Source organism: Primulina eburnea, chromosome 18 (genome assembly GCF_022965805.1).
Source record: "Primulina eburnea isolate SZY01 chromosome 18, ASM2296580v1, whole genome shotgun sequence".
NCBI classification, from domain to species: domain Eukaryota; kingdom Viridiplantae; phylum Streptophyta; class Magnoliopsida; order Lamiales; family Gesneriaceae; genus Primulina; species Primulina eburnea.
The window spans coordinates 27,798,267-27,870,355 of record NC_133118.1 but is presented as its reverse complement, the minus strand read 5'-3'; the positions used below and the strand labels follow the sequence as shown (position 1 = coordinate 27,870,355).

The window sequence follows — 72,089 nt, the reverse complement described above, 5'->3', positions numbered from 1 at the left end:
AGCTCTGGACTATGTCGCGACATGGAACGCTGCCGCGCTTCAATCTAAAGATTTAGGAGAAGCAATTGCAGCTCATGTACACAAGAGAAAACCTGTATTTGCCAAACTTTGAAATGTATATCGGGAATGCAAAATTCTGGAGGTCTCCTTGGACATAGAACATGAATCTTATCGCCATAACTAGATCGAGCAATAATTGTATGCAATGTGATTACATGTTATAGAAGGTCAAGATTCAGGTTGTCTATGTCATAAGGCACATGTATGTCATTGGAAAAATAATTTTATATATGTATTTTATGTAAATGTGTATCGATAAAATACGAAGACATCTTCATTTATCCATCAAGCGTAGAATCATCAAATCGACATTTTGGTCGATGGTACTCAAATTACATCGTGGCATCTCATTAATTTTTGTAATTATGATAATCAAATTAATTATAAAAAAGGTAAAAATTTGTGTGAGAAGATCTCACGAGTCGTATTTTGTGAGACGAATCTCTTATCAGGGTCATCAATGAAAAAATATTTTTTTTTATACTAAAGTATTATTTTTTATTGTGAATATGAGTATGGTTGATTCGTCTTATAGATAAAGATTCGTAAGATCGTCTCACAAGAGATATAATCTTGTAAAAAATTGTATAATCACACAACACTTGTGTTGGAATTTTTTTTTTTTCAAAAGTAGCATGCACACCACCTAAGGTAGGGGCATGTGTGTGTGAAGCAATTCAATAAAAATGTCCTTTTGGTTCATTTTACCACAAGCCCAATACGTAGAAGCCCAATCCAGAGGATCGATCCCCTGGACGCGACCACACCCAATCGAGTCTCCACTCCGTCTTATCTGTACACTACTACAGATGCACGCTGACGTTTACTTTCCCCTCTCTCACTACCGTAAAAACACACGCGAACACGCACACATGGCAGCGGAGCCACCGCCGCCGCTGGATGTCCTAGTTTCTACCACTCCTCCGACCGCCACTTCTGCCGCCATGTCGCCAGATGTAAATCCATTGGACCACCATCCCACCACCGCCAATGAGCCAACGGGCCCCAAGGTCCCAAATAACCCCTCCAAGCGGCAGCGCCGCCCCAGCGTCCGCCTGGGCGAGATAGGCGGAGACCCACCTTTAGATTTCCACCGCCGCCGCCCCGCCAAAGCCTGGAGATTTCACAAAGACCCATCCTTCGCGGCCAAAACTTCAAAAACCCGCCCCCTGACAAACCTCGTCAACGGCGGCGACCTGAATTTCCAAGATTTCCCAGGGCCCTCCGAGGATTTTGTCGACTTCACGTACCGCAAGCCGAAAAGCAATAAGCCCACCAAAAGGGTTCGCACCAATTGGAATAAATTCGACTCGATCACCATTGCCAATGGTGGTGGCAGAGAGGGAGCAATAATTGAGACCTCAAATGCTTTTCAAGAAGAAACTTACCACAACGAGAATAACGAAGAGTTGGGAGATTTCGAGATGAAGGGGTCGGAGAGTCCTTTGTTAAAAGATCAGAGTCCAGTCGATTCGGCGGAGAACATGGGAATCCAATACTGGGATCACCAGAGGAGAGGCGGCGGAGTTCGAGTTTCGGAGAGCAATGGAGTAGTTCACGAAGAGGTTAACTCACCGGAGCAGCAACATAATGAAGGGAATTTAGGGGTCCAAGAGTGGTTAAATGGACTGGGATTGGGGAGATATGCGCCAGTATTCGAAATACACGAGGTGGATGACGAGGTTTTACCAATGTTAACGTTAGAGGATCTCAAAGATATGGGGATCAATGCCGTAGGTTCCCGGAGGAAAATATACTCCGCAGTACTCAAACTGCGGAAACTGCGGAAATGATTTTGGCTATGTGATCTTATGTTTGCTTTAACTTTGTTCGTTTTTGTTTCTTGATTTAGCAACCAAAACAATAATGGTATATGTTTGTTTTGTCAACGTACTTCTGCTTGTAGATTTGTTTACTCTGGGTTCATATGTATTGCTAGATGTTTGTGAAATATGTGCAACAGCATCTGCAAAGGAGTTGGGACGGAGAGGAAAATTTGTGACTTTTCAAGTACATGAATCGATGGAGGAATTTAATTGGGCTTGAGGCTTATGGAAACTAATGAGTTGATAAAGATTCCATCTAATTGTGTGTGAGTACTGAGTAGTAATTGTCCAGTTGAGATTTATGTCACCAATAATGGTGGCAGGCTCAAATACCATCATGAAAGTGACGGTATCGGTTTACATCTCTAAGAACAATTTCTCCGTGTCTGAACGATGATATGAACTTAAACGCTGCATGGAAATCGGAGCGTATTCGTAGGTTCTTGATTATCGAATCGGGCTTTCTGGTGGCATTCTGGTAAGAGCAAAGGCTAAAGCTATTCTTTCACTGTGTAGCCACAAGAGGCGGCCCTTTTCATCCTCTTTCACATCAAGCAAAGTAACACCATGATCAGGAGCATAAACTCCTCTCTTGCATCTAACGTTACCATTCAAGCATTCCGTGAATCAGTTTTGTCTTCATGTGAATCATCTCCAACTGCAGAATAGTGTACTATCCCCCGGCTCTCAATCCAGCTGAGTCCCGGTTCTTTCTTTATTAGCTTCTTCTTCACGTCTTTCCTCACCAGAGCAACAAGATTCCATCTTTTTGCAGTGGCGTATATGTTTGGCAGTAGCACATAGCTTATTCGTCTTGTGGTTCCAGCTGGGAAAATTGATAAATTGGACTTATAAATTTGTATTTTTGTTTTTGGTCCTATATCTTTGATACATTTTATTTATGTCTGATATGTTTCCATTATTTAGATATTTAGTCTTTTTTACTCAATTTTTCCACAGTTGCTGAAGTGACATTTTCATTGATAATATGATGATATCTCGAGAAGTACATGGGTCATCCTATAACTCAAAGTCGGGATAAGAGTCAGCTCATGTACTATCCTCGGAACTGCAAAAATCAGGAAAAATAATCAGACCAGCATACGTTCGAGTGAGCTTGGGCTCTTAGCCTGGCTCGGGCAATGTAACAAGATTTATGAAGATTAGTGGTCTTGTTCACAGCCTCACACCATGATCATCTACACGGACACTTCAGTATATGTGTCGTTTCTAAGTCCACATAATGGGATACCATACTTCGGAATCATGGTCCTGTCACTCAACACACGTCATGGTGATGTGACTAAACTAGAGGCAATTTGGGTTGTCAGATATCTTGCCATGAGTAGCAACTGGACACTGAAAACTAGGTAATAATTACTTATATCTCTACAAATACACATGGTTTATTAATGGTAAAGTATTCAATTCACTTATTATTTCCATAAGCACTCAATATACATTTATGGATTATATTTTCCTTTACAAACAAACACTAGATTGTCTTGAATGTTGGAGTGGTCACGCGGGAAAATCTCCCGATGCTCCACTAATGTTCTTTGCTATTTGAAGCATGCTAACTCTTCAGCCCGAGTACTCTCCAATGTGCCTAAGAAGAAATTCACCCGACCCGATATAATCGCCCACAAAGATCAAGCCGATTTACCTGGTCGATATCATTGGCGCCGTCTGTAGGAAGTCAGATATGAGACGTAGATATGGTTTCCAAGCGAAAATCAGTTCGAATGGAGGATTCTAGAAGGTAGTCCTCAGACTCAGAGGTTCCCTAATTGAATCTACCCCCTCAGCAAACTTTTACAATCAATCCTGAACAACGGACCCAGTTTATAAGTGGCTGTCCAGAAATCCGTTGCGAAAAAGTTACCTCCCGGTAGCAGTCACATAACCGGGAGATGAGGGATTGGAGGATGAGTCCCCTCCTCGTGACAAATCAAAGCAGGATAAAAAATGTTCTAAGATCCTTACTATGGTCGAGGAACGGAAGACTTGAGAAAGAAGCCCGAGTTACGGACCCACACTGGGAAGTCATGACAAGCCTACTACGTCAGATTGGGCTCGGGAGGAGAAGGGTCGGGGAAAATCACATACTCTAGGTGTAATCAAGATGATATCCGGAGGATTCACTAATGGTGATTCCAACCGGGCTCGTAAGGCATAGAGTCAGCGAGAAAGTTTGGGGGTGGACAGCTCAAGGAGGGAAGACGAACCAACCATCCATTTTGGCCCTTTGGATTTGCAAGGGTTCAGTTTGCTTTATAATGATACATTGGTCATCCAGGCCAAAATTGCAAATTATGATATCAGGTGGGTGTTCGTGGATTCATCCATCTCAGTTAATGTGATATTTCAAGAAGCAATGGACCAGATGGACTTGAAGGGTTATAGTTTGAAACCAGTAGAGACCGCCCTTCTTGGTTTCGCTGGTCATACGGGGTACCCAAGGGGAGAAATTGTGCTTCCCTTAACAATTAGGGTCGGGGATTTAAGAAAATGAGTCATGAACACCTTCACTGTGGTTAGCGCATCCTCTTCATACTAAGTTATCCTGGGAAGGCTGGCTATGAACGTCATCGGCTCTATTTATCATCATTAGATTAAGTTCTCAATAAAGAATAGGGTCGGAGAGGTCCGGGTAGATCAGCCATCCTCTCGCAAATGTTATGCTGAAACTGTCCGGGTAGAAAAGAAAAGAGCAAGAAGGGATGAGTGGAAAAAGAATGGGAGGAGAAGGAGAAGTACACTCGATTGAGGAAGTGCAAACGGTAAAGAAAAGGAGGAAATGATCTTATTTCCCAGTTAAACTGGGAAAGTCATCAGAGTGGCTCGGAACCTTGAGCCTTCTATCTGGGCCTGGTTATTGGTTTGTCTACAACAAAATGCCGACATCTTTGCATGGTCCCTTTCTGAGTTGATCGGGATCCCAACAAATGTAGTTGAGCATAAGCGGAACACCATCCCGGGTTCCCGACTTGTGATACATAAAAAAAGACACTTAGGACCCGGAAAAGACAAAGTGATAGCGGAGCAGTTACATGAGCTGTTAAAATTCGGGCAAGTCCCGGAAGTTCAATTCTCAACTTGGCTGTCAAATGTGGTCCTGGTCCAGGTCCAAAAGAGCACATGCAAATGGAGAATGTGTGTGAATTTCAAGGATTTGAGAAAAGCTTGTCCTAAGGACTGCTATACCTTGCCCTGAATTGATCAATTGGTGGACTCCATCTCAGGGTATGAATTGTCGTGTTTTATGGATGCATATCAGGGATACCATCAAATTCCCTTGGCCCGAGACGATCGAGATAAGGTCAGTTTCACAACCTCGGGTGGTACATTTTGTTATACTGTTATGACATTTGGTTTGAATAATGCAGGGGCCACCTATCAACGTTTGATGGTTAAGATTTTTGAGAAGCAGACTGGGATGAACGTTGATGATATCCTTGAATTGAACAAGACTTCCAAGATCAATAAAATCATCTGGCAAGACTGCCATTTTTGTAATGCCCGAATTAGGAGAAAAGTTGTGGATCTACTTATCTATCACCGAGCACGCTGTCAGCTCGGTCTTTATCCGAGAAGAAAGAGCAGATCAGAAGCATGTGTATTATGTAAGTCATGCCCTTGAGGACCCGAGCTAAGATAAACCGAGCTTGAAATGTAGCTTTGGCTTTGGTTGTTATTGAAAGAAAGTTGAGATCTTAGTTCACGTCTCATCCTAATATCGTCCTTACAAATAGTGTGTTGGGGAAAATCATGACCGACACGAACATCTCATGGAGATCGATAAAATGGACGATAGAGCTCGAAAAATATGATATCAGATACCAACCATGGACTGTAATTGAGGCTGAAGTTCTCTCAGACTTCTTGACTGAGATGACTCAACTCAGTTAGGAAGAAGTATGTAGAATATTTGTGGATGGTTTTGCCAACAAAGAGGGGAGCGGAGGGTTTTTCTGGTTTTTTCAAATGGAGAAAAGATAAAAGTTGCGATCAGATTGGATTTTTGGGCTTCAAATAATGAGGTCGAGTATGAATCTGTTGTGGTCGGAAAGCAGCTCGGGAAGCGGGAGCCACCCAGATCATCGTCTATTCAGATTCACAATTAGTTACTCAATAGTTGAAGGGTTCTTATGAAGTTTGAGAATACAGATTGATGAGTTATTCAAGAGTTGTCAGAAAGCTTTACTGATTGGAGTGTGGAACAGATTCAGAGGAAAGAGAATGCAGAGGCCGAACGCTTGCTAAAATTGCATCCTATTTATTCGGGGTGAGTGAGAAGGGTGTTATTCACCGCACCAAGTTGGTATCTGTGATAGAAGTTGATCCGGTGGCACGCCGGAGGACACATGGATAACACCCCTACTCAAGTGCGTTTTGACAGATCAATTACCCAATGACCCGGAACTTGCTCAGAAGATTAAGAAACAGTCTCCTCGCTACCTTGTTATTAATGGTTGTATCGACGGTCATTTCATGACCCAATGCTCAAATGTTTGACATGAGAATATGCCAAGTATGTACTATGAGGAATTCATGAGAGATGATGTAGGGACCATCTTGGGACTATAGCACTTACTCGGAAAGCATTACTGGCCAGGTTCTTGTGGCCTACTATGAACTTAGGTGCTCTCTAGTTAGTCCGATAATGTGAAGGATGCCCAACGGAATGGCAATTTCCGCCATGATAATGTCTTAGTCATGAAGCCTATTCCAGTATCTTGCTCATTTGATCAGTAGAGCTTGGATATTGTAGTACCCTTTTTAGTAGCTCGGGCACAAAAGAAGTTCTTGTTGATGGTAGTAGATTATTTTTTCAAATGGGTGGAGGCCGAGCCCCTGACCAGAATTACAGAAGAAGTAATGAAATTTTTGTGGAAAAATATAGTTTGCAGGTTCGAGCTACCAAAAAATTTGATATCTGATAATGACAGCCAGTTTCAAGGACGAAAAGTGGCAGCTTGGTGTGGAGAAATGAAGAGGTTTTTACCTCAGTGGCCTACCCACAAGCTAATAGATAGACTGAAGTCACTAATCGCACAATCGTTCAGGCTGTGAGAGCCAAGCTACAAGACATTGGGAAGGATTGGGAAAAAATACCAAATGTTTGAGGCCCCGATAACTTACTATCCAGATAACATGAGTTCCTGACACCTTATTTATCCAAGTGTTAATAAATTAAGTCTGCCCAATTATCTTTTGATACTTAGAAATTTTTTCAAGTTTTAAGGTTATCTCTCATGGTGTTCTATTTATATTTTATTCATATCTTAAGAGCCTGATTCCTTCTCAACATTTGAAAGATTTTTGAGTTTTAAGATATTTTATTACATGTTCGCTTATTGGTACAGACTGAGGAAAGTAAAAGGAGACCACATAGAACTGAAGAGAGCAATTTTATTAGAAAATGAAAGAGACAATGCTCAGAGGCCGAAGTATAAAAAAACAAAGAAAATTTTACATTCCTATTCTACATGGTTCGGGCTCTTGGGCCCAACAGTCTCTTTCTCTGTGGCCCCCTCGCCTTCCCTTGGAAGAGAATCGATGTTCTTGGTACTTGTCGGAATCGGTGCAAAAGAAAGAATAGGTTTTGTTTTCAACCGCCATTTTGAACTCGGGGGACTGCAGAAAGGAAGCCTGCCACTTTTCCTCGGACCGCCGTTGGGTGGCCAGGACATCCTCTGCCTCTGTGACCTGAGCCCTATGATTATCAAGCTCTTCAACCAAGGATTGGGTTCACACCTCCGAGTTTGAGAGTTGGGTCCTCAATAAATTTTACCCGACATCGGCAACTTCAGCCTCTATCTGAGCCCTCTGCAAATTCCCCTTGGCCACATCCAACTACTGGTAGCCTACCTCCGAGGTTTTCCTTAAGCTGATCACTACTTCTTCGTGCAAGAGCGGGGCTTGATCCAATTCACCTTGGACTTGTTGGTGAAGCTCAATGGCGACCCGAACCCGGTTTACCTCTTTCTTGGCTAGGGAAGCAATCCTCTCGTAGGCAGTTATCAACATTTAAAGACTCTGTATAAACAAGAGATGAGAAAAGCTGCAACTATTTAAGGCCAGAAAAGCATTTAAGGTAAGAAACTTATCGAGAGAGTCCGAGAAACACCTTCGAACAGTATGTGGTTGAGAGCCAGGCCTCGAAGATGAGCCTCTAATCCTGACTGAAGAAACCTCATCCAAGAAAAAGTTGCCCCGAGTTCCTGTAGGCTGGGCTGGGCTGGGGTAGATCTGCGGGGATCCGTGCAGAGGAGGAAGAGACGAACTCAATTTCTTGGGTAGACCTTAGGCCCCCCTCCTCAATCTCGCTTACAAGGACCGCCTCGGGGACGACCATTTCCTTTCATTTTCGACGGAGGAGAGGGCTGTTGTCTTCATAATTCCCTGGGAAAAATGCGTGCCTAGGCTCCCTTTCCTCAACCCAAGTCCGTCTTCAGCTTCTTGAGTATCAGTAGTTGCCCAAGCTTCATCGGCTTTCTTTTTAGCCAGGCCTTCTTCTCCGCAGTAGCTTTCCGAGTTGCTCGTTTCTTCTCCTCGGCCGCCTTCTCCGTAGCCCGTCTTCTAATAAAAGCTTCTTGCATTTCGAGATTATCTGCAAAGAAAAAGTGTTGGTTACAAAATATTAGAATGGGGCAGAAATAATCAAGGAAAGTAGGAAGAAAGTACAGGGTTGAACGTCCGAGCTATCAAAATTATCAATTGCCCTGTCTATGGAGTCCTCAGCCCAAGTACCCAACCCGTATGCTACAAGATTCTCCTCTGTAACCAAGAGGGATGAGGATAATTTATGCCATTCGACGAACTCTTGGCTCCGGATATAGGGTTTTTCAAACTTATATGCCATGGGAAGTTCGGGCTGGGCAGTAATGCCGGAAAGAATACCTATTGGACATTAGGGAGGGAAGGGGAGATTAATGAAGAAAAACCGACCTTTCCATTATTGGACATTAGGGAGAGAAGTGGAGATTAATGAAGAAAAACCAAACTTTACATCCCTTCAAAGGAGAAGGAATATCATCAATCTTTTATTAATACGGGCGGTTAGGGAAAAAGCGCTCTCATTGAAATGTCAAATAAAATAGTGTTTTAGTATTTTATTTTAAGTATGAGGGGATTGATGAAGTGGTTGTTCATTTTAAAGAGCATGAAGGCCGATGTCATTATGCGGAAGGAGTTGGGGTGAAGTTGATTTATAGAGACCCAAAAAAATTGGGCCACCTCAATATAGGAGGGGATGGACTTTATCCTGAAAAAAAGTATAATATCTCTCGGGAGGTCGATCAACCCGATCTAAGGGACCTGGAATAATGATGGTATTTGAAGAAGGGATGGACCCAAGGACTCGGAGGTCCTCGCGGGTCCTGAGACGGAGAGTACAGACCATGGTAGAGAACCACGAGGTACTAGGGGCCTCGATTTTAGCTCACAAGAAGCCCGGGCCTTGCCTTTGACTTTTTCTATTGCTCGGGAAGGCCCGGCCGCTTGGTGCGAGGCTTTAGATTTTTTGGATTTTTTGGCTGGAAGGGCAAGTACGGGTTTTTTAGAAAAGGTGGTGAAAAAGAAGCGGGGGAACATAAATGATGAAGCCGGAGCGAAGCATGGCAGACTCCAAGTCCGAGGAGCCATGAAAATTGGCGCTAGAAGTGGAAGAGAGAATTCGACATGATCGGAGAGAAAAGAAAACTTACGGAATAAAGTGGAGAACAAATTGATCGGAAGGGAGGATGAGAGTTTACTAGAATCTCAGGAGCAAGAGCAGAGCGCGATGATGTAAACATGTGAAATATGGTGAAGCAATCGATATTTATCCGTCGATCTCAAAATAAGCGAACGAACGAGATATACATTGGAAAATGCGTTGAGTAGTTGAAGAAGCAGGCCATGAATTCGAATCAACCTATGACATTAATTTTTCTTTCCGGTTACTAGGGTTTACATCATGCTGACATAAGCCCTAGCCCGCAATTTTAAATCTCACTTAATTTCCCACCCAAGTCTAGTTTGACCACTAGGACAGTAAATAAGACTCTAGCCCGACTATTTAAGGAGAAAGTAGTGATACCCCGAGAAGTATATGTGTCATCCTATAACTCATAGCCGAGATAAGAGTTAGTTTGGGTACCATCCTTGGAACTTTAAAAACTAGAGAAGATAATCAAACCAGCATACGTTCTCGAGTGAGCCTGGGCTCTCAACCTAGCCCGAGTAGTATAACAAGATTTAAGAAGATCAGGAGTCTTGTTTACATCCTCGCATCACGATCATCTGCCCAGGCACCTCAGTATATGTGTCGTTTTCAAGTCCACGGTATGGGATACCATACTTCGGAATCATGGGTCTGTAACTCAGCACACGATGGGATGATGTGACTAGACCCGATGTAGCGTCCTTACCCGAGCCACTACTAAACAGACTAATAAACATACAACATTAAACTTAATACCAACAATTAAACAGCGGAAACCAAATACTTAATCATCTTACAACCCAAACGAAAACAAAACAATAACATCAGTCTTAAACATTAATACAACCATAACAAAACATAACCCTGAGCGAGAAAATGATAAACCATAGAAACCTCCACTGGATCACCACTGAAACCCAACTGCTCTAGCCACTGCCCTGTTCGCCCGAACCGTCCAACCTAAGACCTGCCCCGTGGAATGGGGTGCCCAAGATGAAAACAAGGACGTGAGCGACAATCGCCCAATACGAGAATGTACGAGTATACAAACTGATATGATGCATGCAAAATGAAATATGCTCGGATATCAAGGATCAAGTCAAGAATCTCATGCTCAGTCTAGAGGCGCCAGAGTGTGTAGTCTCTGATCTGCCCTAGGCATGTTTTGGCTCCCACACTCATCATCAAGACGTGGACCTGCAATGTCCAGGTCATCAGAGCCCGCGGGTCCCGTCGGACACTGTAGCTCTCGATGCCCCATCGTCCACAGTACAGAATAGGGCTGAGCGGCCCCAACAAACGAGGTATATTTCAAAAGATATCAGGCTCAACATGATATGTCATGCATAATATGCCAAAGCAGTAAAACATGTATCATGCAACAGATAAATATGCAGCATATAAGTGTATATACTACGCTTGGATATCTCAGTCAGTACATCACGTACCTCACTAAAACAATCTGACAGAAAGCTCTGAACCTAGACAATACCAACATAAAGAAATCACTAACAAACCAGATCAAACATGCTACAAGTTCTCCCTAATGATCCTTAAATCACTATCTAAGGATTTAGGATTATACCTGCGTCCGTCGTCAGCCCGCTGATGATGTCTCGATCTCAGTACACCGACCCTCCTCGAGTCGACACTAGCTCCGAAACTTCCCGACACCAAAATGCCCTCGAAACTGACTAGAAACTATGGTATAACTAGAACCCTCTCTGAAGAATGCGGTGAAGGAAACAAAAGAATCGGCTTCCATTTATAGGCTGAATCTGGACTAGTTCACAAAATCCGAAACAATCTTATCTGCCACATGTCAGAATCTCATTGGTCTAGTTGGATTTCTCGAGATAATGTAATCCGAAGTAGGTCGGGTTATCCATTTAAAATTCGGTGGATACCAACAACTTGATCCCGAATTATTAATCCTTAATAATACTTAATTAACAACTCATTTATTATGTCTTAATTAATATTTCATTCAAAATAAGAATTCAGGTCATTACATCCTCCCATCCTTACAAAGATTTCGTCCTCGAAATCAAAACTGAAGTACAATACAACTGAATAAAATACAACTCAAAACAAATGAGGATACTCTGAGCGCATACGACTCTCTAACTCCCAAGTCGCTTCTGCAGTACCTCGGCGTTGCCATTGCACTAGAACAAGTGGAATGGTCTTGTTTCTGAGCTTCTTCTCTTTCCTACCTAGGATTAAAAGCGGCTGCTCGACATAAGTCAAGTCTTCTTCAAGTTGAACGTCTGTCGGACTAAGAACGTGCGACTCATCTGCTACATACCGTCGTAACAACGATACATGAAAGACATTATGAATGCTGGACAAATACGGCGGTAAAGCCAATCGATACGCCAAATTTCCAACACATTCCAAGATCTCAAAAGGTCCGATGAATCTTGGGGCTAATTTTCCCTTGAGTCCAAATCTCATCTCCCTGCGGAACGGTGAAACTTTAAGGAAAACTTTTTCCCCTGACTGAAACTGTAGAGGTCTACGTTTGGTATTCGCATAACTCGATTGACGATCTTGTGCAGTTTTAATTCTCTTCTTGATCAATTCCACTACGTCAATCGCTTGTTGCACTAATTCAGGTCCTTGCACTTGTCGTTCTCCTACTTCGTCCCAAAACAAAGGAGTACGACAACGTCTACCATACAATGCTTCGAACGGAGCCATACCAATGCTACTGTGGTAGCTATTGTTATATGCAAACTCCACAAGCGGCAGATGATCATGCCATGCTGGTCCAAAATCCAAAGCACAAGCACGCAACATGTCCTCGAGTGTCTGAATAGTCCTCTCAGATTGACCATCGGTCTCTGGATGATAGGCAGTACTCAGACTCAATGTCGTTCCCAACGCTTTTTGGAAAACTTCCTCAGAACCTTGAGGTAAAGCGTGGATCTCTATCACTGACTATACTTGTTGGCACACCATGATATTTAAGAATCTCTTGGATGTATAGTCTTGCCATGCGATCGAAACTATATTCCCGACTATACGGAATGAAATGTGCTGACTTAGTCAGTCGGTCCACAACAACACAAATTGCATCACAATTTTTAGAAGACAGCGGCAAGTGGGTGACAAAATCCATCGTTACATGCTCCCACTTCCACTCAGGAATAGGAAGATTCTGAAGTAATCCTCCTGGTCGTCGATGTTCAGCTTTCACTTGCTGACAAACCAAACACTTGGCTACAAACTGGTAAACACTTCTCTTCATACCTTTCCACCAAACTTGGTCTTCAAATCCTTATACATTTTCATGCTTCCAGGGTGGATACTCAACTTACTCCTATGAGCTTGAGATAAAATCTCGTCCCTCAATTTAGAATCTTCTGGAACTAAGATTCTACCTGACAAACACAAGGTTCCATCTGCTTGGAACGCAAAGCCAGATGTGTTGTCTCCGTTAGCTAACCTTGCTAACTTTTCCACCTTCGGATCAGAAAACTGAGCTTCTCTGATTTTGGCATACAACATCGATTCAGATAAAATGCTCGTTACTCGAATGTGTTCCATTCCTTTCTTATGACGGAAGTGAAATCCCAGAGAGCAACAATCTTGTATTACACTTGATATAAAACTTGTCTGAAGTGCAGATAATCTCACCTTGCGACTAAGAGCATCAGCTGTAAGATTCGCTGATCTTGGATGATACTTGATTTCGCAATCATAATCCTTTAACAAATCCATCCATCTTCTCATCCTCGTCATAGTGCAATACTCGAAAACACTGCTCCATGATATCAACCCAAGCTTCAGCAACATCAGCATTCTCATCTCCGGTCAACGGTGGAGGTCCAATCTTCATGAAATCCATAATGTTGACACGGTTCCTACGTCTCCTTTCATCATGATCTCGGTGACGCCTTCCGTCACGATCTCTACGACGATGTTCTCGACCAGCCTCATCGTCGCCATAACGGCCATGTCCCACACTACCGCGACTGCTTCCATCTCCTGACATCTGAAAGAAAACTAAAATCAACTTCTAAATCCTCAAAACAGAATTACTAATGTCCCAAAAATCTTTGCATGCTCTGATACCACCAAATGTAGCGCCCTTACCCGAGCAACTACTAAACAGACTAATAAACATACAACATTAAACTTAATACCAACAATTAAACAGCGGAAACCAAATACTTAATCATCTTACAACCCAAACGAAAACAAAACAATAACATCAGTCTTAAACATTAATACAACCATAACAAAACATAACCCTGAGCGAGAAAATGATAAACCATAGAAACCTCCACTGGATCACCACTGAAACCCAACTGCTCTAGCCACTGCCCTGGTCGCCCGAACCGTCCAACCTAAGACCTGCCCCGTGGAATGGGGTGCCCAAGATGAAAACAAGGACGTGAGCGACAATCGCCCAATACGAGAATGTACGAGTATACAAACTGATATGATGCATGCAAAATGCAATATGCTCGGATATCAAGGATCAAGTCAAGAATCTCATGCTCAGTCTAGAGGCGCCTGAGTGTGTAGTCTGATCTGCCCTAGGCATGTTTTGGCTCCTACACTCATCATCAAGACGTGGACCTGCAATGTCCAGGTCATCAGAGCCCGCGGGTCCCGTCGGACACTGTAGCTCTCGATGCCCCATCGTCCACAGTACAGAATAGGGCTGAGCGGCCCCAACAAACGAGGTATATTTCAAAAGATATCAGGCTCAACATGATATGTTATGCATAATATGCCAAAGCAGTAAAACATGTATCATGCAACAGATAAATATGCAGCATATAAGTGTATATACTATGCTTGGATATCTCAGTCAGTACATCACGTACCTCACTAAAACAATCTGACAGAAAGCTCTGAACCTAGACAATACCAACATAAAGAAATCACTAACAAACCAGATCAAACATGCTACAAGTTCTCCCTAATGATCCTTAAATCACTATCTAAGGATTTAGGATTATACCTGCGTCCGTCGTCAGCCCGCTGATGATGTCTCGATCTCAGTACACCGACCCTCCTCGAGTCGACACTAGCTCCGAAACTTCCCGACACCAAAATGCCCTCGAAACTGACTAGAAACTATGGTATAACTAGAACCCTCTCTGAAGAATGCGGTGAAGGAAACAAAAGAATCGGCTTCCATTTATAGGCTGAATCTGGACTAGTTCACAAAATCCGAAACAATCTTATCTGCCACATGTCAGAATCTCATTGGTCTAGTTGGATTTCTCGAGATAATGTAATCCGAAGTAGGTCGGGTTATCCATTTAAAATTCGGTGGATACCAACAACTTGATCCCGAATTATTAATCTTTAATAATACTTAATTAACAACTCATTAATTATCTCTTAATTAATATTTCATTCAAAATAAGAATTCGGGTCATTACACCCGAGGCAGTCTAAGTTGTCAGAGGTGACAGTGTCAAAAAGCAGGAGATGAAACAATCATCTTGCTATAAGTAGCAACTGGATACTGAAAACAAGGTAATCATTACTTATATCTCTACAAATACACATGTTTTATTAATGGTAAAGTATTCAATTCACTTATTATTTCCATAAGCACTCAATATACATTCTGTGTATTATATTTTCCTTTACAAACAAACAGTTGATTGACTTGAGCGTCTGAATGGCCACACCGAAAAATCTCTCAGCGCCCTACTAACGTTCTTTGCTCTTTGAAGTGTTCAGACTCTTTAGCTCGGGTACTCTTCGTGTGCTCGGGAAAAAATCCACCCAACCCAGTATAGTCACCCGCTAAGCTCAACCCGACTTACCTGGTCGATATCAGCAGGTTTTGCCATGTCACACTAAAATGTAGAATTTAACTTACACATCAAAATTTTATTGGCAGGAAAGTGAGCACCTCTTCCCTCTCATATATATCGGAAATTTATGTGTAGGGATAAATAAGTCTCAATTTCTCTCATAAAAATCCTCGTTTTTCTGAGATAAGAGAATTTACTTTGCAAGAAATGCGGATTTGAGCTGCGTTTGAGCAGAAGTTATTTTATAAAAAAATGCGGATTCGAGCTGTATATGAGCTTCATCTAAGAAATTATCCAATAACCTAAAAAAAATGAGCCATGATCCAACAAGTTAGAACTTCAAGTTTTTATTCTTTTTTTCAGTTTCTTTTTTCTAAACTTCGAGCATAATCAATTTTCATTTCAAGTCAGGAATTATAGTCATCGATCTACGACACATTGCGGATCTTCTCATGAGAAAAACACTCTCACCACTCTGCCATAGAAAGTAAAAGGTTTCACAAAACAAATTAGTACAAGAATATAAAATCAAAGCGCCGTAAAATCAAAGAATTCAAAAACAAGAACACTCACCCTCCAATTTCGGCAGCCAGGAACCTTCGACCTGGATTATCACTTGTCCAATAAATCCTCAATTGTGTTATTTTTCCATATTTACAAAACAATATTCATTCTTTAGAAACTGATAACGTAATAATCTTGTGTTAAATATTTTTTCTTCTTCTTAGAAATTTACGGATTAATTGAAGGAAAATTATAGATTTGCTCTCTAAATAAAAGCTGACGTCGATAGTTATGGGAGGGAAGATGTGATGCTTATGTTAAATTTAACATTATGTATGATATGTCAAAATCTAATATTAAAAGTTTACATATCATCAAGGAAAAATATCAGTTCAGTAACCGTGATGAAAATAAAGTAAAAAAAAAAAACCAAATGTCTAAATAATAGAAAATGACGGACCGAAAACCAAAAGTGGCAAAAATAATAAAACAAAAACCAAAAGTGGCATACTTATAAGATCAATTTATAAATTTTCCCGGTTCCAGCTCAAGCACACTAACCGGAGAAAATCTTCCAAGCTCGACATTTGGGATCATTTCACCCTGCATGTGGGGGCAGTGTCCTCATGTGTAGATCCACGGTCCAGATTTAGCCACAAGTACATGAGGTCCACTTTTTTTTTTTTCAAAATTACAAATGTGGCTAAATCTGGACCGTGGAAATCCTGTGGGGGCAATCCCACAGGTAAGGTCAAACGATCCCGACATTTGTGTGTGCGACACAAGCCCCAAGTAATGCCTGCCATACCAGTACGTTGGGTGCCGATGGGATTTCATTGATCGTCTTTGCAGCCTTCTCGAGATGGCCAATTTTCTATGGCCGGTTCAATACAATGATCCTCTTGCATGGAAGTAAAATAAGTTTGGCCACGCGTTGCACGTGGATATAAAACTTGGTTGCACTATAAATGTTCGTAATTTCACATAATCTATTTTACTTCTTACTCAATAGCAAATATTGTTGACAAAAACTTGTATGAGACGGTCTCACGGGTCGTATTTTGTTAGACATATATCTTATTTGAGTCATCCATGAAAAAGTACTACTTTTTATTATGCTAAGAGTATTACTTTTTATTGTGTATATCGCAAGAGACCTGCTCAATATTTTTTTTATAGTTTATCAATCATTCCGAACAATCATGATTTGTTAAATCATTTTTTTGATTTATAGTTTGTAATAGCTGAGCCCGGTGTACGGTACGATTTAAGTTCCGTATGTTATTTGGGTTATATGATTAGATGTTTAGAGTTGTGTTTTGGGCCATAGTATTATTGGTTATTATTGTTCTTGAGGCGTTAGTTGTTGTTGGTTGATTGTTTCAGAGTTTCGGATCGATTTTAGTTGCGTTGGTTTTGTTCATTGCCGTAGCAAGAGTGCACCCGCGCTCTTAGAGGAGTGCCCCCGCGGTGTACTGTTCATGATTTTGGATTTGGGAGGCCGTGGCATCACCGCACCCGCGGCAGTGCAAGCACCGCACCCGCGGTGAGACCGCACCCGCGGTAATTGCAGGACCGCACCCGCGGTCATCGAGTTCAGGGAATTGTTTGGATTGCCGTGAGCTTAGCGCACCCGCGGTGCTTGTGGCAGCGCACCCGCGGTGGAGGTATGGGCGAGATATTTAGTACCTTTTTGATTGAGTTGACTTCATTTCTACCTTACCTTTCCTCCATTTTCGATTTCCCTCTCTTCTTCCAAGGGTTTTCTCCATTTTCTTTTGCTTCCTATCTTCGATTCGTGGATCTAGTTCGATTTTCGACTTGAGATCGAGGTTCTCCTTGGTGCTAGGAAGCTTAGGTAAGTTTTTGGTTGAGTTCTATCATGGTTTTTGGTAATGAGATGCTATAGGTTGATGTATTGGTTGGTTTAATGGATTATTTGACTTGTATTTTTGGATATAGAGTTGATTTTGGTATTATTTATGGATTATTGTTGTAGGTGGTGTACCAAGAGTATAGTTTGGAGGTGTTCTATTGGTTGTAAGTGGAATTTCATCCCTTGTGCTCACATGATGTTATATGTATTGTATTTCAAAGGTTTCAAAGTGTTATTCCCTTCAATTGATCCATTGTTATGTATTGATTCCATTGATTATCTATTGGAGGCATTGTATGTCTAATTTATTGAAAAAGGGAATACAAGAGAAAAGATATAGTTTCCAAAGTGATTGTTTAAATGCTATTGAGAATTCAAATGTTTTTATTGGATTGATTGAATCATAGTCAGAGCATTGCATGCAATTAGTTGATCAACAACCATAGGCTTTTATCCCTCACAGTTATCGATTTATATCGATGGGATATTTGCAACCACAGTCAGAGATACTATTGATATCAATCCAACCAGAGAAAAGAGAAATACCATCGTATTGCTATCTATTGCTATGTTATTGCTACAGTTATTGCTACAGTATTCATGTTTCAGAGTTGATGGTATTTATGATTTCAAGTCATGTTTTACAGAGTATACTATGTATCATTGCTATGTAGAGTTCCACTTGCTGAGTTTTTTTTTATACTTATTTCAGTTATTTTCATGTGATGCAGATAAAAGCGACAGACCAGGACGTTGACTGTGGTCAGAGGTCATATGCATACGAAGATTGGAAGGATGATGTTTTTGTTATCATTTGGGACATGATCATAGGAATGATTGTTTTGCATTTTGTATATCATTTGAATGATCATGTATTTATTTTGTAAACATTTTATGAAATATATTTTGAAACTCCTTCCATTTGAAAGAAAATTTTAAATTCCGTTGTATTTTTATCGTTACGGGTCAGGGTGTCACATAGTTTGAGTACGAGAAAAATAAGCAAGTCCAATTTTTAGTTGCTCATCCCTTGGATTTAGACCATATAATTCATATAGACATATAGATATTTATTAACTCTATGATAATATTCAAATTCAATGTATTAACAAATGGAATTTCATAAAATAATTGCATATTTAAATTATAATTATTGTAAAATATGACATAAAAAAGGAATAGATGGAAAAAAGTCTCGATCTCTCTATCAACAAACCACGATAATAAAAAGACGTAGATTGCCTATTTAATGGTGATGATTGAAACTTTTTATAAATTTCTCATTTGTCAATGGAATTTTTCTTATTATTTCTTCTGCCAAAAATAAGGGACAATATTTTAGTTTATAACACATACACGAGTAACATTGTTTATTCTTTTATTTGAAAAAATTTCAACACCCGTTCTACATTAATTTATGAAAATTAAAGTATATTAATCTTAGAGAGAATAAAATTTTTGGTCTATTAATTTGTCCAATGTTGACTTTTAATCAACTAAGTTTTCAAATTTCGATTTTAGTATACAACTCTTAATTTTTAGGCAAAAATTTGTGTGAGACGGTCTCACGGTTCTTATTTGTGAGACGGATCTCTTATTTAGTTCATCTACGAAAAAGTATTACTTTTTATGCTAAGAGTATTACTTTTTATTGTGAATATGGTTAGGGTTAACCCGTCTCGCATATTAAGATCTGTGAGACGGTCTCACATGAGACTCACTCTAATTTTTATACGTTTTGTTCTAACTATTGATGTGATATTGGATAAGTCAGCAATTTTCGATGTCGCATCAACATTTTTCAATGTCACACGTCAACAATTTCTAGTTACGCATAAGTGTTATGGGGAAATAGGATTAAAAGCCAACAAAATTTATTGCACCAAAACAAAACTTTCAAAGTTTAATGGATCAAAACCCAAAATAGAAAAAGTTACTGAAACAAAACAAGTTTTTTCCCTTAATTTTATTACCATTTATTTTCTTCGAGTTGTGTTGGATGAAATGATTTAAACTCATAAATTTCAAATTCATTTGTTTGCTTAGTTGGATGGTTAGATAATGTTAATTTTTGAAATTGAAATACTAAGAGATAATATAAAATGTAAAGATAAATGTGATATATTTAGTTGGATGATTAGATAATGTTATGAGAACTATCATATCAATGTTGATGATTAAAGAGAGTTTAATTTTAATAAATAATACAGATTAACGGTTACATTTTCACGTTATACACTTCTATAATACTTGTTTTGGATGATATTTTTTTAGCGAAACAATATAATTTACTCTCATAATTCGATCAATAGTAACGATCAGGTCTCCATGCATTTAATGTATTTGACACTTATTTTTTTCCCGAGTGCGATAATTATAACATGTAACGAGTTTAATGTCAAATACATTAGTTCAGGTGAGATTGATAAAAACAAATCCCAAAATGAGATAAAAATTAAATCCAATTTTAATTAAGCAACATACAAAATAAAACTATATATATATATATATATTTATATATATATATATATATTTTTTTTTTTTTAAAAAAAATTCAACAGATTTTTCTATATTCCTATTGGTCAAAAGGAGTTTAACTTCAAACTTGGCGTGTACAAATCGATCTTTAGATATGTTGAGGTATCTAACCCACTTCACTCTTCGTTCCTATTTCTCTCTCTTTCCTCCGGTGCCGTACGATTTCATTTTCGATTCCGAATAGGAATTAGGGCAAAATTTAATCTATAAATTTCAAGAATAACCACCCGGATCTGTTCCTTAAACCAGTAAAATATAAGAAATCGACGATTAATTCCTCTGTAATTTGAAAAACCTCTGTTGACTTCTGGTGCGATCTCTGAGCTCGTCATATTCTGAATTGTTTTGCAGTAAAGTCCTTTTTTTTTTTTTGCTTTCCAGAAACCTTCAATTTGGGGTCGATTTTGATTTTTTTTTATTGCGTGAATTTTGATTTTTGGCTGTTGGGTGATTGGTCAGATTGGTGGGAGGTTTGAAGGTTTTGAGCTAGTTTTTTGAAAAATGCAAGGTGGTTGTGAGGAGCTACTTGTTGAAGTTGAGGTTCACGATGTGGAGGAAGGGGAGATCTCAGATTCCGCCTCGGTTGAAGAAATTACCGAAGAAGATTTTAATACTAAACAAGGATCGTCATCCTCTTCGCCTCTCAAAACTACTGATAATTCGAAGAAAACCAATGCTATTAGTGATAATCCGAGTCAAAATAGTGGTGGTGGAACTAGGAGTGGCAATAGTGGTTGGACGATGAGGGAAGTATATAATTATCAGATTGCTCCCAAGTCTTACAACTCTGGTTTGTACAATTTGGCTTGGGCTCAGGCTGTAAACAATAAGCCCTTGGACGAGGTTTTTGTGATGATGGATGGTGCAAGTACTAACACTAATAATGATTGTGACGATAATAATGATGCCAAGACAGATACTTTGGCATCTGCTAATAAGGTTGTCATTGATGTGGAAGATGACGGTGAGAAGGAGGAAGGGGAGTTGGAGGAGGGGGAGATAGATTTGGATTCTGAGTCCGTTGTCGAGAAAGAGGGTTCAGCCGAACCGATGGAACTTGAAGAGGAGGTGAAATTTAATCCGGATAGGAGTGATCATCTTCAGAAGAAGAAGCAGATTGATTTGATAAAAAAAGAGCTCCAGAGTCTGATTGTGGCTGATGCTGATAAGTAAGTTAGATAGGAACGCTTCGACTTTGATGTCCCTGATCTTTGGCGCTGAGTTGTTTGGATAAGTAATTGATATAGTTTTTGGTTTCTTTGTGTAGGTCATTTGTTATATGGTGCTCAAGTTTGCAGAAGTCAGTTGACAGCTTGCAAAGATTGGTTTTGGAGAGCTCATCTGCTGAGAAAGATACTCTTGCTAAACAATTATACACTGCCATCGAGAATGTCAAATCAGTATGACATTTGGACTTTTTAATATTCCTACCTCACATTTTCTCAATAATAGTTTTTTTCCATGGATTGTTGGGAAACATCTCATTTATACACTTCCGGAAAGTTGCTTAGAATTGGTGTTTGCAGGTGTTCTTTTCGATGAATCCAAGACTCAAAGAACAGAATAGGGACATCCTGTCAAGGTTCTGTTCTATTTGTATACTTTTCTTTTGTATTGGATAATAAACGACTTTGTTACCCAGTTCTTCAAACATGCTTATAGGTTGCTGATCCATGTGACAAGCTTAAAGCCGCCTCTTTTCTCTCTTCAGCAGTTGAAAGAGGTAAGATCTTTCTTAGTTTGTCCAACGGTGGGATTTTAAGAGTTCATGTATCTCACTTTGTTGCATACTGCCACAGATGGAGGTTATCGTATCATCAGATAATTCATTGGCTTTTTCGCCCAACGATGACATTGATAATAAGAAGAAACAAGTGGATGTAGGGTTTTGTAAGACTGATGCTGATGTGTTGTTTCAGAAGGCTAATAATGGCTTAACTGGCCTGGACAAAGATGAAATGTTATTCGGGCATACTGGATCCTTAGATCAAACTCATAGCAGCTTCTCACTGGTTGATTCAAAATTAGGGTTAGATAATCATAAGCATAAAGGACCAGTTCGTCCACTCCTTGATCTTCATATAGATTATGATGCAGAAAATCTTCCATCTCCTACACGAGTTATGACTTCATCTCTGCCTTTTGGTAAAGGATTGTTGTTGGGACATGGATCAGCGAAACCCGAGTGGCCAGTCCCCAGACAATTTCTGAGGAAAGAGAATGCTATAATGCATCCTTATGAGACTGATGCTGTCAAAGCTGTTTCTACTTATCAGCAGAAGTTTGGTCACAGTTCCTTTTTCAGGAACGACGAACTTCCAAGCCCAACTCCTTCTGAAGAAGGTGATACTGGAAATGGTGAAACTAGTGGGGAAGTTTCAAGTTCTATTATTCAGAATGTCGGTCGATTGAACACCTCAATGTTAGGGCAACAAACGAGTGGTTCTGTGAAATCCTCAATTTTGCTTCACCCTGTTGTTTCTTCTTCTGCCTCCATGGTACTTACTGGTCAAGGGATGAGCAGTGCTATGACTATCTGTCCTGGAAATACCACCTCAAATCCTGTGTTGAAATCCTCCTCTGCCAAAATTAGGGACCCTAGGCTTCGAAGGGTCAATTCCAATGTGGTTTCCACGAATGATGAGCCCAGAGTGGAGCCTCTTCTTGGTTCACGGAAGCAGAGGATAGTTGAAGACTTAGTTTTGGCTGGTCCCATGTTGAAACGGCAACGAAATGAGTCAACAGTTTCTGGAATCGCACATGACGAGCAAGGAGTGACTGAAACTGGTGGTTGGTTGGAGGACAGAGAAACAGTTGGAATGCAGGGTATGCGAGGAAACCATATCCTGGGAAGCGTAGGCAATTCAGCAAATTTGGAAAATGCCATGACTGGTGTTTCTACCAGCTCGATTACGTCTAATTTAACAATAAAAGGAAATGAGAAATTCCAGATCATGGGTCAGAATACCACCTTATCTTTACCAAGTTCAACGACAAGCTTGCCTACACTTGGTGCAAACTCAACAAGTTTTATGACTAGCCCAACCACTTCTCTGCCTCTAAGCAAACCTGTGAATTTACCATTAACAAATCAAACTACAAAATCGCAAGTGACAGATCCCAATTCGGCTACTTACCTTCAGTCTCTCTTAAGAGATCTTGCAGTGAATCCATCTATGTTTATGAACATACTTAAATCGGAACACCAGAGGTCTTTTGATTATAACAAAAGTATGACACACGTGCCAATTTCAGATTCTTTGCTTGGATCCGTACTGTCAACAAATGGAGTGCCACCTAATGTCGCCGTTCTGGGGCAGCAGCCACCAGCTGGAAATCAGACACCTCCCCAGGGGGTTCCTGTGGTGGGAACCTATATTCATGCTCTGTATTAAGTTTCCAATTTTTCCTAGCTCAACAATACTCATGCTTTATGCCTTTCCAGATACTCTTGCTTGTTTTCTGCTTCCGAGTCTTGCTTGTTTAACACTCTGTGCAACCTTTGGCCTATTTCCATTTTCCGAACTTTGATTTTAGACATGTAACTGATTCGTTCCTAGAGTTTTGGAAGATAATTCCTACATTTACTCTTGAATGGAACCCAGAATTGTTATTTGTGTTGGAAGTGTCCTCAGCACCATTGTTGTCATTTGGTTGTCTCTTCAACTTAGTACTGGATGAAAATGTACTTTCTATTTATTTTATTATATTTTAACAGTAAATATATCGTTAATCAATTATATAATATAATATGCAGGAGGATTCTGGAAAGATTCGCATGAAACCCCGTGATCCACGCCGTGTTCATTATAATGCACATCAGAAGGGTGGTTCTGCTGGGTCTGATCAACTCAAAATAAATACTTCAACTGGTTTGACAATGACCAGCAACTTGGGCACGTTAAGGCAAGAGGATCAATTGGAAAAGAAATCAGTGGCTTCTAATTCTGTGATACAACCTGATATTACCAGGCAATTCACTAATAATCTGAGAAATATTGCTGATATATTGTCGTTATCTAAATCATCTGTTTCTCCATCGATACCACCTGAGGTTCCAACATCTCTGTCATTACCGACTCATAAAGTTGGGACTGAAAATAAGAGCCAGGACTTTGAGTCTGGAAACCTAAAAAATGGGGCTAGCTTGTCTTCTGAAGAACCAACTGTTGTCCCGCCCCGACCACCAATTGCATGGTGTGATGTGGAGCATTTGTTTGATGGATTTGATGACCAACAAAAGGTTGCTATCCAAAGAGAGAGGACTAGGAGGATGGAAGAACAGAAGAAAATGTTTGCTGCTCACAAGTTGTGTCTTGTCTTGGATCTCGATCACACTCTTCTTAATTCAGCGAAGGCATGGAATATTTTGATTAGCTTTTAATTTCATCACAAGTTGTTGAAACATATGAAAGAAATTAAGAACAAGTTTTTTGCCTGCTGTTTTACTTCCAGTTTGTTGAAGTTGATCCGCACCATGATGAAATGTTGAGAAAGAAAGAGGAGGAGGATCGGGAAAAGCCTCAGAGGCATCTATTTTGTTTTCCTCATATGGGCATGTGGACTAAATTGCGGCCTGGGATATGGAATTTCTTGGCGAAGGTGGCCCCCTCTTCTTTCTGTTGCTAGCCATTGTTTTATCAAATAGTAACTGAACCTTCTTTGCTTTGTGATGCATCTTGATATACCAATTTAGGCTAGTAAACTCTTCGAGCTGCATCTGTATACCATGGGGAACAGGTATTATGCCACTGAGATGGCAAAATTGCTTGATCCAAAAGGAGAATTATTTTCTGGGCGAGTTATCTCGAGGGGTGATGATGGTGATCCTTTTGATAGTGAAGACAGGGTTCCCAAGATCAAGGACTTGGAGGGAGTGTTGGGAATGGAATCGTCTGTAGTGATTATAGATGATTCTGTCCGAGTGTGGCCTCACAACAAACTAAATTTAATAGTTGTAGAGCGGTAAGGATCCGCCTTGTTCTTGAGATATTGCTCCATTAATAGTTGTAGAAAATGCATCGTGGCTTTTTATTCCAACCGCCCTTAACCATCCCTCGATTCTTTGATTGATTTCTTCCTTTTTGTTTCCCCCCATCAGGTATATTTATTTTCCATGTAGTAGACGGCAATTTGGACTACCAGGTCCTTCCCTTCTTGAGATAGACCATGATGAAAGACCAGAATTTGGGACTTTGGCTTCTTCTTTAGCGGTACTGTTTAAGCGCCAGACAACTTTGTTAATGATGTGTTGCTGAATGCACGAATGAGATTGTTGAATATTGCTTCAATAGATAGGATATGTTGATTGCTTAATTTGTTTTTTCAAAGCAGGTTATTGAGAGAATACATCATTCATTTTTTGCACACCAGTCATTAGATGAAGCTGATGTTAGAAACATCTTAGCTTCTGAACAACGGAAGATTCTTGCCGGTTGCCGAGTTGTATTTAGCCGGATATTCCCCGTTGGTGAAGCAAATCCTCACATGCATCCTCTATGGCAAACAGCTGAACAATTTGGTGCTGTATGCACCAATCAGATTGATGATCAGGTCACCCATGTAGTGGCTAATTCCCTTGGGACTGACAAGGTATTTTCCTACCCTGAATTTCCATATAATCTATTTGTCACTTATCCCTCTCAGCCCAAAGGCTCGGAAAAATTGTAGCTGATCTTACATTTTTCTGAATAGGTAAACTGGGCCCTTTCTAAAGGAAGATTTGTTGTGCATCCTGGCTGGTAAGACATTGCATGTGTTCACCTCGATGCATTTTCTTTTTCTCCTAGTATTACTAATTTTTCGTCAAATCGAATATGCCTTCAACTTAATGAACACTTTCAGGGTGGAAGCCTCCGCGTTGCTTTACCGAAGAGCGAATGAGCATGACTTTTCCATTAAACAACAATAAACCACCCCCATCACACATTTTCCCATGGTTTTGCTTGTTATTTATTCTTGGGGTATATTAGCACAGCCACATTGGGTCACCAAGGAACGTCAAAAACCCTTTTAAGACCCACCCCACCATTACTGGAAACAGAACCGAAGAGGGGGGTGAGTGACCGGCACTCACATCAACTGACCTTGGGGAGAATGGGTCGCCGATCGGGGTAAACCTAATCGACCTTTTACAAGCATGGAGAAAGGGTAATTGAATATAAAACCCAAATCAAACTTCAGAACTTACTAAAATCAATAGTGGAAAATCCAAGGAGTAAACTTGTTAATGTTAAGATTCTGGCCAACAAATTTTGGTTAAAAATTGGGGAATGGAGTTGTAAAAATTAGCTCTAATTGTAAAGCCTTGAGATGCCCCAAAAGGGTGGTGGTTTTATTTGTCAGTCTATTGTTTGATAAGGTGAATTTGTTTTCCTTTTTCCTCCTTTAGGCATCTCCAATGCTGCACCAAAAAGGTGTAAAACACAATTCTTCTGCACCAATTAGGTTTTCATTTTTTTTTAAATTATAAATTTGCTTTTTTTATTAAAAATAGTTATATTAAAAACTATAAATATTATTTAAATTAATTAATAATATAATATTGATTATATAATATAAACATTATTCATAATTAAAAATATATTAAATAAATATAATAATTAATATATAAAATAAAAAAGAATTCTTTTTCGGTGTGATATTTGAATTAAATAGATCGGAGATGGATATTGTATTTAGTGCAGAAATCGCATTATTTTAATGTAAAATTTATATCAAAATAGATTTTATGGTTGGAAATAATCTTAACACCAGAAATGGCACGGAATTTTAGGGGAACTTTGCTGACTAACCAATCATGGACCTGATGGACCACTCCAAATATGTTTCTTACCAGAATAAAGTGTGAAAATATTATTTTGTTTTAACTGAAAAATGCTCAAGTTTCCATGAATGAAGCACTAAATAAATAAATAAATAATAAAAGAAGTCCCGAAAATGAATTTTATATTTTTTCTTTTCGAAGGAATCGAGAAATTAATTAATTAACTGCATCATATATATTAATGTAACTTTTGTATAAATTGCTTTAAAGCAAATAAAAACTAGGTTCTTGATTCACGTTGACTGTATAAATGGTACCAATCCGCCTCTACCCCTGCCGGGAAAGCATATTCTCGGCAGCAGGGGATCTTTTTCCCTCTCTTGTTACGTGTAAGGCTTAAACAAGTTGCCTTCATTCTAAATCTAATTTTAAAATAATTGATCAAGAAAATGACAAAAACTTGTGTGAGACGGTATCACGGGTAGTATTTTTTCAGACGAATCTCTTATTTGGGTCATTCATGAAAAAATATTATTTTTTATGCTAATAATTTTATTTTTTATTGTGAATATCGATATAGTCGACTTGTCTCATAGATAAAGATTCGTGAGATCGTCTCACAAGAAATTTACTCTAAGAAAATCATATTTTCGATCTTGTAATTGACTTATTTTTCAATTTTTTATTCGTCAATTTATGGTCGTAGTCCATAACTTGCAATTTTTTTAATTTTAGTTTTTTTCAATAGAGTGTTGACGTATTCGATGTAATATCAGATGTATTAGCGATATTCGTAGTCATGTGGCAAATTTTGGTGTAACACGGTCATTTTTTTTTATTTTACTTTCAAATCTCTTATAAAAAATGATTAAAATAAAAAAAAAAAAGCAAAACTTGTGTGCGACGGTCTCACGAGTCATATTTTGTTAGACAGATATTTTATTTGGGTCATCCATGAAAAAATATTATTTTTTTATGATAAGAGTATTACTTTTTATTGTGAATATCGGTAAGGTTGACCCGTCTCACAGATAAGATTCGTGAAATCGTTTCACAAAATAGCTACTCAATAAAAAAATTAGAATTTAATGGATTAAGATTATAAATTAACTAACATGCTAAACAAATGAAAAATATACAAGTTAGACTACTAACAACTTCATTTTCACGTAGGTGATCCCTCATTTAATTTCTAATTTTAGGTTTTGTCATCCTTCTAATCACTTTTGAATCTCCATTAAAGAGAAATCTGGTAATTTTTCTTACTAAATAATTAACAATTTTGGGGGATAATATCGAAGAATGTAAAAAAAAGGAATGGTCAAGGGCGGTTGGAATAAAAAGCTGTGACTGTCTTTTATCACAAAAATAAAATAAATAGGAGTATTGAAATAAATAATTTCCAGAGTATAATTTAACCTTGGTACCTTATGAATTTAGTACATTTTGAATATTATTAAAAAAATAAAAAAATGATTAATTGTTTTTTTAAAAAAGAAAAGAAATTGATTAATTGTCGAAGTAAGTGTATTTTTATAAATTAAGTGGTACATTTGGGTATTAATCAAAATGTTCTCCTGTCAACTTTCATCCCAATTTTCATTTCATTGCTACAAAAATTATATATATATATATATATATATATATATATATATATATATATATATATATATATATATATATATATATATATATATATATATATATATATATATATATATATATATATATATATATATAACAACTTCCAGATGCATTTGAGGAGAACTCAAACTAATTCCTATTCTAAGATTATACGAATATGTATTTAGGATTTTAGGTCCATAATTAATTAATTAATTAATTAATAATAATGATGATATATCAGAAAATATATATATTTTCAGTATAAAAAAGATTAATAGTTATAATAATATGATAAAACAAGATTCTCTCAGTTTTGATGAAATGATTGATTTGCCGAAATTCGATTATTTGATTCATAGTTAGTGCATTGTTCTTTATGGATTCAAAGAATTAATTATAATTTTATAATTTGATATTCGATCAATTAAAAATTCGATACGTCATTAAAAAAAAAATCGGGAAAAAAATTCTTAGAATATTCATTTGTAGAGAAAAGTGTTGAAGTTGTTCGGTTGGAGATGAGTTTTGTATTTGCAGTAGAAATTGCATTATTTTGGTGCAAAATCTGCCCCACTGAGTAAGGTCGGTTATACTCTATCTCCTATAATATCATCGTCTATATTTCGATAATGCATATCTTACTTAATCGATCGTTATTATCCAAGTGTTTTTTTTTTTTTTTTTGACAAAAGAAACAAGTTGAGGGATTCAGATGAATAACCATGAAGAACAGTGAGTGAAAATGGAGCTTTCTTTCTCTGTAAATAAGTAAGGGTATAATGGAATAGGATTGGGAGTATTCTCTTTGCTACATTGGTTCTCCTCGGCCACCTTCTGACTGTAGCATCGGAGTGGCCACGTTTGACATCTGTCCGGCGTCCATTCACGTGATTATCTTCGTGTTGCAGATCAACATCATCTATTCCCAGGAGAAAAGCATCTGGTTTGGACACATCTCGCTGTGCTCTCATCATTTTCATATTTGATCCAGTAAATTACCCGACCCAACTCACCTGATTTAATTGGATCACATCAAAAACCTTTTGGGAGATCCCGTCTACGATCTTCTATCCTTCACTAGGACTACATAATTATATATACGAGCTAGAAAAGATGAGAAAGAAGCCACAAAAGATGGCAATTGCAACTCCACAAAAAGTTGATCGATGAATAATCTCATGCATGCATGGTAAATAATATTCATAATTAATTGGATTGAATTTAATAATGTAATTTAATGATAATGATTCATGGGAAATAATATTTATAATTAATGGGATTTTATTTAATGATAATGAATAATGGTTCATGCACGGTACCGTGTCATTTAATAATTATTGTCCAACTTTTGTAGTCCATATCCAAACTATTTAGCTTATATAAATACATCGGATAAAGAATCAATTAATGAAAATAAAAATAAAAATAAAAATAAGCAATTAAAATTTATAATTAAAATGAGGAAAACCGAACGATGGAAAACCAAGAATCAATAAGCAATTAATATTTTTGAAATTTAAATACATTTGTATAGTTTATAATCAAAAAAACAATGTGTAAACATATGCACACTCTCATGACATATACATGTAACTATTTTCACAAGGGATGCTAATGTAATTTTTCCGACAAATTTTTTCTGCAGAATTATTAATATTAATTTTTTTTACTAATTTAAATATCAAAATCTCTACCTAGGGGCGCGAGACAACTCTCTTTAAGGAACTCGGCAAAATAGCCCCGTAACTTCGGGAGAAGGGGTGCCTCCTCACAAAGGGGGTCGCACTGACCAGCCCCCGGATTCAAAAAAAAAAAAAAATTAGTTCGCCTTTTTTTTGTTGAAATATTATTTTTACTCTTGATTCAGTGAATGTGAATCATAACCACTTTAAAAATATTATTAGGTTAACTAATTTGAAAATGCTTTGATGGTTAAATAGGTTTTTGCATTATTTTATTGTAGACAAAAATTTGTGTAAGACGGTCTCACTGGTCGTATTTTTTGAGACAGATCTCTTATTTGGGTCGTTCATGAAAAAGTATTACTTTTATGCTAAAAGTATTATTTTTAATTGTGAATATCGGTTATTTGGGTCGTCCATGAAAAAGTATTACTTTTTATTGTGAATATCGGTAGGGTTGACCCGTCTCACAGATAAAGATTCGTGAGACCGTCTCACAAGAGATCTACTCTTTATTTTATATGAATCAACGTAACGGAAGAGAGTCACATATGCATATATTAAAAGAATTGTTTGACATAAAGTAATAAGTAAATGAGATGTAGATGTTGTGTGTAATGTTAAAATATTTTAACACAACATGTAATTAAATAATATAATTTATCAAACAATTAAATTTTGATGTATAAAATAATACAGAATTAATCACGCACAAGTTTTCATTTGTATGTTGCCTCATGACAAAATAATAGAAAAATTATTGGTTTAAAAAAATTAGAGAGTTAAGTGCATCCAAAACACTTATCAAACCAAATAATCAAATTACAGATGCAACGTTTGTGAAGCTGAAATTCTGTTTGATGAACATCACTCTAATCAACACAGTGATTAGGTGTCGTGTCTACTTGTTTTCAACACTACACGACAAGAAAACAATACATCTTGGCTTGAACACTTGATCTCTTCCAAGTAAATCACCAACTCTCGTGCTTGTTCTCCTGCGCCATCAATATTCATCCATCGATCCCAACATTTATCTTTGATTATTTATAAGTTCTTTTTGCTCCTATTTTACAAGATATAGAAACAAGAGTTTCATTAAGAAATAAACAATTTTAAATGAATCTATCACAACTAGAGTTTGTATAGATCTCAATAATTTAGAAAGACAAACACTATAATTTAATATGTCCTATATTATCAAAAAAATATAATTACAAATAAATTATATTCCTTTTAGGTATAATAATTATGATGTTGATTTTGTAATTAACATTTTTTATGTGTTAAAGTAGAATTTGTTAGGTCTCGAAATTATAACAAGCTTGATTTTGATGATAACAAAACCTGTTATTGTGCTTCTAATATATTTGGTCAAATGTGAAGTTGTTAACTCAAGATGAAAGCTAAAATTCGAATTTAGCTATATACGATATATCTCATAAAATTGACTCCTGAGACCGTCTGTTCCGCATCTTCCATAGAATAAATGCAATCAAAATCGACAGCAAGAGCGTTCATGATGAATGAGGGAGTTGCATGAGCAGTCATTTCTAGGATATGAACTTGAGAAGACATTATATGTTCGTGAAGTGAGTACATTTCGAGTTTCGCCTTCCATCTTGATTTAACAACTTCATATTTGATTAAATATGTTAGAAACACAATAACAAATTTTGTTTTCATCAATTGTAGGATCGAACGCTTACCGCCTCACGAAAAGTTATATCTAGTGGTAATGGTGCAACTCAAATATTTTAAACCGTATAGCTTTTAAACCGTATAGCGGCTCAAGCACCACGATTCGATTGCGCTACCAAGCAGAGACAATTATTGCACCCAACAATCTCCCAACCAAAATTGCACTCCTTGCAATCATCAAGAATGGAGCCCGTGACATTGGCTCTAATACCAATTGTAAGATAGCGCGCTTGCCGCTTTATCAAAAATTATAGGTGGTGGTAATGATGCAACTCAAATATTTTAAACCGCACAACATCTCAAGCACCACAGTTCGATCGTTCTACTAAACAGAGATAATTATTGCACCCAACATAAATTTTTTTTTTTAAAAAACGTATCCCCTCTCACATGGAATTACACAATGCTGGTATGAAATCCAGAAATCTAAAATAAATAAATCAATTAATCATATTAATTATATCCAGGACATTATCTTTAGGTTGCATTGTGGGAGATGGAATTGAAATCCACGAATTTCGATTATACTTTGTAATTAAAATATGTATTAAAAATTCCAACTTTAGGGAAAAATTATATAACTATTATCTAGAATTATTTACTTCTAATTTTAATTTTTATTTTTACTATGCATTCATTGAACAATTACAATAACCATAGCACACAAATACATGAAAATGAAAGGAAAAATGTGTTTATCATAGTCATGAATTTTTTAAATTCACTTGTGTTTTTTCTATTATAGATTTTACCTTTTTATTTGGATTTCAGGAGAAAAAACAATTTTGTTTAAAATATTGTCATTAATTTATTGATATTGAACTGCAATTGCTCGAAGTAATTATCTATTCACTAATGAAACCAAACGACATCCTTAAATAAATAGATGTGCACATAAATAAAACAAAAATAATGGTAATTATAAAAAAAAAATTATATATATGATCCATTAAAAAACACACCAAGAACACCAAGTACCTATGTGGGGACCCGGACGCTGATCTTTTTCTTAATCTTCTTTTGTGATTTAATTATAAATTAAGATAAAACAGAGTCTAAAAATTTTTCTTTTTAAAAGGTAAATGCAGAAGGTAATGGAATCTAAATAATTTACATCTCAGTATAAAATACATTTCAGTATAAAAGTATTATACTGTACAATCTAAGTCTAAGGTTCGGTTACTAAGTTTAAGTAATAAACCAAATCTACAGTAAGTCCAGAATCACCACGCTAAACTCGTCTTCTCTCGTCATCTTCTCGACCCCGATCATGCCCCACCTGTTGTCATGCACACATACAAAACAAGACAACAGCCGGATAACTCCGGTGAGAATAAATCCCAGTATAAAACATGGTAAGCATGTATAACAACAATCTAAATCTTAAAACATGCTATTATGATCATATTCAAAAGTAATAGATTTCATAATCTATGAAATCAAATCAAAATAAACATGCAACTCCATTCAGATAAACATGCAATTTAAATCAAATCATATAAACATGCTGTCATAACTGAAAGCAATACACATGGGTTTCATAGTCTATGAAACCATATCCATAAACACATGCAGTTCTAGTCAAATCATGTCTAGACTCGACTCAACTATAACTCTAGGGATCCCGGTGTGAATAAGACGTCAATGGCATGTCACCTACCCTCTCAATCGGGGTGACTGTACGTCTTATTCCTGCACTTCGGTCTGAGCTGTATCGAGTAATCTACAATAGGAGGGTGTCTGCTCCTACGTAACGATACACCGAACGTCTAGAAGTCTGACTATCTGTCAAACTTTCCTATCTCAAATGCAATGTATAACAATCTGTAAACAAAACATGCTCATTTCCAAAAGAATTTGAATATAAAGTCTATAAACAAATCATAATCATATCAGAAGATAAACAATAATCAAGTATGTGATTTTATTGGGAAACTCAAATGAGATCTGATTTGAGTTATATCTTCCCAGATATCACATGAATTATACCTTTGTCGTCCCTGTCTGACGAAGACGATGACCTGTATTCAACTCTGTCCATATCAAATTTGAAATGACAATATCGAATACAACGTATCAGTCAACAACTCAATACACAATCTGTTCTGATCAATACTCAACTCAGTACATAATCTGATCAATATCTGAACAAGATACAATTCAATTCATGTCATCGCTATCACAATACAATCTGAATCATATCGGAATCTGATTAATCTAAATCAACTGATGTTTCGACGACATACTAATACAATCTGAATAACCCCGTCAATCTGAACATCACAAATATAATACTGGAACTCATAATCTGTGTCAACATAATTCATACTCTGAATATTAACACAATTCTGATACAGAATCTCAGTCAATATCTTTCAAAAATCATAACAATTACAGAAACGGTCTGTTCTTTAATCTGACTTCCATTTGCATGTGTGTGTGTATATATATATATACATCCATGACATGCATGAAAGCAAGTGGCGCACTTCATGATTTCCAGGTGGCGCTCAGGCGGTCAAGAATTACCGCCCAAGCGCCGAACCTTCTGCCCGGTTACTTATCTTACAATTCCCTGGCGCTCGAGCGGTCAATTTCTACCGCTCGGGCGCCACACGTTCTGTCCAAAGATCAATTTGCGATGCATTGGCGCTCGGGCGGTCCTTTTCTACCGCTCGAGCGCCGAAGGTTCTGTCCAAATTCTTGGCTAACCATGCCACGACGCCCGGCCTCGTCATATGAGTTCTTATAACCTCAATCATGTCAATAATCAACGTCTGATTATAATGATTAAATTTCGGGCATTACATTTCTCCCCCTCTTAGATCTGAGTTCGTTCTCGAACTCATAAACAATCAATTCAGAGATATACGAGAAGAAATGTATACTAGAGTTTAAATCAAAACTCAAATCCCTGATCCCCATCTGGAATACGAATTCATGAAGTATGCTATCATAATGCTTCTTAAATTAACTCTGACAGAATCAATCTGGCCATGTTGGTTATACAACATCCGTATAGACCAATCATAATTCATCACATATCAGTACCATCTGCTGTTATCAAATCAGTTTATCCCGATCAAGGACATATACCATCTTCAGCTTCAAATACTAATCGTCATCATCCGACGTTGGTTTCTTAAATCTGTCCATTCTGAACTGTCTTAATGGCTATTGTCATACAGTAATTTATACAGTGACAATAGGTCATAACAACTAGTGCTAACATCCAGCACTAAAGCTGTATAGTGCTAACATCCAGCACTAAAGTTGTACCAAAATATTCTAATATCTGGCTAATACATTCTGACGGTCTGTCAATCTGTAAAACCATTTAAGAGAGAGCTCGTGATATACTCTGTCATACATACAAAATCAATCAACAATCATCATCTGATATAATCTACTGTGGCATTCTGATCACTCTGATCATTTCTCTGACATCAATCTGTGTCATCAGGTCATGTTTGTACGTTATCTGGTACAACTGATAGGTATAGATGGAACAATCTGTCCATCACAATCATATCATATTTCGATCTGGAGAAAATGGCAGGTAATTTCATTACGAAGGCCATAGAAATGCACTTTCATTTCTATTCAGAAACATACACATCTGTAATAATCTTCTGATTTCTGTCTTCATTTGTTGAAAATTCGTACAATTCAGTACAATTTCTGCCAAAATTTCAGTACAAATCTGTCACACTGACTTAATCTGTCTATATCAAAACTGTCTGTTTGAATATCCAACATTCTCAGTCACAAACATGACAACTGAAGTCACTACAGCACATTTCTGACATTATCTGTGATTTCAACTTCGAACTACTGACATAAACAAATCAGTTGATAACATAATTTAAAGAAAAAATACCTACCTGGTATTCGGCTCTGACTCTCAATGTCAATTCTGTTATACAATTCTGAAACATTCTGATCTTATTTCTGAACTGCCGTAACTCTTGAAATTAACTCTGATACAATTGAACTGTATATAATCTCAACGGTTCATAACAATCTGTATCATAAACGAATTCAAAACCATAGTAATATCACATCAGAGACGAAATATCAATATCCTATACAGATCTAGTGAGTTCAATGAACTCATAAAACACTGATTTCTAGTAAATATCTTCATGTCATTCTGATCAACTGTTATATCTCATCTGCAAATCAAATATGCTTCCCCAAAACAATATAAGATGTCTCAAATATTGATTTAAAATAATAACAATATTTAGCAGATATAAAGCAACAGTCGAATAGAATAATCTATCAAATCAGACAAAATACATTTCTGACAATTCTGATATTTCTGATCTCCATATCCTTCAGTCACTGATCATAACCGCAACTGTGTCAAAGTCAATCTGTATACTAATTTCAGATATCACTTATTCTGAATACAATCTGTTTCAAGCGGAATTCTTATCTGAATAATTTCTGTATACAATCATCACAGTTCTCAAGATATTCAATATAATCTTCAGATATTCGATTAAATCAATCAAATGCTGCAATTATATCAAAATCTCATAGATACAATGGGCATAAAAATATCAGAACATTTCTGAAGATACTGACACATGCCAAAGAGCAACACTAAATCAGATGTAACTCTTGGTCGGTACTCTTCTACTGATCTTTTAATTCATTCTGTATCATTCTGTACATTCCATGTTATTCTGTGCTGAACTCTACTCAATATCTGATCTGAATTCAATTCTGAAATCTATCTTTCTGATATGAGCAAATCTAAAATCTTATCTAGGCAAACATCAGCCAACTCATACATTATTGACAAATCTGTCAATGCTAGGCTCGATTTCAGTAGGTCTACTGAATACATAGGGATGCAATCTGCTCCTTTCTGTATTAATCGAGTCATATACAATACAGATATCAAAGGAATTCTAAATCTAGAATCCCTATCGTGGTGTCTCCACTGATCAGTCATTTCTGGACTGACTCTTACCATTTCTGGAAAAATTCTATAATATGTCTGTACTTGTTCAGCATATACATATCAATAATGCGTTCAAATCAGAAAACACAAGTACATCATAATCTATCTCTATTTCATTCTCATCTTACTGTAGTATACAATCTATGCAGAAATCTCTGATATCAATATTTCCTCCACAAGTAAGGACATCAATACTACAGTACAACCAACCCAACAGATATAGCATATCTCCATGCAACTCAGTCAAAGATATTCTTAACAAATGCATTAGTATATATCAATACATATGCAATAGAATCACAAAGAATAGTACCTGTTGTGAATTCTGGATCTGTGTTTTAAATTGAACTCTGTTTCCTACAATCTTCGGGAACGCTTCTGGGGACAGACTTTAACAAAGTGTCCCGGCTGTCCACAAATATTGCATCTACCAGTCACTCCCTGACATTGCTCGGTGGAATGTCTCCCTCCGCAACTTCTGCAATACACTCCAGTATGGCTTGGACCATAAACGCTGGAGCTAGATGAATCGCTTCCTAGCTTCTTGAATGGCTTCTTCCGAGCTTTCAGCAAATCTTGCTTCCCACTCGTACTGTCGTGATCATATCGGAGAGGGGATTGCTGTGTCTGGGGTTGCTTCACACACAACCTCCCTAGCTGTCTAATCAGACTCGCTTCAGCTCTCTTTGCTCTACTCAGGATGTCAGCAAAATGGTAAGGTCGCTGCAGATTCATAAATGCAACTACCTCCGAATTCAACCCTCTGATGAACTGATTTACTATAGCTTCATCTTTTCCAGCTATCTGAGGAGTAAAATGCAGTAGAGTAGAGAATTTGGCGGTATATTCATCAATATTCAACTGACCTTGGCTCAAATTCTCAAACTCTGCTTTCTTGTCCTCTCGGTACGAGAATGAGAAAAATCGTCGATAAAATTCAGTTCTGAATATTTCCCACGAAATCACTGTACCTCTCTGTTCCCACATTCTTCGACTGGTAATCCACCAATTCCTGGCGGCTTCTTGTAACTGATAAGGTACCATTTTAACTCTCTGTTCATCTGTACAATCAAGTAAATCGAACAGTATTTCTATATCGTGAAACCAGTTCTGACAATCTTCGGATGTCTCGAAACCACTCAGAATCGGCGACTGTAATAACTAAAATTCTTTCATCTTTTCTTCTAGCTGAGTTTCTGATGCATCTATCTGTTCAGACGAAGTACTGCCCTTTTCTGAAATCCTTCGAGGCGGTGTATCTGATAATCAAACAGATTAGTACATAATCTATACAATCTGTCTCAGCCCTCCTCTGATCATATACTTCTGATCCAGACTCGGTTCTGATTCAGGCTTAACAATTACATGCTGCAATCAACTCAGATACAAACAACATGTAATAGGGAAAGCAATAAATCATGCTAGCACCCATAATGTAAATCAACATTGATATAAATCTCATGCTAGCAATCACATGCAAGGAAGACAATTCAATCTACCCCGCTCATTCTCTACTATCTCCTTCTAAAGGATCTATCAGTTCTGACTATCTCAATCTAAAGGATCTATCGCTCTGATACCACCTGTTGTGGGGACCCGGACGCTGATCTTTTTCTTAATCTTCTTTTGGGAATTATCAATTAAGATAAAACAGGGTCTAAAAATTTTTCTTTTTAAAAGGTAAATGCGGAAGGTAATGGAATCTAAATAATTTACATCTCAGTATAAAATACATTTCAGTATAAAAGTACTATACTGTACAATCTAAGTCTAAGGTTCGGTTACTAAGTTTAAGTAATAAACCAAATCTACAGTAAGTCCGGAATCACCACGCTAAACTCGTCTTCTCTCGTCATCTTCTCGACCCCGATCATGTCTCACCTGTTTTCATGCACACATACAAACAAGACAACAGCCGGATAACTCCGGTGAGAATAAATCCCAGTATAAAACATGGTAAGCATGTATAACAACAATCTAAATCTTAAAACATGCAATCATTATCATATTCAAAAGTAATAGATTCATAATCTATGAAATCAAATCAAAATAAACATGCAACTCCATTCAGATAAACATGCAATTTAAATCAAATCATATAAACATGCTGTCATAACTGAAAGCAATACACATGGGTTTCATAGTCTATGAAACCATATCCATAAACACATGCAGTTCTAGTCAAATCATGTCTAGACTCGACTCAACTATAACTCTAGGGATCCCGGTATGAATAAGACGTCAATGGCTGTCACCTACCCTCCCAATCGGGGTGACTGTACGTCTTATTCCTAGACTTCGGTCTGAGCTGTATCGAGTAATCTACAATAGGAGGGTGTCTGCTCCTACGTAACGATACACCGAACGTCTAGAAGTCTGACTATCTGTCAAACTTTCCTATCTCAAATGCAATGTATAACAATCTGTAAACAAAGCATGCTCATTTCCAAAAGATTTGAATATAAAGTCTATAAACAAATCATAATCATATCAGAAGATAAACAATAATCAAGTATGTGATTTTATTGGGAAACTTAAATGAGATCTGATTTGAGTTATATCTTCCCAGATATCACATGAATTATACCTTTGTCGTCCCTGTCTGACGAAGACGATGACCTGTATTCAACTCTGTCCATATCAAATCTGAAATGACAATATCGAATACAACGTATCAGTAAATAACTCAATACACAATCTGTTCTGATCAATACTCAACTCAGTACATAATCTGATCAATATCTGAACAAGATACAATTCAATTCATGTCATCGCTATCACAATACAATCTGAATCATATCGGAATCTGATTAATCTAAATCAACTGATGTTTCGACGGCATACTAATACAATCTGAATAACCCCGTCAATCTGAACATCACAAGTATAATACTGGAACTCATAATCTGTGTCAACATAATTCATACTCTGAATATTAACACAATTCTGATACAGAATCTCAGTCAATATCTTTCAAAAATCATAACAATTACAGAAACGGTCTGTTATTTAATCTGACTTCCATTAAACAATATCTACGGTAGCAGAAACATCATATCTGATTCCTATTCAATTCTGACGATATCATAATTTCAAATCTTATCTAAACGTAACAAAACTTACGTCCAGTTGTAGCTGTCGTTGCTAGAAATACGGTACCGAAGTCAGATTCAAAATCCGACGGACGGATTTCTCGTACTTAATTTCCAAAACTCAAGAACGAAGCCTTTCCCCAACTTCTCGATTTCCTTCTGAATCTTCTGAAGGATTTGCACGTGTGTGTGTATATATATATACATCCATGACATGCATGAAAGCAAGTGGCGCACTTCATGATTTCCATGTGGCGCTCGGGCGGTCAAGAATTACCGCCCGAGCGCCGAACCTTCTGCCCGGTTACTTATCTTACAATTCCCTGGCGCTCGAGCGGTCAATTTCTACCGCTCGAGCATCACACGTTCTGTCCAAAGATCAATTTGCGATGCATTGGCGCTCGGGCGGTCCTTTTCTACCGCTCGAGCGCCGAAGGTTCTGTCCAAATTCTTGGCTAACCATGCCACGACGCCCGGCCTCGTCATTTGAGTTCTTATAACCTCAATCATGTCAATAATCAACGTCTGATTATAATGATTAAATTTCGGGCATTACAACCTAAACGACAGTTCACGGAAATTATATCCAAGACATTACCTTTAGGTTGCATTTTGAGAGATGGATCCGAAATCTACGAATTTCGATTATAGTTTTGTCATTAAAAATGAAATAATAAATCAGATCGTAAATTTATATCTTACTTATTTACACATTAATTGTACAAAATAGAATGAATTTGAAATGACAATATTATTAGAAGTATTTGAAATATATTATAATATACATTAAATACTATGTAAACATGCAAATAGTTGAGTTGAAGTTTATGCGCTTGCTTCTCTAAACAAAATAAATATATTTGAAATGCATCGATACAAATGTAATCTTAGCTCATAGGCATTAAAGTTTATGAAATTATTTTGACGATGTTTCTGGACTCATAATATATTTTTATCTATAATAAAATGCATAACTTCAAAAAATATTAATTATTCTAAGCAAAAATTTTAACCAATACTAATTATTCTATAATAAAATTTCACTGAAAGTCAGATGGACAGAATATGCCAAATATATCCATCCACACAAATTTTTTTCAGACAAATACATCAAATTCAAACATAAAAATTTTTGTGAGATGATTTCACCAGTCAATTTTGTAAGACAAGAGTACAAGACAATTCATTTATTTGATTCAATAATTAAAAAATATTATTTTTTTATTGCAAACATATATATAATTGATTCGTCTTACGAGTAAATCAGAATCTTTAAACTTTTCAAGTGTCCATTGTCTTAACTAACTCCAACCTTCTCCAAATAAATATTTATTACTATTTATACTAATATTAGCAAAATTTGATACTTTCAGCAGCAAGATAATCATAAAAAAAACTTCAAAACCAAAATAATTATATTTATCTCATATATAATTATATTATATCAATTAATTATTAAAACTAACGTGTTGTTGCGAACTATCGAACAAAATAATCTTAGTTCGAGTTTATTCACAAAAGAATTTCCAATATAATCATGTTCAATATAAACTCGATAATTTCAAATACAAATCAAATAATTTTCCGAATAAATGGATTCAATTTTTTAATATAATTGAGTCATATATCTTTCCGGAGCTTGAAAGGGTATAATTGGCAGTTAACAAAATCTAAGGCCCAAATCTTCCCGCGAACACAGTTTTCACTTCCATTGATTCATTCATCATCAATTCCCGATATGGCGTCAGCTTCCGCCGTCGGATCTCTTTCCAGTAATCTTCCGGCGAACTCCGCCACCGTGAGCGTGCTTCTACCGTCTCCAACGACAACCCCATCATATTCACGCGTGCCCATCGTTTGTCGAAGCTCAGCGAACCCATTAAGCTCTTCAGGTCAGGCGTTCATTTTCTTCTTCTTTTCTGCGGTTCCTTTTATTGGTTGTTATTTTACTTCCGGCGATGATGGTTATTTTGATTAATGTTCGTACTTGATTAATTGAAGAGGGAAATGTAAACTCGGAGCACTGGACTGTAATTGATCGGAGGCAGGTTGTTTTGTCCTCAGTAGGATTCTTGGCGGCGGCTGTTTGCCAATATAAGATGATTGAAGATTCTGCCTTTGCATCTGAATATGCCGACAGTAATCTCCTCTATCACCCATTTTCTTCTCCTATTAGTAGTACTATTATAGTTACTAAAGGAAGGAAATAGTATTATATTAAGTAATCCATGTAGAAATGAATAGGTGGATGCTATTTTTTTGTTTGGTTTGTCACTTGAAAATTTACATTGGCTAATCTGCTTTTTTAAGCTTTATGCAATGGCTCATTTTAACATGATTCATATATAAAATGTTGTTCAGTGAGTTCGCCTCATCTCGCTTTAAGTTTGCTCTTTCTTTTTCCCTGTGAAACATGAAGCATGCTGAATCTGTTTGAGTTATATATTCAAATGATCATTAAGTGGGATGAACGGAGTATTTGATTGAGAGTATAATGGGAGACTAAAAGAGAGCATATGTTCATTGATGTTGTAATTCCCTTGTTCCACATGCCAAAAAAATGAAGATTTAAAATGGCTTACAATGAATTCCTAACTATTTTAGGACGAGACGGAGTAGTTGCCATAAGAGCTCATTTTATGATCATGCTTGTGTGGCTTGTGCCGAGACACGACATATACCTCATACTTTCTTTAATCCAACCACAAAAGTCAACTTGAGGATCTTGTTCAATATTTATTGATTTGTTGAGTGTCAAGAACAGAGTATTACTAGGGTCGGGATGCATGGTAATTTTGTTCATATGAAAATGTAGCATTAAGATTTGTTATACTGTGACCGAAGGGTACATATTGTCCTTGGAGGTGAATTGTAATTTGTTTTGGTCGTGTGAACATTCTTCTGAGACTTTTTTTTTTAAAAAAAAAAATTGTATATCATTTTTTCCTATGTCAGGCTTTTGTCTTGGCAAAACTGTCTCTCAACCATGTAAATTTGAATAGCCGGAAATTTAAAGCAGCTTAATGTCTGTCCAGTTCATGAAATTCAAATCATATCTGTTACCTTTCGGGTAATGCGTAATCAATAAAAAAGCTTTAACTATTACTTACGCGTGAAAAACAAATTTTATCAGTGCCTATCAATGTTAGGGATGATGATAGTTTCTTACAGAAGCTTGGTTATGGTGTAAAAGATATTTCATTCACTGCTTTTTGGAAACTATAGAGTTTATCGAATTTAGAATTTTTGAAGTGGGGAATACGCTGGATGGGTTTGATTACAGGATAATCTTGTTTCATCTTCAGGGTCTTGTTGGACGTATGATGTGTATTGGTTCTTTGAATAATTATCTCATAATTATTTGCAGCCTAATAGCTTTGAAGACTAATTGTTAGGCTCACTGTTTGAGCATACAGTGCCAGCATTGCGGGGCAAGGATTATGGCAAGACAAAGATGCGGTATCCAGATTACACCGAAACAAACTCAGGTCTTCAGTATAAGGTTACAAGTCCCAAAACCTATTTTTGTAAACTCTTTTGCATCTTCCTTCACTTTAAAGTTTTTATATTTTCGGAACTTGATACAAACATGCAAAAACTGCAGGACTTGCGATTAGGAAGTGGGCCCAGTCCAAAGACAGGAGAAATAGTAGTGGTAAAGCCGTTACTCGTCTCCATTGGGTCGAATATTTTGTTGGAAGTAGTTGTTTCAACAGAACAGATATGAAAGTCTTAGTAGTTTGGTCGAATGCAGTTGTTTCGACGGACCATTTATGAGATAATCTTCAAAGACTCACTCTAAATGAACTACTAATTTTCTAGAGAAATACATTTCTATATAGAGAACATGCTCTTTAGCAAGTAAAAAATGCCTTCAATTGAAAAACAAGATTATTGATGTTTGTTCGAACTCTAAATTTAGTGGAGTGGTAGGCTATCAAGAAGTTTTTTTAAAAAAATTCCATGGTGTATTAGCTAGTGTATTGGCTGTTTTGAGTTTTGATCTTGCTCATTACCACAACAAAAGTGTGGAACACATTCTGTGTAGTAATTATCGTAAAGAAATTAGCACTGAAGACATGTCAGAATGACCTACTGAAGAATTGTTTAGAAGCTAATGTAGAAAGCATATATAATGGAATGAGAAAACAATATATGCTTTGGTATATAAAGTTAAGGCTACAATTATCGTAGACTTGTGATTGCATTAATATGCTTCAATATTGTGAAATACTGTCACTACTCATGTTATTTCTTAACATTCGAGTAAACCTCGAATTGTTGGATATAATGCAAGTTCCCCTACTAACAAAGTTTTTTGGCTCCTTAAACCTATGCGCTGTTTCTTTTGCTCTTTTTTTCAATGCTAGACTTTGGTGTTCACATTCTAATTCTCTCTCTGATTATCATTGAAAATATGAGAGACCTGATTATAAGTGCACTGCAGGTGGATTGGGACGGTTACACTATTGGTTATTATGGCCGGATATTCGAGGCTCGCAACAAGACAAAGGGTGGCTCCTTTGTGGTAATGCTTGTTTCTCTTAAGCCTATATAGTGTACCTTCTACACCTAGTTGATTTGTTGCTTTTCTTATCCTGTTCTTATAAGCAGGGTGAAGATAAAGATTTCTATAAATTCAGATTAGGAACTCGAGAGGTGGGGAATTCTATTAATGAAGTCGCATTAGCTTAGTAGTAGCATGGATGTGCATGTGTCCTCAGCGACTGTAAGGTCACTATTGTTTTGTGGTCATCTCTAGGTCATCCCTGCATTTGAGGAAGCCGTATCGAGCATGGCTCTTGGTGGTATCAGAAGGTATTATGTATGCCGATTTTCCCATAATACCCCATCCAAGTTAGATCGTGAGGACATGTGTAAATAATAGGATAGACTTTTCTGAATTTGAATTAATCAATTCAATTAAGAGAGAACGGATGGGAAGTAGTTGCTCGCAAACGTGTACAATCTTGCTTTCATAGACACGTGAGCCCGGAATATGACACCCCTCAATAGCTCAAATTGAAAATAAAGTCCAACCAATGCTTCTGCAGTATTATCCAACGGCGTGCTTAGTTTGATTCGTTGGAAATTAATTGGAAATCCACAGAATCTTAGATGCATACTATAAAATTAATGGGAATTCCGATGGCTGGTGTGTGAGTAGTAAACTGTAATTTTCTCTAGTGTTAGATAGAGAAACCATGCAGTGACATTTATTGTTTTCTATAATACATCAATATTTGCAGGATTATAGTTCCCCCAGAACTAGGATATCCTGATAACGACTTCAACAAGCAAGGTCCACGGCCAACAACGTTTTCGGTATCCTATACCCTTTTTCTGTTGATGCTTAATTTTCTTTCTACACTTCATATGAAGGTGGTCTTTTGCATGACAGGGTCAAAGAGCTCTGGATTTTGTGTTGAGGAATCAGGGATTGATAGATAAGACTCTCTTGTTTGATATCGAGCTCCTAAAAATTGTATCGAATTGAACATTGGATCAGCTAAAGATCTTGAGAGGTTCTGAATTTGTTCTCTCTTTCTTCTTTTAGCATTCCCAGTGTTATAGAATCAAGTAAACGAAAGACAGATTGTATGATCGTGTAATTTTTGGATGGATGAATAGCACATTCAATGCTTATATATATAATTATGTTTTTATGTAAAACTCGTGAAATGGACAAAGCAAGCAGTGTCCAGAGACTGCATGCATATCAGTGTCTCCACGGTGGTCGTGTCCTAAGCGAAATGAGTGCCTAAGATGGTCACATAACTAGCTTTGACCCTCGATCTTCGACCCTCGATCCATGCTTGTTAGTACGAGAGTCATAAATACTCAAACGAGCTCACTCATCCAAACTATGATCTCTGATGGATATGCTCCTGATGCATACATAAACGCATGATCTAGGCTCGGTACAATTGCGCATATTTTACTCGAATCAAAATGTGACTCTTCTATTTCAGATATCATCCAAGTTTTGTGTATATATTTTAAAAGGCCAATCAAACAAACAACCAACAAGACCTACTATTTGTGTGTATTATAAGGAAATATATCTTCAAAAACTACAAAAACTAAAAAACACACCTCAAAATTGGACACCACCGAGAAATATCACAAGAAATCTTCATCGCACTCTTCCTATAAATTATCCCAACTGCAATTGCAAAGAAAACAAAAATGGCTCAATATCTTTCGGAAAAATCCCAGAAATCAAGGGAGATTGGAATTGAAACAAAAATGAAAAGAATAAGAGAAATCTCTGTTACCTCTGTTTTCTTGATCTTTGGCCCCATTAGGGATTTCTGACATTTGAGTTTGCAACAGCTTTTGATCAAATACAGTACTTACCAAAATCATACATACATGAGACAACACACCTTAAATGTCTTCAAACATATCATTACTACTATAATTCATGTTGATCCCTGGGAATTATCCTTAGAATGATCTCGTTCTTGATGATTATTCGAACGGTTGTAGTCTCCATTCTGAGCCATCTGTTGGTAGAACTGACTAAATCCCTGAAGATTTATCCCTCCAATATTTCCCACCTGAGAAAGGCCTAGCTCTAGCCCTGGAGATTGATGATGAATTGAATTGATTGAACCTGGAAACTCAAGTCCCTGAAACCCAACTTTGCTCACACTCGGATTCCCCGAATTCGAGCTCAAAACATTCTGATTCTGCAAAATCCCAGATCCAAAACTACTTATATAAGGCCAAACCCCCGCTGATCTTGCCAAAAAATCTTCACTCAGAGGCAAATTCCCCCTGATTCCAATCCCCGCCACGGTTTCACTCAATCTTGAATACAAAGCAGAGGAAACAGAACTCCCCTGTTCAGAAACAGAGCACCCTGCAACTGTAATAGCAGAAGCCGGAACAGTTCCTGTCCCAGTCGCCGCAAAAATCGACGGTTCCGCCTGCTGTAATAGCCACTGAATAGTCTCCCCATCAGTCTTATGTCCTAGCTCCCGAGTTAACTGGAATATCCTCGCCGCCGAAAGCGCCGGAATCCTTATCCTCCTTCCCCTGCCTTCAACTTTCTTGTGCCTGTCTTTGTTTGAAGTCCTCTTGGCCGCCAGTTGCTTCTTTCTTGTATCATCATCCTCTTGCTTTTCTTTCGAGGTACTAGGTAGCTGATCCGTTGAGGATTTCTGCTCCATGTCTATAATTTAGAAATGGGTCCTCTCAGATTGATGAAGGGGACGCGTAAGTAAACAAAAAAGTCTCAATCTATACTTTCATTAATAAAAAAATTTACTGTGATCGTTGAATTCTTGGAACTTATCTTTACTATGAACAGAGAGTTTTCAATGATTTTTCTCTAGGCGGCATGCTACTTTTTTAAGGTTTATTTGTCTTAATCCAAAATCCCATTACAATGATTGAAATCTTGTGGTGTTTCTAACACGAAAATGAGGATAAAATCGACGGCAAAACTATGTTGTTTGCTGGTAAATCTACTGTGGAGCAAAAGGGATACTTTGTCAAGAGTACTATGATCGATCAGTTCAGTTACCTTGTCATCAATCAAGATTTTAGATTTTACTCGTGATTTTAATTCGACTCAGTTTATGCTTAATATTCTTCTTAAATTTTTAAATATCATGATCGATTGATTATCTGATGAACTCGAAATTCGATTTTTTGAAATCAGAATATCAATTGATATGCTGACCTCAACTTTGTGTAGTATTTTAGGGTATAAGATTTGAAATAATTGGTTGTCAAACTAGTTATCAAGGAGTGAGGCTTTGGCTTCAACTTTAAGGAACAAGGATTCATCATCACTCAACCTGAGGAATCATAATTAATTTCATGGAATAATTTATTTTGTTCCTTTGATCCAATTTAAATATATAAATACTTATATTGAAACTAAGGTTGGAAAAAAATATCGAATTTTTGGTATATCGACATAACCGTACCCAAAAATATTGAATTTATCGAAATTTTTAGTATACCGAAATTTTCGGTACGGTGTGATACCGATACCGAAATATTCGGTACAGTAACGGTATGGAATTTGAAATTTTCTGTATATACCAAAATACCAAAATAATATATATAAATTAAAATATATATATATAATATTTGTAAATAAAAAATTACATTTTAAAAAAATATAAGGTACTTTTTTGGTATAAAATGATACATATCGATACCATACCAAAGTAAAAAAAATTAATTTATGTTTGGACTCATCATGTTGGAATAGTCCAAATCAAAGTTCAGTGAAGCAACTCGACTTATAGTTGAGAATTTAAACTGCTGAGAAGTTTTATATCTTTCGCCTATCCTTATAGTTAGCTAGAGGACTAGATGTTGGGCCTCGACTTGTTAAAAAGCTGACATTCTTCAAAAATCGCAGGACTTCAGATATTGTTGCATAGTTATCAGATGAAGAAGTCGCACATGTTGCGGTTGAAGTTTATTGGTATGCATTGATGTCTTGCATCTTCAGACACATGTTGCGATTGTTGTTTATTGTCTTGATGAATCTGTTTTGTATATATCTTTCTTGGTCTCTTTGAATGTCTTGACGGATTTGTTTAGTATTGGTGATCACTGGCATTGGAATTCAAGAGAGCGAATTTTTTTATATATACTTTTAGTATGACGGTATTTTACCGATATCGTACCGAAGCTTCAGTATACCAAAAATTCGGTATGGTCACGGTATCATGTTTTTCATACCGATATTTTCGGTACTGACAATCTTTTTCGCTATAGGATCCTTTAAAAATAATTTTTCCTTTCAAAAAAGAAAGAAAGAAAGAAAAGCTTTTAATTTTGTGTTTAGATATAAATGTGGCTAGGGGTGGGTACGATACGGCATACCGTACCGAACTACGGTACCGTATCAAAAATATCGGTATAAATTCCATACCGATATTGATATCGGAAATTCGGTATACCGAATTTTCGATATGAAAAAAATTCATACCGGTATCGTACCGACACTGAAAATTTTATCGGTATATCGAACTTAAATTTTTTTAAAAAATAATAATAATAAATTATTTTCGATATTTCGGTATATACTGAAATACCGAAAAAAATATATATTCCATACCGATACCGAAAATTTCGGTACGGTCATTTTCGGTATACCAATTTTTTCGATAAGTTCGGTATTTTTTTCGGTACGATTTTTCGGTATTTCGATATTTTTTCACATCCCTAAATGTGGCCGATGATATATATATATATATATATATATATATATATATATATATATATATATATATATATATATATATATACCTTTTAATGTTTGAACATAAAGTTTTGAATGTAATAGTTTCGCTTTTAAATTTATTTATAAAACAATAAATATTAATCTTTTAAAAAAAAATCCAAATTCTCTGTTTTAAAACAGGAAACATGATATTATTTTGTGAGACGATCTCATGAATATCAGAAAGTAACATTTTAAGATTAAAATTAATATTTTTAACGAGTTTAGAGGGACAAAAGATCCGTATCACAAAATTGACACATGAGACGATCTCACTGAAGTTTTTTATGTATTAAATTATTGATCTCCCGAACTATAAGTCAAATATTCGGTTGAAAGAGATCCATAACTTGAGTCATACCTATTAATTTGAATTCAAATTTTAATTTTTGAACTCATCAACATTCAAAAATTTGACTTCACATTAAAAGTGTGAATATTATCCATTATAATTCAATTAGTTTGAACCCACAAAATTTGAAAGTAGCTAGTATGCCATGAGTCAATTTCAACCTACTTTCAACAATCCCTCTTTAGTGTTAACAATGGTAGTCATTGGTGTGTGGATATATGTAGCAATCTATGTTAAATTGCAAGCATTTATATGTAGGAAAATTCCCACAATTTTAAAAATAATGTCTTTATTAATAAAAGAAAATCATATTTTTTTGTTATGTAATTTGAATGTTTTTCATTTTTTTTAATGTTATCGGCCATTTAACGGTCTTAATCTATTAATCAGCAATTTTTCGATTTTAGTATTTTTTTTCATCGGAGTGCTAACGTGACACCAGAAAAAACTAACATCATGATGAACATTGCTGAAGTCAGTACTCCGATGAAACATGATTATAATCGGAAATAACATGCAATTTAGTAGACTAAAACTGTGAATTAATTGATAACAAAACTGAAAATGAAAAAAATAAAAGTTGGAAGACCAAATATATATATATATATATATATATATATATATATATATATATATAGTGTATGCCACCATTACTAGTAAATGAAAGAATTAGTAGGTGGGATTGATGATAGAATTTTGGTACGTTGTGTATTATGTTGGCCAGCTTCGAGACATATGGGGACACCCCTTTAAATCAAAGTTTGACATTTGATACCAATGTAATAATCACTTTAATTCAAAGTTATTCATTTCATTTAATAAATATATATATATTTTTAAAAAGATAACAATATTTTTTTATTAAAATAATATAATATTCGAAAAAGCCATGAATACTCAAATCAATTTGAAAATTCCGCATGCAACCAACCAATACTTATTGACTTTTTCTTTCAGTCTCCAAGAATTCAGCTAACAACAATTTTGTGTTCATACTTAATTTTTTTTGAAAATGAAATCAGTGGAAAAGTAAAACCCATGAATAGTTAATATTAGAACTTTCAATTGAAAGAAATAAATAAAAGAAAAAAATTTAGAATCTTTCAGAGGTTTTTTAAGCTTATTTTATTTATCTAGGATACGGTACCAACTCAATTTCTTTAAAAAAATTGGGACTGAAAATCAAGAAAACAATTTTTTTTGTATTTATTTTATTGATGATGTGGTGGAAAATTGAACTCAAACTATAAGATCATGTCATGGACGTTATGCTCTCTTCGAAGCACACGCGTTGTATGTGTAACAATGAATAGAATGAGAGTATCGGCTCTTACAGTGACAATTTACCATGTCTGAAATTTGCGTAACAAAGTAATGTTTGAAGTTGAAAAACCGCAGGTTGAAGGGATAATAAGAAAGATTCAGGTTCCCACTTACAGATGTTTACCTTATTCCGTTGATTTGTTTTTTAGTTTGACGTAGGTATATTGCAGTGTTTCGATTTTATGTGTATCTTCTTGAGATGCTCATTGTAGTTGTATTTATAATTCTTTTTACCTTTAAAAAAAATAGCGTAGATATTTGAGAAGATGATTATTTTTATTTATAATCTGGGAAATTGAAAAGAAATGTAGTAGTTCGAATAAAGAAGTGAGTAAATAAACTTTAATTAAATTTGTATAAAATTTTGTCTTAAATGAAAAAAAAATATCTTGCTAATACACAAGAAAGTGGGTCATTTGGACTTAACTTTAATTAGTGATTAGCAAGCTTGTGATAAACGCGATGTGTGTTATCTGTATTGTTCAGAAGCTTGTTAATTACACAATATTTGATTAAGAGTGTAAATTGTATATTAAAAAAGATTGTAAAATAAGTCACATATTTAATAGACATTTTCAAATTAAAACTATGTAATTGCATGGGTAATAAATATTCCAGCAGCAACTAAAGTCATGCAAAGTCTTATTTTCCCATCAAATCTATGCTAAACAAATCAACCAGCAAGTAATTAGTATGTTTCCCATTGGCAATAATCAAAGTGGATTGAGTAGTCTTTGTAAATGTCATTTGAATGAACAATTTTAAGATTTTAATTTCATATGTCACTACAAAAAACCGTCGCTAATTTGAATTTTTCCAAAAACCGTGGTCAAATACGGGTAGTTTGACACATTGGCGGAGCAAGCATAGGCCCAGTGTGGGCTGGTTATTATTATCCAAGTATATACTCTATAGCTTTCTGTATGTGTTTTCTCTTCTCGAGTCACGAACGTCATATACTTTGATTAACAATCATTCCAATTCATTTTTGTTATTGCTTCATCTTTCATAATCTCTAAAAAATCCAAAATGTTACCAATCTTTAGTTTCGTTTTTTCGTTCAATGTTTGTCGATCATTCAATTGTTTTATAATTTTATGCTTTTTCCAATCGATAATGAATTCGTGCTTATTTTTCAAACGTGTATTTTATATTTTATATTATATTTTGTTTTGAATTCGGATTTTGCACACGCTTTTGTTCGTCATTTTTCTGACATTTTCCCATAAATTATCAATGTTATTGGCTGTGCGTAATTTGTGTTCAAACTTTATGACACATTATTTTTAGCTGTCGATATAATAATTGCTCTTTTTTCGCTTTATTAATTATAATATATTGTTGCCTATAGTGAAGCAAGATCCTGGCTCCGCCCTTGGTTTGACAGTCATTATTTTAACGACGTTGTTTTTACAAACTGGACGCCAATTTAACAACGGTTTTGGTGATTCCTTCGCTAAATTAAATTTACCCACGGTTTTTGAAAATCGTGGTCAATTTACTGATGGTTTTTATTTAATTACGTCGCTAATTCAAATGAGTGACATTTCTCTTATATATAGCCTCTCATTCCATTTTTTTTTCCTAGCGGTTTTCGCCTTTTTTCTTTGGTAGGGCCGAGTTTTTATATTTTTTTCCCTCAAATCTCTTGATTTTTAACTACTATGACAAGTAGTTATATGTATTATATGTATTTGTATCTGTAGTATAATTTTTTAGCATTTGTATTATATGTGTAGAGGCAGTATAAATATTTCACTTAATTTCATATTTTATTGTTAAGATGCATGTGAAATTGTATAATTCTATGTTAGATTATTTCATTTATGTATTATTTAATTGTATGTTAGATCTACATATTGTATATAGATAAATGCACTTTGTAAACTGGTTTTACCCCCTACTTCATGTATCAATATAAATTAATGATCTTACGTGTATTATTATTAGGGAATTTTTTTAAAAGGTAAATAATGTATGTTATAAATTTTGTTTAAAACATTAACAATAAAATTTAGTTTCGAATCAACAATTCTATTGTCAATTTATTGTATGCTAAAATGGATTGCAACGATAGAACTTGGATGTATCGTATGTTGGAGAATGAGTTTTTAACCCAGGAGTATTGTATCGGTGTAGAGTCATTCGTTGTATTTGCCATTAATCATCCAGAGTGCTTATTAAATGGCAATGTGCGTTGCATGTGTAATCGCAAGAAATATCAAAACAAATTTATTTACCTGATGATACAATTAAAATACACTTAGGAAGATATGAATTTATACCTGATTATTACTATTGGTCTTTTAATGGGGGAGAAATATGTATGTCCGTCATATCCAAATATTAATCTTGAAGCCCCATCTTCTTCGCACCGTGTTTCGAACGTTCTTAGGGAACCACAAATGATTACACCTTCTGATTTTGCTGATCTCAATAATAATTTCCAAAAAAAATAATTTTCGAGGAAAATTTGGAAAGTGAAAATGAGAACTTCGATGAAGAAAAACAACCATCAAACCAGGTTGACGAGGCTCTAAAAAGTCCAAATAGCTACATAAAATCATCGTATGAGGTGATCAAATCAGCCGAGAAGGAGATATGGGACGGAAATCCACACGATCATTATTTGTTGTCTGTTTTAACGAGGTTATTAAAGATGAAGCATGAGCATAATATGCCTGAAAAGAATTATAATGGCATGTGTCAATTAATGTCAGAGTTATGTCTTGCAAATAACAACGTTCTTGACAGTTTTTACGCTACAAATAAACTTATTAAAGAACTTGGACTCCCAGTCGAGAAGATTGATGCTTGTAACAATAATTGCATGATTTATTAGGGTGTAGACGATGCTTTGAATGAGTGTAAGATATGTGAACATCCGCGATATAAACCTAGTAAGCGTATATCTCAGAATGCAAACGAACCAAATTCCGTACAAGAAGATATATTACTTTCTAATCACTCCTCGGCTACATATATGCTTCAACTTCTACAACCACTCGTATGCGGTGGAACCACGACCTCTATTTTGATGGTGAAACAATGACCCACCCATCGATTCACCAGCGTCGCATCATTTTGACGCCATACACCCATCTTTTGCACCAGAAATTTGAAATGTCAGATTAGGACTATCGACCGATAGATTTCAACATTTTGGACAAAGTGGTCAACAATATTCATCGTGGCCTGTGATTCTAACGCCATATAACCTTCCACCATGGATGTGTATGAAAGAAGAGTACGTGTTCCTTACTGTGATTGCACCTAGCCCGAGTAACCCAAAAGATAAAATTGATATTTTCCTCCAGCCTCTTATTGCAGAATTTCAATCACTTTGGTCTATTGGTGTTGATACATTTGACATAGTGTTAAATAAATTATTAAACAATTTCTTATGTTAGTACATAAGTTGGTGTTTGATACTTTCTTATAAGAATTATTTCAATTATGTGTAACAGATTTACGTCGGCTAATGGAAAGGTGTCGAGATGCATGACTTTTAGATTCGCATTACAGACCCTTAGTGGTCATTCGTTGGAAGGATGATTTAGACAACATTAAATTATATCTAGAAAATGAGGATAAGGCCATGTTGTTGTTTCGGTCGACCCTACCCCTGCGGGCACTGCCCGCAGGGATCGATCCAACGGCTCGGATTTTTCCGAGTCAATTTTTTTTTACAAGGAGGTGGGCCCGGATCACTCATGTGGAGTGATCCGGGCCGTTCATTGCCCGTGCAGGCACTGCCTGCATGGGTAGGGTGAAACAAACCGAATGTGGTAGTGCCCGCAGGGGTCGATCCAACGGCTCAGATTTTTCCGAGTCAATTTTTTTTTTTACAAGGAGGTGGGCCCGGATCACTCATGTGGAGTGATCCGGGCCGTTCATTAGTGATCCGGACCGTTCATTGCCCGTGCAGGCACTGCCTGCATGGGTAGGGTGAAACAAACCGTTGAATGTCAGCCCAACAACGAGTGACTGAGGCTCTCATATGTTTCCTGTGTCATAAATATGGTCAGATTGCTCTTTTAGGAAGTACCAAGAAAGAGCCAAAGACAATGATAATGCAGCGACATACTGTGTAGGATATGAAGATCGTCGAAGGTGATGTGGTGCTATTTTGAAACAATAAGAATTGCAAGGTGTTTGTGTATTGTGTTCTCGCACCCAAAATGCAGCGGAAGTTTAAAAAAAATTTCTTGGGCGTCGTATGTTTAAAACTAGTTTAGAATTATACATTTGCGTTCTCAACGCTGGACTTCTAACTATTATGGTATTTAGGCAGCTATAGCCCTTCTTGTATATCCCTACGAACGGCTATTCTTCTTTGATTGCCTAATTAGGTCCACGATCGAAGATTGTCTTCCTCGTTTGGTTTGCACTTGAAAATCCAAATGATTTATGCGTTGACACTGTAGCCTCCAAACTAAGATCCGGAGACGAAGCGGCACGGCTGTGGAAGAAAATCACATGGCCGAATTTTTCCCAACCTTTGCACATTGGCTGAGCGCTCCATGATTCAAAATCATGGTTTTTATGCTATTTCATTATTAATTAATCATAACCAATAATTATTTACTCTTAATCAACAATTAAGCAAATCTGATTTGCTTTTGGCCAAAATTTTCTTCCAAGTTTCATGATGTGGTCGTGAGTTGTCTTTGCCATTGGGAAGGAATTTTGTGAATTTTTATGGAAAAAAATCTCTCTTGAATTATGCCCTCTTATGATGTATTTATAGAGTGAGACTCCTAATCTAATTAGAAGTCTCTCTCCCACAAAGACTCTATATTTTCATTATAATTAAATTCTCATACTATTAATAAATAACAAATTTATCAACTTTTGATAATACATGTGATGTTGCTGAAATCGGTGATGCTCATTGGGAGGTCGGATTTCACTGGTGGAGCTCGGTTCAAACCTTCGAAGGGTGGTTGGGAAGTCGGATCTACACCTTGGGAGCTCGGATCAAATATCTCGAAATCAAGAAACACAAACAAGAGTGTTAGAAGGGGGCCGGAAGGTTGTTCCGGCGTAGCCCCTCCGACGCTCAAGTCAGAGAACAGAAAACTGAGAGAGAGTAAAGTGTGTGCAGAGAGAATGTGAATATATGAATTGAATAAAACAATGAACGGAACCTGGTATTTATAGGAGAACAATAGAGTCCTAGTTTGGCAGATTAAGATCTTCAGAATCTTCGAAAGATTTGATTAGATCTTGCCCAGATTTGATTTAGATATCGTGCCAGATTTAATTAGATCTTTAATGGGCTTTACCTTTCTGGGCTTTGATCTCTGTGGGCTACGCGCTTAATATCTGAGTAAGAGCTCTCGTAGGTATGAGCCCGCATGAAGCCAGGACCTTATGGGAGCTCGGCAGAGGATCTCCAATCGCCCCGATATTACCTTCTTGGAGGTCGGCTCGGCTTGGGAGGTCGGCCAGGGAGCTCGGCGTTGGAGGTCGGCTGACCTCCCCGATCGACGGAACTGCTGTTATGGGAGGTCGGCTAGGATGACCTTGGGAGGTCGGCTGACCTCCCCGATCGACGGAACTGCTGTTAAGGGAGGTCGGCTGGGATGACCTCCCAGATGACCTCCCGCGCTTCCCTGAATGCCGAGTTCTCAATTAGATGGGCTACCGAGAGCGGGACGAGACCATCCTCAATCCGGGGGTATCACGAGTCCCCCCTCAAGTCGAGCTGACATTGTAAGCCAAAAGCTCGTTGTGGTTTGAGCTCTCGGTGGCCCATGGGCTGTCCTGAGATAGGTCGGCCAGGCACTTGGAGCTCGGCAAACACTAAATAATAACATGATGAGGTCATACTGAGAGAGGTCGACCGGGAGCTCGGCCCAAATAATAACCCGAGGAGGTCATCCCGAGGGAGGTCGACCGGGAGCTCGGCCCAACACTTCATAAAGTAATAACACGAGGAGATCATCCCGAGGGAGGTCGGCCGGGCTGTGGGAGCTCGGCCCAACACTTGATAGATAATAACCTGATGAGGTCATCCAGAGAGATGTCGACCGGGCTATGGAAGCTCGGCCCAACACTTAGATGATAATCCGAGGAGGTCAACCCGAGGGAGGTCGGCTGGGAGCTCGGCCCAAATAATAACCCGAGGAGGTCATCCCGAGGGAGGTCGACCGGGAGCTCGGCCCAACACTTCATAAAGTAATAACACGAGGAGATTATCCTGAGAGAGGTCGGCCGGGCTATGGGAGCTCGGTCCAACGCTTAGATGATAACCCGAGGAGGTCATCCCGAGGGAGGTCGACCGTGAGCTCGGCCCAACACTTAGATGATAACCCGAAGAGGTCATCCCGAGGGAGGTCGGCTGGGAGCTCGGCCCAAATAATAACCCGAGGAGGTCATCCCGAGGGAGGTCGACCGGGAGCTCGGCCCAACACTTCATAAAGTAATAACACGAGGAGATTATCCTGAGAGAGGTCGGCCGGGCTACGGGAGCTCGGTCCAACGCTTAGATTATAACCCGAGGAGGTCATCCCGAGGGAGGTCGACCGTGAGCTCGGCCCAACACTTAGATGATAACACGAGGAGGTCATCCCGAGGGAGGTCGGCTGGGAGTTCGGCCCAAATAATAACCCGAGGAGGTCATCCCGAGGGAGGTCGACCGGAAGCTCGGCCCAACACTTCATAAAATAAGAATCCAAGGAGGTCATCCAGAGAGAAGTCGACCGGGCTATGAGAGCTCGGCTCAACACTTAGATGATAACCCGAAGAGGTCATCTCGACGGAGGTCGGCTGAACTTTTTAATGAAATAATAACTCGGTAAGATCGTGCCATGAGAGGTAAGCTCGGCTGTGGGAGGTCGGCACAACCCTTCAAAAAATAATAACTCGGTAAGATCATGCCGTGGGAGGTAAGCTCGGCCATGGGAGGTCGGCACAACCCTTGACAAAATAATAACTCGATAGGATCATGCCGTGGGAGGTAAGCTCGGCCATGGGAGGTCGGCACAACCCTTCACAAAAAAATAACTTGGTAAGATCATGCCATGAGAGGTAAGCTCGGCCATGGAAGGTCGGCTGAACCCTTGACAAAATAATAACTCGGTAAGATCGTGACGTGGGAGATAAGCTCGGCCATGGGAGGTCGGCTGAACCCTTGACAAAATAATAACTCGGTAGGATCATGCCGTGGGAGGTAAGCTCGACCATGGGAGGTCGGCACAACCCTTGACAAAATAATAACTCGATAGGATCATGCCGTGGGAGGTAAGCTCGGCCATGGGAGGTCGGCACAACCCTTGACAAAATAATAACTCGGTAAGATCATGTCGTGGGAGGTAAGCTCGGCCATGGGAGGTCGGCTGAACCTTTGACAAAATAATAACTCGGTAGGATAATGCCGTGGGAGGTAAGCTCGGCCATGGGAGGTCGGCGTGGGAGCTCGGCGTGGGAGGTCGGCTGACCTCCCCGATCGACGGAACTGCTGTTATGGGAGGTCGGCTGGGATGACCTCCCGCGCTTCCCTGAATGCCGAGTTCTCAATTAGATGGGCTACCGAGAGCGGGCCGAGCCCATCCTCAATCCGGGGGTATCAACATGATATATTAATACCATATATACATATATTTTATATCACCGTATAAAATATATATATATATATATATATATATATATATATATATATATATATATATATATTTAATAATTAAGTTAAAAAATCATTATTTAATTTATATAATTAACTCATATGTTAATTTAATTCTAGACTCCTCTAAAATATATATGAAAATTTGAACTTGTTAATAGTCAATACTACTAGTACAATCATTTAATCAGTAAATTCTCAATTCACTAAATAAATGATTTTGAACTCATTATAACATCTATCAACGATCCGAGAACACCGATGTACTGAAGATACAAATCTTGTTCATATAATAAAAAATGATTTTCACTTACCATGTTGGGCGCCTGCTATTTTTAGTAAACTCTTTTACAAAACAGACATTTTCACTCTTTTTCCTTATTTAGCAGGCATGCTAAGTTTTATTTCTTACATCCTATGGAATCAGCTAATAAACTTCTTTATAAGCTTAATATTTGATCTCCATCAAATCTAATTCGCCAAATTCCAACTCCTTGAAATTTGACTATCTCAACGAGAATACAAAATCCAATACTTGTGTGATCCTCAATGGTTCATGGATACAGCTAGTCGTGGGTTCACATCTCCATGTGATTCAGAATAACATTTATTCTTATTCGGGCATACCCTAGTTAGCCCATTCTTTTCATCAACTCCTTGATCAAGAATGTCAGAACTCATTTCTGATCGCACCCATCGGATCATGGTAAGAACGTCTAGTAGCACCACTCCATTATCCCATAGGTATCACTGATATTGCCTGCAAAAACCTTTAGTCATGGTTAGCGTACAGTACGGTCCCTTCAGCACATATATCCTGATCGAATCTACAACCATTGATATATAGAGATTTGCATATGAATTCGATAGCAATGCGATTTATATTTGAGTAATAACAGTGTCATGTTATGTGCAACTAGGAAAACACCTTTCCTTAAAGCACTGTTCTTGCTCTGACCAGATACTCCTTTCACTATTAACTAATCAGATTACATACGATATCTTCACCCATATGCGAATGGTGAATCTCCAACTAAAATGAATTTGCTCTTACGTATTTCGAAACTACACCCAACCTCGTCACCTAATGACCCTCAATGGATTCACTAAATGGGTCAAAGTGCATGTTAGTATGTATAGCCTCTACATTGTCTCGGGTCAAAGGATTAATGGTGTACAACCATAACTGCGGACTATTCCACTTGATAAGTGAGAACCACTTGGATAGTTTGAGGGAGGGTTATTCAGTCGATCATCATATGATCACCCATCTGTGTGAATTGACATCTCCATGCCTTGCCAATGAAACATGGCATTTACATCACAGATACTAGTCTCAAGCTCGAGCGACATTTATCCTTATTTTAGGCGGCTGATTCGACTAAGAACATGTTTAGAATATACGGTACACTTCCTAATGTGTTCCATGATCTTACACGTGGTACCTATTGTATATTCAAGGATTTATCTATGCAGCTTACATGGTTATGCAGATAAAATATAATGTCATAATCGAATGAAATCGTAAAATATTATTAAAATAAATATTATTTTACATTAGAGTCAATAAAAATTTAAACCACAAATTGGCTTGCTGGACACCTACTCTAACACAAGGTCATTCATTGGTGTTGAAACGATGAGATTTGTAAAATAAAATTTGAGGGAGACTTGACTAAATTTTCTCTGGGAAAATTCAATGTATTAGTCGGGAAATATTAATTAGCCATTTAAACTAGTGCATAAGATGATACAAACAACATAGAAGAAACACATAAAACAAAACCCATGACAAAAAGTGTGAATCTGTTGGGTGCAATAATTATCCCTACTTGGTAAAGCAATCGAACCGTGGTGCTTGAGCTGTTGTGCGGTTTAAAAGATTTGAGTTGCACCATTACCACCAGCTATAGCTTTTGGTAAAGCGGCAAGCGCTCGGTCCTACAATTGGTATCAGAGCCAAGGTAACGGGTTTGATTCCCATTGATTGCAAGGAGTGCAATTATTGTGAGGGATATTGTTGGGTGCAATAATTTTCCCTGCTTGGTAGAGCGATAGAACCGTGGTGCTTAAGCTGTTGTGCGGTTTAAAAGATTTGAGTTGCACCATTACCACCAGCTATAACTTTTGATAAAGCGGCAAGCACTCGATCCTACAGAATCAATTGTTATCATGAATGATTTTCATTCGCATGATTGTAATTGTCACGCCCCGGGACGGGGGTTGGTTGACACCGGCGTTGCTCTCAAATATTCATTCGAAAACAACAAGCCTCAAAAGTACAGAATTTCAGAAACCCGTCTTTTATTCATAATAATCATTGTCTGTTACAACTCAATGACAAATGTTTTATAGCGGAAATGTAAAACCATAAAATTACATTGTCTGAACATATGCAGCGGAAAATAAACCATAAATCAGAACTAAGAACAACGATCTTCATCACCAGCCCCAAAACTGACGTTGCTTCTCTTCTTCTATCAACTCTTCCTCGTTCTTATCTGAGATGGGTTTGGTGGGTGAGTGATATGATTGTCACTCAGTAAGCAGGGGCGGGAATAACTCCCAGTTTTCGAAATCGTTTTCAACAGAAACACAAATACAATAATATACAGAGAACTCTTGTTTTCAGAACAGTAATCAGAATTCAAGAATTACAGAACAAAATTCAGAATTAGTAAGCACTGAGCACGTTAGTGAATTTCATGGCTAAACTGATATCAGTCCCCTATATGTTCTCTCCTCTAAGGGGTGAGGTCAGAATCAGAATCAGAATCAGAATTCAGAAATGTTCAGAATATATATTCCTACCATTAGTTCACTAGGGAGTTTCAGTGCTTCAAAATCATATATCAGAAATCATACAGAAACTGAACTTTAAAACAGAATTATCAAACGGATTTCAAGATATTTACATATAAGCCCACTTACCGTAATTTGCTTAAAGTTTCGGTTGAAGTCTACTGGAATTTGGCTGTTCTCGCTACTGGATTTTGCTGCTTGACAAAGGCACTCTTTCTTAACTCGAAATTTAAGTGAAAATCTCAAAGCTTGTGTAACTCATTTCAGAGACTTGAGGGTGTTATTTATAGGCCACAATCTGACTGTTACGTTTCCAATTAATGGCCATAATCTGACATTAACAGCCTTTATTCCATGTTAATGCTTCAGTTCCAAGTCTGAGCTAAATCAGTAACTGACTGCTGCTTCTTTCTCGCTCTTCTGCTGCTGCTGATTTTTCGTTCTTCTTCTACTGCTGCTGCTGGAAAATACATGTCTGCTGGAAAAGTACCAGCTTCTGAATATTATCTTCTGCTGGAAATTTTGCATTGCTTACTGAAATGCTTTTGCTGGAAATTCGGGTTCTCACATCCCTCCCTCCTTATGAAAAGTTTCGTCCTCGAAACTTGGCTATACTTGATCTTCAAAGAGATAGGGATATTGTGTTCGCATCTTTTCTTCCAACTCCCAAGTAGCTTCTCTTTCGGTGTGGTTGGACCATTGTACCTTGACATATGGAATAGTTCGTCGCCTCAGTACTTGGTCTTTGCTATCCACAATTCGAATCGGAATTTCTTCATACTTCAGCTCTTCATTTAGATTGCTCTCAACCAGAAGTGGTCCAGCTTCCAGTATGTGACTTGGATCAGGAATATATCTCCTCAGCTGCGATACATGGAATACATTGTGAATTCTTGACATGTCGGGTGGAAGTGCTAATCTATAAGCAAGTGTTCCCACTTTCTCAAGAATTTCAAATGGTCCGACGTATCTGGGATTTAGTTTCACAGCCTTGTTGAATCGGATTACACCCTTAATGGGTGACACTTTCACATATGCCTTCTCTCCAGCTTCAAATTCCACGGGCCTTCTTTTCATGTCCGCCCAGCTTTTCTGTCGATCTTGTGCAGATTTTAGTCTCTCCTTGATCACAGCAACTTTATCCACTGTTTCTTGGATCAGTTCGGGTCCGACGATGGGTTTTTCCCCTACTTCATCCCAATACAGTGGTGATCGACATTTTCGTCCATACAAAGCTTCGTATGGTGCCATTCCAATGCTGCTGTGATAACTATTGTTGTATGCGAACTCAATTAAGGGCAGATGTTCGCTCCAATTACCACTGAAGTCCAAGGCACATGCTCTCAGCATATCTTCTAGAGTTTGAATTGTCCGCTCTGTTTGGTCATCGGTCTGAGGATGATAGGCCGTGCTAAGAGTAATTTTGGTCCCCATAGCTTGTTAAAAGCTCTTCCAAAAGCGGGATGTAAACCTCGGATCTCTGTCCGACAGTATGCTAGCTGGAACTCCATGCAATCGTACGATCTCATTCATGTACAATGTGGCTAGCTTGTCCAAACTATAATTCATGCGGACAGGTAAGAAATGTGCAGATTTTGTGAGTCTATCCACGATTACCCATATTCCGTCATGACTTTGTCTCGACTTTGGTAAACCAACTACAAAATCCATGGAAATATGTTCCCATTTCCATTCCGGGATTTCTAATGGTTGAAGAAGTCCACCAGGTCTTTGGTTCTCTGGCTTGACTTGCTGGCACACGTGACACTTGGAAACAAATAGTGCCACGTCTTTCTTCATTCCACTCCACCAAAAATTTTTCTTCAAATCTCTGTACATCTTGGTACTGCCCGGATGGACTGAAAATTTCGACTTATGTGCCTCAGACATTACTTCTTGTCGAAGATTATCGATGTCTGGTACGCACAATCGTCCTTTCATCCACAAGGTTCCTTTGTTATCCGTCTCGAAATCTGGTGATTTCCCTTCTTTAACTTGCTCTTTTAGTTTCACCAAAGCGGGGTCTCTATCTTGACTCATCTTGATTGTCTCTCGAAGACATGGTTGTGCTGAAAGTGATGCCAGGATCACCTTACTCATATTCTTTCGACTTAAAGCATCTGCTACTTTGTTGGCTTTGCCTGGATGGTAGCTTATTGTCAAGTCGTAATCCTTCATGAGTTCGATCCATCGTCTTTGTCTCATATTTAGTTCCTTTTGAGTGAACAAATATTTGAGACTTTGGTGATCGGTGAAAATCTCACACTTGGCTCCATAAAGATAGTGTCTCCAAATCTTTAGTGCGAACACCACTGCAGCTAATTCAAGGTCATGTGTTGGGTAATTCTGTTCATACGGCTTCAACTGTCTTGACGCGTATGCAATCACCCTTCCCTCTTGCATGAGTACACATCCTAAACCTTCTTTGGATGCATCACTATAGACGGTGTAGTCCTTACCTTCCATAGGTAATACTAGCACTGGTGTGTATGTAAGCTTCTTCTTCAAAGTCTCGAAGCTTTGCTCACATTTTTCACTCCATTGAAACTTAGAGTTCTTCTGTGTGAGCTTGGTGAGAGGTATGGCTATTGAGGAAAATCCTTCAACAAATTTTCGGTAATATCCTGCTAGTCCCAAGAAGCTTCGTACCTCTGTCACATTCTTTGGTCTAGGCCAATCCGAAATTGCCTCCACTTTCTTAGGGTCCACAGATACTCCTGCTGCTGATATTATGTGTCCCAAGAATGCGACACTCTCTAGCCAGAATTCGCATTTCTTGAACTTGGCGTATAGTTCCTTTTCTCTCAACTTCTGTAGGGTGAGATGAAGATGTTCTTTGTGGTCTTCTTCACTTGACGAATATACTAGAATATCGTCGATGAATACCACAACAAACTTGTCTAGAAATGGTTTAAACACTCTGTTCATGAGATCCATGAATACTGCCGGAGCGTTTGTTAATCCAAACGGCATCACTGTGAACTCATAGTGTCCATACCTTGTTCTGAAGGCTGTCTTCGGAATGTCGTCTGTCTTGACCTTGAGTTGGTGATAGCCTGACCTTAAGTCGAGCTTGGAAAAGACTGAAGCTCCTTTGAGTTGGTCAAACAAGTCATCTATCCTTGGAAGCGGATACTTGTTTTTGATTGTGATCTTGTTCAGCTCTCGGTAGTCGATACACATCCTCATGCTTCCGTCCTTCTTCTTTACAAATAGGACAGGAGCTCCCCACGGAGACGCGCTTGGTCGAATCTGCTTCTTATCCAACAACTCTTGAAGTTGCTCTTTGAGTTCTTTCAACTCTGCTGGGGCCATTCGGTATGGTGCTTTTGAGATTGGTGTAGCATTGGGCATTAAGTTAATCTCAAATTCCACTTCGCGATCGGGAAGTTCGCCCGGGAGTTCTTCAGGAAAGACATCCGGGAATTCTTGTACAACTGGAATCTCTTCTAGCGTAAGTGCGGTTTCTTTCTTTACCTCGCTTAACATAGCTAGGTAAACTTCTTCTCCACTTTTCATGGCTTTCCAAGTTTGAGAAGCAGAAAGAAGAGTCTTTCGTTCTTTGGTCTTGCCATGGAATAAAATTTTCTCTTGGTGTGGAGCTTGGATGGTTACCGTCTTTCCATGACAGTCTACTAAGGCATGATTCTCGGCTAACCAATCCATTCCAAGAATTACGTCGAATTCCACCATGTTTAGTTGAATCAGGTTTGCCTTGAATTTCTGATCTTCTATGAGAACATTAATATCCCGATATAGAGTGCGAGTTTCTAAGATTCGATTTGCAGGAGTGGCTACTCTATATGGTTCTTCTAAGTTATCAGGTTTAGCTCCTAACCTTTTGGCAAATCTTTTAGACATGAATGAATGCGTAGCACCACAATCAAATAACACATAGGCAGGTATATTATTGATCAGAATGGTACCGGCTACGACATCATTTGATTTGTCCGCCTCTTCTTGAGTGATAGCATAGACTCGAGCATTTGGCTTGTTCTCCCTAGTCTTGTTTGGAGGTGTTCCTCATGTTGGTCCGTTCCTTGGATCTGGAAGAGGACATTGAGCAATGCGATGGTCCATCTTTCCACAACGGAAACAAGCTCCAGAATTCCTACGACATTCACCAGTGTGTGTGAATCCGCAAGTTTGGCACTTGACTCCTTCTCTGTTTGATTGAGAAGAAGTGGTTCCTTTGGATGGAGTACTGGTAAATTGGTTGCCCGAAAACTTAGGCCTCTTGAATTGCTGGCCCGATTGGTACTGGCTTGGCTGAGGACGTTTGAGTTTGTTCTCGCCTTCACGCCTCTTGATGTCATTCTCAGCCCTGATGGCGGCTCCCATCAATTCATCAAAACTATTGGGCTCGATAACGGCAAGGGCAGATTGAATACAGCTGTTCAATCCCTTCTTGAAGCGATGCATCTTCAAGGCCTCGTCTCCCATTATGGTTGGGGAGTAAGTTCCCAATGAGTGGAACTTGGATGAATACTCCACCACTGTCATGTTTGGTTCTTGAACCAAGCTTTCAAATTCTGACAGCTTTTGCACTCGAACTGCTGTCGGAAAGTACTGCCTCAGGAATGCCTCTCGGAACCTTTGCCAAGTGATAGGTCCCGTCTCTATCATAGCTGGTGAGACTCCTTCCCACCATTTGGCAGCTTTATCCACAAAGAAGGGTGTAATCACCTCTACTCTGACTCTTTGGGGAACCTCAAGTAGTCGAAGATGGTTTTCCACCTCTTTCATCCAATTCTGTCCGACCTCTGGATCGGTGCTTCCATCGAAGTTAGGGACTCTTGCTCTTCGGAGAGCCTCATAATGTTGCTTAGTCCCATTTTGAGCTGGAGGTGGTGGTGGTGGCTGGTTAGCATTGGGGTTCACCAACCCTTGTAACGTGGTTGCCACAATCGTGGCTATCGCTATTAAATCCACTTGGCTGAGGCCAACTGCTGGTGGCTGTTGTTGTTGTTGTTGTTGTTGTTGTTGTTGTTCATTCTCATCGTTGCGGTTGTTGTTACGGTTGTTGTAACGAGGATTGCGGTTGTTTCTAACTGGGCGTCCGTCCATTTCCTACAATTAAGAGAGTTCTAAGGTTGATAACAGAATAGAGACTAAACAAAAGAATCACAAGGATTGAGTAATTGCTCCAAAAATTAAATATGAACCAATGGATAGAAATAATCTTTTATTGATTCCTCAAGAAAGTGCAATTACAAATTGAACTTTGAAAATGAAATAGAAATGTAAAGGGGAAAAGTATCACAGGACTACTAATAATGTTCTAATCTATCACTTCTCCCAAATCTAAATCCATATGATCCTCTTCAACTTCCTCTTCTTCTTCTTCGGGATCCTCCTCGGGTTCATCTTCATGGTTGGCTATCACTGCTTCGAGATGTTCAATATGCCCATGCAGAACCGCATTCTGGTCGCTAAGAACTTCAACAGTATCTTGCAACTCTTGAATCTGAGCATCAGTATGTTCTCTATACTGATTATGTTGGTGTACGAGTTGGTGATTCTGATCCTTGAGTATTTGGATCTTGTCAAGTAGTGTGTCACGTAACTCGATGAATTGCACCACAGTCTCTTGGGAGGTCTCGAACTCTTCTTGAGTCTTCCTATGTCTCTCTTCTGCTTCATGCAGATAGTGAGCATAACGTTGAACATCACCCTCTAAGTGTTCTGCTCGACGCTCCAATTCATCTTTGTCCAACTCTAGACAATAGTTATGTTGCTTGAGTTTCTCTAGCTTCCTTTCTAGGCTCTTAACGTAGCTACTTTGGTCAGCCATATCCTACATCCAACACATGAGGGTAAAGGTTCAGAATTGATATCAAGAATATGGATTAAGTTATAGTCAAGTACTGGAATGAATAGAATCAGTAAGCCTATAACATTCAATAGCAGAAAATAGCTCCAAAATTTTCGGTCTCAGAATGGCGTGAAAAATTTACTGAAAATCCTTGACATCAAGAACATGAATGGTACCAAGTTTGGTGTAAAAATACTAAGCCATTTGAAAATGAAAATTCTTCAAAGTTTAAAAATTTTGGAAAATTTTACGGAAATGATTATATCCCTATCTAAACGATGGATTTTAGGCTTCGCCGGTGGTGCTAGAACGATGAATGGTTCTAGGTTAGGTTCTCCTCGTCGAGAGCTTTCCAACGCCTACTTTTAATGGTAAAAATTCCTCCTGGATCAAAAGTTATGGCCGTTTGAAGTTTGCGCGAAAAACACCTCAACTTCTATGCCGTTTTGCGAGGTCTACTGCATTTGCTTGCTGGAATACACTGTCTACTGCAATTCTGATGCTTCTGCAATCAGTCTGCTGCTTTTCCAGCATTGTCTGCTACATTCCGAGTCTACTGACTCAGTCTCCTGCATTCAGACCTACTGGTTTCCTTCTACTGGTTCTGGGTTCGGCTACTGGTTTCCATCTACTGGTTCTGGTTTCGTCTACTGGTTTTGGCCTACTGAATTTTTTTTTTTTTATTTATTTATTTAATTTTTTTTTTTTACTCGTTTCAGTAGTCTATTACAGTAGCTTATTTTCAGTTGTCTATTTTAGTAACCTTCAAAACTTATTCTCAGAAGTCTATAAGAACTTATTATTTCTAGTTCCTCCTCCCCAGATTATGAAACCCGGTTCTGCTCTGATACCACTTCAATGTCACGTCCCGGGACGGGGGTTGGTTGACACCGGCGTTGCTCTCAAATATTCATTCGATAACAACAAGCCTCAGAAGCACAGAATTTCAGAAACCCGTCTTTTATTCATAATAATCATTGTCTGTTACAACTCAATGACAAATGTTTTACAGCGGAAATGTAAAACCATAAAATTACATTGTCTGAACATATGCAGCGAAAAATAAACCATAAATCAGAACTAAGAACAACGATCTTCATCACCAGCCCCAAAACTGACGTTGCTCCTCTTCTTCTATCAACTCTTCCTCGTTCTTATCTGAGATGGGTTTAGTGGGTGAGTGATATGATTGTCACTCAGTAAGCAAGGGCGGGAATAACTCCCAGTTTTCGAAATCGTTTTCAACAGAAACACAAATACAATAATATACAGAGAACTCTTGTTTTCAGAACAGTAATCAGAATTCAAGAATTACAGAACAAAATTCAGAATTAGTAAGCACTGAGCACGTTAGTGAATTTCATGGCTAAACTGATATCAGTCCCCTATATGTTCTCTCCTCTAAGGGGTGAGGCCAGAATCAGAATCAGAATCAGAATTCAGAAATGTTCAGAATATATATTCCTACCATTAGTTCACTAGGGAATTTCAGTGCTTCAAAATCATATATCAGAAATCATACAGAAACTGAACTTTAAAACAGAATTATCAAACGGATTTCAAGATATTTACATATAAGCCCACTTACCGTAATTTGCTTAAAGTTTCGGTTGAAGTCTACTGGAATTTGGCTGTTCTCGCTACTGGATTTTGCTGCGTGACAAAGGCACTCTTTCTTAACTCGAAATTTAAGTGATAATCTCAAAGCTTGTGTAACTCATTTCAGAGACTTGAGGGTGTTATTTATAGGCCACAATCTGACTGTTACGTTTCCAATTAATGGCCATAATCTGACATTAACAGCCTTTATTCCATGTTAATGCTTCAGTTACAAGTCTGAGCTGAATCAGTAACTGACTGCTGCTTCTTTCTCGCTCTTCTACTGCTGCTGATTTTTCGTTCTTCTTCTACTGCTGCTGCTGGAAAATACATGTCTGCTGGAAAAGTACCAGCTTCTGAATATTATCTTCTGCTGGAAATTTTGCATTGCTTACTGAAATGCTTTTGCTGAAAATTCGGGTTCTCACAGTAATCTAATAGAATAGGAGATGACAAAAAAAAGAGAATGAGTTGAACGTTATCAACTATAATAAAGCGATTTCTACATATCTAACATCATCCTTGGGAAAAACTGAGCGGCTAAACTACAAATTGAGTTAATTTAAGTATATATTCTATCTCTCTTATGAAATGTTTTAAAAAAATGACTGACCAATAAAGAGACATCACATAAAAGTACTTCAATTTATTTGTGTCATCAATTGCAAGCTCACACAAAACATCAAAGATAAAACAAATTATACATGTGAACAAATGAAATGAAAAACAAAAAGTAAACAAAAATAGCACATTCATCATAATAGAATGAATAACCTCTTTCGACAAACAAATACCACAAAGAGAGAAAAAAAAACAAGATGAAAATAACAAAAAATGAATGTCACAAAGAAGAAAAAGGAAAGCATGGAGAAAACAAGTAAAAAAAAACAAAGAAGAATGATAAAACAAGTTAAAAAAGAATACAAAAGTAATACTAAATATCACAAAAATATAATAAGCACGTGAACCAAAAATAAATATACAAATAAGCTCACAAATAAAACTCATATATATATATATATATATATATATATATATATATATATATATATATATATATATATATATATATATATATATTATATATATATATATATATATATTGGAAATATAAAATCTTGATTTCACCTCTACACCATAGTCCAATACTATTATTTTAGTATCGAACCATCATTTTGATGTTCTTTAAGTTTCAAACTAATCAATTTTGGTTTCAAATAACAAGCCCATTATAAATAGTAAATACATTTTAAAATTTATGAGGAGAAATCACATTAACATAATACTTTCACAATTTAAAAAAAAAATAATAATATTATTAAAATCATTTCATTTTAAAATATCTAAGCAAAACTTGGATTCATGCACATTCATCATCAAATTTTCATAATCAATAAATTTTTCTGTATCAAAATCTAACATTTCGTCTTAAACCATTTTTATGGGAAAAAATGTATTTATCCCACGCATGCCACCCAAAACCTTTCTTGGATCGAGGATTCGGTCCGAGGATCCCTAAGAACACGATTTCTACAATTTTCAGTAGAGCTCGCTCCGATGGAGGTAGTCGAGTGAAAGACCTAGAGCTCGATTTGAATGTCATAATAGGATCTACGACTTACTAAGAAGCAAGCTGATTTGTCTTGCCACATTAGCTGAGATCCATAGAGTAGAACTACAAAAACCCTTTGTTAGTGGCGGAGATACCGTCATTGTCACCCGGGCTCCTAATTTTTTTTATAAAATTTATATGTATAATTTTGGATAAATTTAATATTAGCTCGGGTAAATCAATTTAACATATTAAAGGATTTTAGAGTTTAAAATTCTAGCCCGGATAGAGTGATATTCCCGACTCCCCATGTCCTTGTATGAGAACACTTTTCTAAATTTTCTAATTAAGATTTTTAAATACATGTCGAGATATTTGAGAAAATATATCTGATCAATCTTTTTTTAAAAAACAAATGAATATATATTCATGCCAACATATTTTCACCCGAATTTTATCGTTGGAGAAGCCACGTCGAATAAACCTAAGAAGTCTCCCACCTCGTTACTCGTATTCCAAGATCATTCCTTCTAGAAATACACAAAACTATGAATAGAATTCCCAATCCTAATTATCATATATGGGGAAAAAATTTAATATTTATTTATTTATTTATTAAATTAGCCTGCCTGAAAATTGGGTAGCACTCATGTACATTAATCGAAGGCATGTGAACAACTTGCACACAAATCAAAGTCGATAGCAGTATGTTCCGTCTCAAATATGTAGATTTGTTTTATTTTTCTAAAAAATTTAAAAATTGTGGAAAATAAAATTTATAAATAAAAATTCATATTTTTCTCTATTTATTTCATTTATAAATTTCAAAGTTTAGTCAGTAGAGGTAACATAATAAAAAGAATAAGAAAAAATGTTATTAAACGCAGAATAACTATATATTTGAGATAATCAAAATTAATAATTTAAGTTTATATAATCGAGATGGAGGGAGTAGAATTTTGGAAAATATAATATCAATGAAAATACGATCGTCGGGCTCTCATTGGGACTATAATTCTCACGATATCTCCAACATAAAAAAATATAGGATTCAGTGTGTTATTTTATCAAAATTATTTAAAATTGATAATAAATGTGGAACTCAAATATTTAAAATAATATAGCAATATAAGGTCCATTTTTTTTATCGATAGCAGAAACAATTATTTCTTCTCACATAGGTCTTCTTAAACATCCGAATTAAATTTCTTAAAACCGAGATTTTATCTAAAATTATGTTGAACAACCTGATTTAAGATCTTACTTCAAATTTTATTTTAAAAAAACATGTTTAATGAATATGAATTTTAAAACAATTATAAATATTTTTTATTAAATTAATTCCATAGTTATATTTAAAATTAGATATAATCTTGGCCAAATTCACATATTAAATAATTTCAGATTTTAATTAATAAAAAAAATTAGAACGAGTATATTTTATTATAAATAATAGTAATAATGAGTGTTTTTATGATATAAAAATATATTGATCGGGTTTTAGGTAATTTTTCCTAATCTCTAGTGCTATTTTGTATAAGTTTTACATAATATGATAATTAGAAATAGTCCCAAAAAAATTATCAAGACACATGAACAGACCCCCAACAATTTGAA

The 72,089-nt window shown here is 37.2% G+C and overlaps 4 protein-coding genes across 4 annotated transcripts in view; 3 read left to right on the top strand and 1 right to left on the bottom strand.

Annotated features, from left to right (window-relative positions):
- LOC140819823 (delta(3,5)-Delta(2,4)-dienoyl-CoA isomerase, peroxisomal-like) overlaps positions 1 to 300 on the top strand; it is a 2,389-nt gene extending 2,089 nt beyond the window's left edge. The window contains exon 2 of the mRNA XM_073180060.1: positions 1 to 300. This exon is cut by the window's left edge and continues 79 nt beyond it. Within this exon, the coding sequence (XP_073036161.1) occupies positions 1 to 112 (112 nt within the window). The 3' untranslated portion in view covers positions 113 to 300.
- A 20,097-nt stretch (positions 301 to 20,397) lies between these two features.
- LOC140819000 (RNA polymerase II C-terminal domain phosphatase-like 3) lies at positions 20,398 to 26,685 on the top strand. The gene is made up of 12 exons (XM_073178980.1): positions 20,398 to 21,473; positions 21,572 to 21,704; positions 21,831 to 21,886; positions 21,967 to 22,027; positions 22,104 to 23,669; positions 24,062 to 24,661; positions 24,760 to 24,906; positions 25,001 to 25,269; positions 25,406 to 25,517; positions 25,639 to 25,896; positions 25,999 to 26,045; positions 26,149 to 26,685. Exons 1-12 carry the CDS (start codon positions 20,806 to 20,808, stop codon positions 26,213 to 26,215), a joined length of 3,984 nt encoding a protein of 1,327 aa, XP_073035081.1. The 5' UTR covers positions 20,398 to 20,805; the 3' UTR covers positions 26,216 to 26,685.
- A 15,105-nt stretch (positions 26,686 to 41,790) lies between these two features.
- On the top strand, positions 41,791 to 45,794 carry LOC140819426 (peptidyl-prolyl cis-trans isomerase FKBP19, chloroplastic-like). Its single transcript, XM_073179514.1, has 9 exons — positions 41,791 to 42,038; positions 42,148 to 42,285; positions 43,563 to 43,648; positions 43,751 to 43,801; positions 44,594 to 44,674; positions 44,761 to 44,805; positions 44,909 to 44,964; positions 45,396 to 45,471; positions 45,548 to 45,794. Exons 1-9 carry the CDS (start codon positions 41,885 to 41,887, stop codon positions 45,641 to 45,643), a joined length of 783 nt encoding a protein of 260 aa, XP_073035615.1. The 5' UTR covers positions 41,791 to 41,884; the 3' UTR covers positions 45,644 to 45,794.
- A 324-nt stretch (positions 45,795 to 46,118) lies between these two features.
- On the bottom strand, positions 46,119 to 47,458 carry LOC140819427 (transcription factor TCP20-like). The gene is made up of 2 exons (XM_073179515.1): positions 46,425 to 47,458; positions 46,119 to 46,312 (listed from the first exon to the last, which is right to left on the bottom strand). The coding sequence occupies exon 1, from the start codon at positions 47,322 to 47,324 to the stop codon at positions 46,572 to 46,574; it is 753 nt and encodes a 250-aa protein (XP_073035616.1). The 5' UTR covers positions 47,325 to 47,458; the 3' UTR covers positions 46,119 to 46,312; positions 46,425 to 46,571.
- Positions 47,459 to 72,089: the final 24,631 nt, after the last annotated feature.

Excerpts from the sequence above, each read along its gene's own strand:
- LOC140819000 (XM_073178980.1), top strand. The coding sequence starts at position 20,806 with ATGCAAGGTGGTTGTGAGGAGCTACTTGTTGAAGTTGAGGTTCACGAT. Across the intron at positions 21,474-21,571 it reads ATTGTGGCTGATGCTGATAA|GTCATTTGTTATATGGTGCT; the intron begins GTAAGTTAGATA and ends TTCTTTGTGTAG. Across the intron at positions 25,518-25,638 it reads CTTTGGCTTCTTCTTTAGCG|GTTATTGAGAGAATACATCA; the intron begins GTACTGTTTAAG and ends TTTTCAAAGCAG.
- LOC140819427 (XM_073179515.1), bottom strand. The coding sequence starts at position 47,324 with ATGGAGCAGAAATCCTCAACGGATCAGCTACCTAGTACCTCGAAAGAA.
- LOC140819426 (XM_073179514.1), top strand. The coding sequence starts at position 41,885 with ATGGCGTCAGCTTCCGCCGTCGGATCTCTTTCCAGTAATCTTCCGGCG. Across the intron at positions 42,039-42,147 it reads GAACCCATTAAGCTCTTCAG|AGGGAAATGTAAACTCGGAG; the intron begins GTCAGGCGTTCA and ends GATTAATTGAAG. Across the intron at positions 42,286-43,562 it reads TGCATCTGAATATGCCGACA|TGCCAGCATTGCGGGGCAAG; the intron begins GTAATCTCCTCT and ends TTGAGCATACAG.